Here is a 72,089-nt window from a genome sequence, read left to right on the forward strand (position 1 = left end):
TTCTTCATGAATATATCTCCCCAGGCAAGGGAAATAAAAGCAAAAATGAACAAGTGGGACTATATCAAGATGAAAAGCTTCTGTACAGCAAAGGACACCATCAACAGAACAAAAAGGTATCCTACAGTATGGGAGAATATATTCATACACGACAGATTCGATAAAGGGTTGACATCCAAAATATATAAAGAGCTCACGCACCTCAACAAACAAAAAGTGAACAATCCAATAAAAAAATGGGCAGAGGAGCTGAACAGACAGTTCTTCAAAGAAGTTCAGATGGCCAACAGATACATGAAAAGATGCTCTGCATTGCTTGTCATCAGAGAAATGCAAATTAAAACCACAATGAGATATCACTTCACACCAGTAAGGATCACCACCATCCAAAAGACAAACAACTAATGTTGGTGAGGTTGTGGAGAAAGGGGAACCCTCCTACACTGCTGGTGGGAATGTAAATTAGTTCAACCATTGTGGAAAGCAGTATGGAGGTTCCTCAAAAAGCTCAAAATAGAAGTAACATTTGTCCCAGGAATCCCACTTCCAGGAATTTACCCTAAGAATGCAGCAGCCCAATTTGAAAAAGACATATGTACCCCTATGTTTATTGCAGAACTATTAACAATAGCCAAGAAATGGAAGCAAGTTAAGTGTCCATCAGTAGATGAATGGATAAAGATGTGGTACATATACACAATGGAATATTATTCAGCCATAAGAAGAAAATAAATCCTACCATTTGCAACAAGATGGATGGAGCTAGAGGGTATTATGCTCAGTGAAATAAGCCAGGCGGAGAAAGACAAGTACCAAATGACTTCACTCATCTGTGGAGTATATGAACAAAGGAAAAACTGAAGGAACAAAACAGCAGCAGAATCACCGAACCCAAGAAAGGACTAACAGTTACCAAATGGAAAGGGACTGGGGAGGATGGGTGGGAAGGGAGGGAGAAGGTGGGGGAGTAGAAAGGGGTCCTTATGATTAGCATGGATGTAGGGGGGGCACGGGGAGGGCTGTGCAACACAGAGAAGACAAGTAGTGATTTTACAGCATCTCACTATGCTGATGGACAGTGACTAATGGGTTATGTGGGGGGGACTTGGTGAAGGGGGAGTCTAGTAAACCTAATGTTCCTCATGTAATTGTAGATTAACGATACCAAAAAAAAACCCTCTAGTAATGCATAAAGAGAATAAAAAATTAATCACATAATATAACAAATATCAGTATGTTACAAATGCTCTATTCACAGGTATGTTAAATATTGATGTCATGTTAAATAACTAGGAAAGCTACTTATTTGCTCGGACAGGTTCAAGTGATATAACAGGTAAGCTGAAAATATTCATGTAAAAGAAAATATGCACGAAGATACTTTAAATTCTAGACTCACAAGAATCTTGTATGAGTGTACACACCTCTGGAAGGTCTGGAAGATACAGAAGACCTAGGAGATCTGTTGATATCAGGGTCAGCAGGAAATCTCCATTTTCCAAAGCCTGGCAGGTATAAAATCAGTCTGCCCAGGACAAGTCCTCTCTAGACAAGTGAGGGCCCTTTTGTTGCGACCCTTCAAGGACCGAAGCAACACGCCCAAGGTCTTGATTCTTCTCTAGGCTTTATTGTCTAATCTCTCGCGGCGGTTACAGCAGTTGTCGGGCAGCTCTTCTCCCTCCCGGCGGGCTCCCTTATATTCAGTCACCCAACCAATCCGGAACAGTATCATGCGTGACCTTTAAGCGGATAGGTGTCACGCGCCACTCTAAGCGGGCAGCATGAGCTGTGCATGGGTACGGAAGTCTGCTGGGCCAATCCCCAACAGGGAAGAGGGGAAAGGGTGGTGAGCAGGAAGCAGGCGCCATCTTTAGGGCGTTGTCCAGCTAGAGTGGGGCTCAGCCTCGGCCATAGGCCGGGCCCCCACATCTCCCCCTTTATTGTTTTATAACCAAAGGGCTGTCGGGATCATGCCTGTCTTAGGTCGTCTGGAGTCTGCGGCATTCTTACCCGTCCTCAGGCAACAGACAGCTTAGGTCTGCGCCCTGTCTTAGGTTGATATGCGCAGCTCCCGATCTTACCCATCCTTGACTACTGATCCAGCATATTAAGCCATACTCTAGGGGAGATGCCTTCCTCTAGCACTGCCATGGCCTGCAACAGGACCTTCCATTCTCCCCGTTGCTGTTTTTGTATGGAACAGACTTTCCTCCCAAGCAGGAGGAGGCCCACAATTAGCAATATTCCTATGACACCTACACCTGACCAGGCTTTGGTGGCGTTTAACATCTTGCCTAACTGTCTGGACAGGTTGGCAGCTTTAGAATAATTATGAAAAGGAATACCAGTAATACACCCCCGTATAAGAATGGACGCAGCCCACAGACAAAACCTCCCCCAAGAGGTCCAATTGTTCTTGAAGAAGGTTCAGTGGCCTGGGACAGACCATTCAGCGTCTATGCCGTAGGAATGGTGATAGTCAGCGCAGCGGTGGCTGCAGCTGCAGCTCGGCTCCGCCGTGGCCTGCTGTAGGATCCACGGCAGGAGCAGAAGCAGTGGGATCATCTTGTACCTCTGCTCCAGGGTTTTCCACTCTGCGTATCAGATGTTCAGGCACCCAAACGGGGTTCTGCTGGTCCTGTGGAAAAACACAAACCGAGCCTCGGGTCCAGATTATCACTGGGTCCGGGCCTTTCCATGTTCCTTCCAACACATCCTTCCACAAAACTTTAGGCATGTGTTTTGGATTGGATTGTTGGCCGTGCCACTCTGCTGCACTGCAGCCATTTTTGTCCAGTGTTCTAAAGTCTTCTCCTATTCCCCCTTTTTGTTTATATAAGGCATTCTTGAGGGTGAGGTGGGTGCGTTCCACCATACACTGACCCTGAGGGTTGTCTCTAGCTCCCTGCTGCTCTCATGACACAAAAGGATGTCATCCATATAATGATAGATGATTATCAGGGGAAACTGTTTCCTGACAGTTAGTAAGGCCTTCTTTACATACACATGGTGGGGCTATTAGCCATGCCCTGTGGCAATAAACCTTTGACAGTCTCTGGGGTGAAGCGGGATGGAGAAGAAACAGTCTTTGATACTTTTTCCTAATTACAAAAATAGGTGTGTTCCATGGCGAGGTAGAGGGCTGGAGGTGACCAGCTGCTATCTGTTCTTGTACTAAAGTGTGGGCTGCTTCCTTCTTTTCTTTGGTGAGGGGCCACTGAGGTACCCACACGGGCCTTTTTAGGCTGTTTTCCCTCAGTGGCCCTGAAGAAAAACCCAATCCTGGTCCTCCATCCCCATCCTCTCTCTAAAGGGGGAAGTATCCTAGTTATGATTTAGATGGACTACGTCGCTAATTCCGCGAACCTTTTGATTTCGTTGCTGCTCTGCGAACCTTTTGATTTCGTCGCCGCTCTGCGAACCTTCACTGGCGCCTCCTCATTCCATATATTATAATAAACAATGTCACAAACACTAACAGGACACACACACTACACATAATATCACAAACACTAACAGGACACACACACTACACATAAACACCCACTGCAACTGCCTGCTGTCTGCCCTGCCACGTATACTTTCAGTTTACTTGCCGATCCACTCACCCTCCTCGGTTCCCTCTCCCGGTCTGGCCAGCCGACCAAACGGCGTCCAGCGACGTTCCTGAAGAGTTACAAGCTCTACTTCATCGGCAGGCGCCAGCGGATCAGGTCACAACAAGGTTTAACGATTCCCGGGTTTCGGCACCACTTGTCGCGACCCTTCAGGGACTGAAGTGACACGCCCAAGGTCTTGATTCTTCTCTAGGCTTTACTGTCTAATCTCTCACGGCGGTTACAGCAGTTGTCGGGCAGCTCTTCTCCCTCCCGGCGGGCTCCCTTATATTCAGTCACCCAACCAATCTGGGACAGTATCATGCGTGACCTTTAAGCGGATAGGTGTCACGCGCCACTCTAAGCGGGCAGCACGAGCTGTGCACGGGTACGGAAGTCTGCTGGGCCAATCCCCAACAGGGAAGAGGGGAAAGGGTGGTGAGCAGGAAGCAGGCGCCATCTTTAGGGCGTTGTCCAGCTAGAGTGGGGCTCAGCCTCCGCCGGGCCCCCACACCTTTTATACAATTAGACTCACCTAAGGCTACACCTACATCTTGAGATTGGCAGCTGCATTCAGGAAGAAGTGAAAATGGCTGATTAGGTTACACAGAAAGGCATTAAAAATGGCTGATTAGGTAAAAGCACACAGAAAACAACACAGGGGCTAATTATTTAAGGTGTTAAATAATTGAGTACATAACAACTGTGCTTTTTTTCTTACCTTCAATATCATGGCTGCTTTATGTAATGACTGGTCTGTGCAAAAATAAAATCTATTTTTTGGACTCACATACTCTGGTGAATAATATTAAACCAAATACTTTAACATACATGTATATCTATCTATATATGTGTCCTATATATACACACACACACACACACACATATATATATATACACACATGCACACTATAACATACACTATATCTATGTTTATATTAAAATATGGTATAATGTGATAATTACTTACATAGTAATTATGTGCATAATTATCTTTAATAAAATGCATATAGAAAATTATTTTTTAATTTAGGTGTAACAGACATTTAACATTATACTGCTACCATATTGTGGGGAATGTTTGTGTAAAAGAGAAGATAAATTATAGCAGGAATAGTATAGAAAACTCTGTTTACAAAGTTCCACATCAGATTTTCATTCCTTCAAGTGAGTCTGAGTTTATTTAAGATTTGGAAACTGCATCAGCATCAGTGGACTTACATTCTCAATAAACCCCAGTTTCACTCATGGCTCATTACCTACTACATTAAACTATTTACAGAATTCAACAGATTTTGAACTCCTTTTCAATCTCAGAGAAAACTTTAGACTTCAAGAGAACTACCACATTTCAAGCTTTTGAATTCCCCACTGAGTATGATATTTGCTCTTTTTCTACATAATCTTTATTAGATTATGAAATTTCACTTCCATTTTTGTTTGTTAATAATTATTTAAAAATCATAAATGGGCATTGAATTCTATTAAGTGCTTTTATCCTGAATCCATAGGAGTGATTTTATATATATTTTTTTTCTGCTAATTCACTGATTTGCATTTATTCTGCTTTCAGATGTTAAGATAGTGTCCTTTTCTAGAATAAACTCCACTTGGACATGATATGCCTTTACCTCTTTCTAGATTTGAATAGCTAGTATGTATCATGTTTAGAGTTGTTGCATCTATGGTTATGTGAGAGTCTATACTGGGAAATAAGTACTTCTTTTTCTGTTCACTGGGACAGTTTATCTAAAATCACATTAATTTTATGCTTATGCACTTGACAGTTTAGATGATGTGAACAAAATGCCTTGAAAAACATTTTACAAAAGGTGCAGAAGAAGGAAAAGAAAATCTGAGTGGTGTGATACATATTAAAGAAATTAAAGCCATTATTACAAATAAAAATCTCACAAAGAAAACTCCAGTGATGTCTTTCAGTGAATAATCAACTTCTCAGTTACACACACACACACACACACACACACACACACACACACACACACACACACACACCTTAATTTGACTTCTTATTTGAATGGCATTTATGGGTCTATTTGAGGAGAACTGACATACTTCCCACATTATGTGTTCCAACCCATGAATATTGTGTATTTCTCTATTCACCCACATTTCTTTAATTTCTTTCAACAACGTTTTATAGTTTATACATGTAGAATTGCACATCTTTCATTAGATTGATTTCTAGGTATTTGATGTTTCTGATACTTCAAATGCATTTTAAATTTCCTTTCCCACTTTTTATCGTTGATAGGAACACACTCGATTAAATTTCTTCCTAGCTTCACTAAGTATAAATTTGAGAAAATTTCCTAACCACATAATCATGTTATGTTAATTATGATCACTTTATTTCTTCCCAACTCTTCTAAGATGTATGTTTTTTTTTTCCTTGTCCAGTTGCATCTAATCTAATATCTATGAGGAAGTGAAGTACAAGGGTAATAGCAGGCATTCTTATTTCATTCCTAATCTTTGGGAAAGCTTTGAAATAGAGTGTTTTTTTTTTTTAACTTCATCTATAAAGAGTTTAAAGATATATTAAGTATTGTACTCCACTACCTGTGTTTCCAATTGATTCAACACAATCATCCAATATATACGAAGCATTTACTTTCACCTTAGCAGTTTCAGGCGTCTTGGGTGAACCAAAAAATATAAATGAGCCACGAAGCTGATTATATAATTAGGAAAATAAGGCAAACACAAAATGCTTTTGTAGACATGCCTATATTAATCACAAGATTTAATAACATAAAACTTAAATGTTATGCAAAACATATTTAAATAATAAAAATTTTTACAGAAATGTAATCTGAGCCCCATTTATAGTTTTAAATTTTCTAGTGGCCATATTATAAAAAGTTTAAATGAATTTTATTAATATATTTTATCCAACCTACCCAAAATGTCATTATTTCAACATAAAATTAATATTAAAAATACTGAGATATTTCACATTTTTTAAATACTAAGTTTTGATGTTCTCTATGCATTTTACACTAATAACACAGCTTAATTCAGAATAGTCACATTTCAAGTGCTTAGTATCTACATGCAGCTCCCCTGAGACAATACAGAATTGGAGAAACTGATTTACATAGAGACACCTACCTTGTTTTCAAATCTGTAGCTGACAGAACAGTTTCAACTAGCCTTAGGAAGAAAGGGGGTATTGGCACCCACATTCTCTAGAGTCCATATCAACAGATAAGCGTTATAAATGGTCTCATAGTGATAGTTTTAGAGGAAAAGTTGTCAGCCAGGCTGGTTGCTCTGTGAGACAGGACAACTGTAAATGACATCCTAACGACCACCGGTGGGAGTCTTTTCTGGATAACGTGGATAAGCACTTTTGTAGAATTTACAAAGACTATAGTCTTTTCTTAAGATATTGTACTACACTTTTAACAGATGAGGTTATAGTAGGTATCAACACAAACTCTTCATTTTGATTGGATGTACATAATCCCCTCATTTATTTAAGGAAATTTCAACAAGTCCCTGTTGGATCAGTTTGCCTGATGTCACTATCTGATGTTATTTTTAAGCCCATATACAGTGACTCCATGACTGCTTTTTGGTGACACTTCCTTCTAAACCCAAATATATTAACTACAGTAGGACTTCTGCATAAATCTTTTTAAAAAAATTGACTTGACTTTATGGAGCAGTTTAAGGTTCATGGCAAAATTGAGGGAAGGTACCGAGATTTCCCATACACCTCCTGCCCCCATACACGCATGGGATATTAGTCTTTCCCATTACCAGTATCCCCCCATCAGAGGATAAATTGTTATGAATAATGAACATTACTGACATATCGTTATCACCCAGACTCCATAGTTTACCCTAGGATCTGCTCTTGGTGGTGTACCTTGTTTGAGTTTGGACAATTCATAATGAAATGTATTCACATTAAAGTATCATACAGAGAAGTTACACTGCCCTAAAACTTCTGTGCTCCACCTGAATCCTCTCTGCTGATCAGGAATCTTTTTTTTTTTAAGTGGAGAATATTTTTCTTATAAGGCAATTAAAAATAAATAGTATCTGATATAAATTGAAAAAGATATCAGAGAATTGTCAGATTAGAGCTGTTTTTAATCACTTTTTATGTATGTTTTGTTATAAAGAACTGCTTTTTCAGTTTGTAAGCTTTTTAAAGTTAAAAAATACTTCACAAAAAAGAGTTTGAATGACTTTGTAGATAAATCTAGTGCTTAACAGAAGAACCATCTATGGTGACTGAGTTACAGGTATGAAATAGAAAAAGTCTGTGCATCATTAGATCAGCAATCTGAAGCACAAATTGGTTGACTTAGAAAGATTCCCAAATTACCGAGCCCAGTGAATTTACAGGTCTAAAGTGTGTAATGGGCTAATGAACTTCTCAGACGCATTGTCTAAACCTCCTATAACGATGAAACACAAGAAAGTCAAAACATTTTTGATAAAATGGGCCAGACTGAGAAGTGTCTGCTTGGTAGAAGAGTCCTTTCAATTTGGCTCAGTACATTAGAGAGATTAATTTTTTCTGTGACCTGCTCTTCATGGCCTCCGAATTTAATCTTGTTCAATAATCCTCTTGACTCTGCATCTAAACCTGTCATTATATGTTCTATGTTTTTGCTTCTCCTGAGCAATAGGTTTATTTTTGATCTCAAGGGTTGTTGCTAAATTTCACGGCGGAAGTCTTATCTATTCACATGAGACTTCTTTGTGGCTTGGTTTTATGTCCTTATCCTTATTCTTTTTGGTTTTCCTTTTCTCCTAACTTACACACATCCTCCGAGGTGAAGATTAATTATTAATATTGAATTTTTAATATTAAATAAAACTATTAATATTAAGATTTATTTATATAATGTGTTATATAAACCTTCTAGTATCAACAAAATATTTGCTAATTTAAAAAAGTTTGTTATCCCTCGTGGTAGAGGATGATTACCTTTACCTGCAGTGTCACAGACCAGAGTTGCCCACCTCGAATGCTGACATAGTGACGCTCTCAGCTTCAGGTGGCCAGGCAGGGCCAAAGGCCTCTGGCTTGGAGCAGCTCCGTGCCCGTTCCCATGTGTTACACAACATGCTGGTATTTTCTACATGGAAATAGGTTTGGAAGTGCTGATTTAGACTTGATTCTCTGATAAAGCCACTTCAGAGTTTTAAAATATTACACAGTTCTTGATTTTAATGTTTAGTTCAACTTCAGAATAACATTCTATTTATAAAATAAAAGTGGTCCATCTTTCCTTTTTGATCCACAGGGAGAAGAAAAAAGAATGCTAAGATATATATGTCTCTCTCTCTCTATGTGTGTGTGTATATGTATATATATATATATATACATATACACACACAACTTAATTTTTTTAGTTTATCAATACACCCATGATGATTCTTTCTGAATGACATGCTGTATACGTTGGTCTGGGTTCTCTGTAGAATGTTCTCAGGCTACTTCCCTCAGAGTCCCTGCTGCAGCCTGCACTGTGAAGGCTGCAATAGAAATCTGCCTCTTGACTTCTCTCCAGGCTTTGGAAGGATCCACTTGGCTTTCAATATCAAACAGAGCATCGTAGATCCCTGGGAATGATTCCCCTGCATACTTGTTGTGGCTGCTTGGAGCGTAGATGACATGCCTGTTAATAAAAATGAATTTGTTGTCTATCAATTGCTCAAATGATACATTCAAGAGAAAAACAGAATCACTCTACAATTCGTGGATTGCTTAGTTCTAATTTTATTATTTCAATAAATCACTTGTCAACTAAACTTCCAAGCACAATCATCTCCAAAGACTGGGCTTTGAAATATGTTCATTGATTGTATTTTGACTTTACATTGAGGATTTACAGGAGTTCAGAGCAACAAAAGTAACAACAGCCACAACAGTTGGTCCCCGACTACCATCATGCTTGGTCCTAAAGAATTTGCCTATGCTTTTTCTAATCCTTAAAAATAAACTATAAATTGGATATTAGCATTTCAAAAAGAAGGAAATAGAGGTTTGAGAGATTAAGTGACCAGTCTCAGGAAACACTGCAAGTAAATGTTAATTTTCACTATTTCAAGTTACTCCCATTCGATATAGCATAACTGCAATTATTAGTGTTGTGACCAGCCAACCTATTGTGTTTTTATCTTTTTAAAAAAAGAAGTTGTGTTCGAATGCAGCTTAAAGCATGAAGAATCATTATAAACAATTTTGTAATGTTCAATATGACCAAAGCAGAAGGTGATGTATTACTGAAAAGCTCTATCAGTTCGTGCAACAGCCCTGGAGGGAAGGACAAGTTCCATACAGGCATCCTTATGCCGCCATCAGCAAACCAGTCACCCTGTTTGACGATACCCTGAATCCCAATCCTGATCGCTGGATAATCCCTGAACAGAAAGATGGAGTCATTTCTGACTGGTCAATCTAATTCATTCTGTATTACTTAGTAAGATCAACCTGGGGACAGTGGGTGTTTACCAGAAATAATTGTAATGGTCAAAAATTAGGAAAAAAAAAATGTCAGCATTAGGAGAGTGAATAAACAAATAAATAATATGTATTATGTCTTATGTGTATACATAAGTAAAATATATTTAAAATGAGAGAGGAGCTAAAATTATATACACCAAAACATAAACATGATTTTATATCTAACTGATAGAATTAGGAGAATTTTTAATTTCTACTTGTGACTTCCTGGATGTCCTAAATTTCCTGCAATGAATATATATTCTTTTATAATCAGAAACAAAAAAAGACACCAATGAGAAAGATATATAGCGATCATATTACATATCATGAATAATAATATATTTGTCATTTACTACATATATTTTGAAATTTTCTATTTGCTTGTAAGAAATCAACTATATTTTTTCCTTACCTATAGAAAGGCCTCTCTGGTAATCCTAAAGGATCAATAAATGCACGTTCCAGAAACATCAGTTGATCATTCATAATTCTTAATAGTATTGGGCTAAAAAAGCAAATGAATACAGTTGTAGTTTCATGAAAATATGTATGGTAGTCCACAAACTATTCAGAACAAAACTAAACCATGTGTAATACATTTAAAATTTTTAATATGCAAATTAAGAATAGCATATATAGTTACATTTTAAAAATCCTATAAAACACTGTTCTTCTGAGGCTTATAAAACCACAGAAAACGTTATATGCACCAATAGAAAAAAATGACAGTAATTTTTATTCATATTGAGATAATTATTGATCAACATAGGTATGACAGCTAGTAGCATTTTTATTATTATTAGAGATAAAACTATCATAAGAGATGGTGTTTACTTCATCCTTTAAACAATATTTGAATACCTACTACATATCAGACACTTCCAGCCTTCAGGGTTCCCATTTCAAACAGTGTGGGGGAATGTTATTGTAATAAGAATGATTCCATATAATTGAAAATTTATCAACAGGTCTTGAATATTTCAACAAGTTATTGAATTTCACATATTGTCCTAATTTAATTTCCTAATGAGAAATAATCATTATAAAGAATAATGTATTATTTAACTTATCTCTTAATTTTTCTATAGTTAGTTTTAATAATAACAGCCACAATTTACTGATTCCTGTGTGCCAATTACTATTCTGAATGTTTATATACTATATTACATTTAACTTTCTGAGCAGTTCCATAAGTTAAGGAGCAAAATGGCACCATTCCATAGATAAGATTAAGACAGACTTAGTTAAAGAACTTGCCTAGGTTCACAACTAGGACTTTTAGAGTGACACAGGGGACTCAGTACTGTTCTCTCAACTGCATTATGCTGACATAAGGAAAACAGGAATGACTCAAGGCCTCAGAATTTGGATTTGAGCTATTTTCAACATTCATTTATATAGCATCAAGAACTCAGGTTTTGTGAGAGAAGCTAGGTAAACTAGGCACAAACTTTACCTGTGAGCAGTTCCCATAAACTAATGAAGGAGACAATCGAATGAAACAGAATTTCCAAAAGATGCTATAGATTTCTGAATCAAATTCAAAAAGCATTGCTAAAAAAATCAATGTGGACACCCCCCCCACCCTCCCCGGATGTTCCTTGGACAGCGCACAGTTCAATCTGAAGTCTCCCTGGACCATAAACAAATGCCCAGAACACTAGAATTAAGTAAACAGGATCTTTTCACTGCAGAAGCCTGCTGGCCTTCCCTGGAGACTGCAGGACAGTTTCCGTGGTTGAGTGGATACTGTGTGAGTATGAAGGTACCATGGGGTCAACACTCTGCATCCTTTGATGGATCAAGGAATTCACTCAAAAGCAGGATTCAAGAAGTGTCTTGTAAACATGATACAGAGACACAAATGGTGGCTTACCTATCATTCAGAGAGGATAAAACAAATAGAAAAATACTCAAGGAAGTGAAAGCAGAGTATCCCAGAGGAACAAGCAAGCCATAAGTCAGTTTGCCAGAGGGTGAAAACATTATTTTTTAAGGACTGAAAATTAGCTTCATAGCATATATGGTATTTAGGATCTCATTAAAATTTACTTATCACTATTGACTTTTTTTTTCTTTTTTTTCCCCACATAAAACGTTTGGGAAGGATTATAGACTATATAAAAAAAAAAAACTCCATGTTTTCATCTCAACACAACACAATTATAATACCTACTGGTTTATTGTAAGTTTTTCTTTATGTTCAATAAAATATAATCAAAGTATATTTATAACTTTATATCCTTTCTGTTTATTTCACATTTTATTATGATGATAATAAAACCGTATTTTATGAGGGCATGTTCCAAGACCCCCAGCGGATGTCTGAAACTGCCCCTAGTACCAAACCATAGATAGAATATTTTTTTTCCCTATAAAAACAGACCTATGATAAGTTTAATTTATAAATTAGGTATAGCAAGATTAACAATAACTATAATAAAATAGAATGTTTATAACAATATACTGTAGCAAAAGTTACATGAATGTGGTCTCTTTCTCTCTCTAAAAACATCTTATTGTCCTGTATTCTCCCTTCTTGTGATGATGTGAGCTGATAAAATGCCTACATGACAACAGGAAGTGAGGGAAATGACAGAGGCATTGTGATACAGTATTAGGATACTATCGACCTTCTGACAATACATCAGAAGGAGGGTCATCTGCTTACACATTGCTGTGGACAGCAAGTATCTGAATCCATGTAAAGCAAAGCTGTGGCTAACGAGGACTATTGCATATTTCCTTTATAATCATCACTTTTAATGTTTACAAAATGTTCAAGTTGGTGGACATCTAATTTTTTTGGTTAGTTTCTTTCCTCTTTAAGATTATTTTGAATTATTTGGTATTATGTTTCATATCTTTCTGTGAGAAGCCTTTTTTTTTCCTTCCAAATTTGAGACTATTTCCTGAAGGAAAAAAAAAAAATGGAAATACCATGGCAAAGTGTAGGAACTCTGCAATGACTCCTAAACTTCAGCAATATATATTTATGATTTTCAAAAGTTAAAATAGTTCACAATGCAATCAGAAAAGAGAACACCTGCTTCAGTGCACTCACCATAGCAATGTGTACAACCAAGTTTTAAATCCTTACTAATTTGATATGAACAGTATAACATTATTTTCCTTTGTATTTTTGAATTATTAGTGAACTTAAAGTTTTTTAGGTTTCTGAACATGCAGTATCATCTTTTCAAGTTGTTTGCTTGTCCATTGCCAATATTTTCAAATTTGTTCTTTGGGACTTTCTTACCGATTTTCACAAAAAAATACTTTTATGTCTGTATTACTATTGTTTATATTTTCTTGAAGAGGTTTCCCAATGTTTTACCTTTGCATTTGATTATAAGCTTCATATTATTAACCATTTTAATATTCTCAAATCTAACTGCATTGTCATTTCCCTGTTGTTTTTAAACTTGGAACCTCTCTTCCAAGAGAAAGAATTCTTCTATACTTGTTATTTATCTTTGCATATAATGTAAAGTGATATTCTGAATTCACTGTTTCACCAGTTGCTCAAAGAGCTTATACAATTGCTGAATACTTTTTTCTCCTCATTAATTTTTGATGTACCTTTCATTACAGATATATCCTCAAATAGCACTAGTCTATTTTTACACTGTCTGTTCTTATCTTTCCATATATTCTTGCTTTAGTCCCCATGGATTTGATATTTGTAATATATGTAATATATAGTAATATCTATAAAATATGTGTAATATACAGATGTCCAGCTTGCAAAATTTTAATACTCCTTTTTAAAATTTTTCACTAACATTCTCAGATTATTTTCCTCTCATCTTAAAATTTTGTTTAAATTATGTTTCACTTTATGATTTTACACAGAATCAATCCTAAATACTTATCATGTGGAAAAAATAAAAATGGCTTTACAATATTTGTTATTCTGGACAAACAGAATTTTGCCAGGTAGAAGTGGAAATGTGGAACTCTTAGTGGAGGTAACATTGATCTGAGGCAGGAGGAGGTCCTAAGAATAGAAGGAATTGCTTGAAGCATTAGGTACAGATGCTGAAAGAACAGGTGAATCAGCTGGGAAAAGCTGGGGTCATGCAGTGTAGGACATTCAGTGCTAAGGGGGGGATTTTGTAACTGGTCACTCGGTAGTAAAGGACGCACCAGGACTTCTCAGCAGCACAGCTGCCTCTCAGAATGTCAGAAAAGATTTTTGAGAGATACGGCAGTTCTGTCTAGGATATGTTAGAGGGGAGAGACAGAAAACAGCAAAAAACTTTCCAAAGATTATTTCAGCAACAAAAATGTCAACTAGTATTGCTTTTTCATGATATCTACTACATACATAACAGACGTAGAACATACTTGTTTTTGTCCAAGTCTTGGAGTCTCTCACTGAACTTAGAAGCAATTTCTGTAAAATTCTTCACTGCAGAAAAAAGTGAATCTGAAATAGAAAATTGGGATCTAATGGCACTGTTCTATGGTTTCAGCAATGGAAACAATATAAGAAGCTGTTCTCTTTAGTATTTTACAAGGATTTTATATTTGTATGTTATAAGATGAGCACCAGTGAAATGGAAAGTACATTTATACATACACACAAAATATCGAATAGCAATAAATTGATCATATTGAATAGCAATAAATAATAAATGGACCTAAGGTAGGTCATTACATTTTAGAGATTAACAGACACATAACAGATAATGAATTTTGAAAGAAGTATTCCATACCAAATGACACACTGTATGTTTTCATTTCTTGTGGATGTTTCATTGAAATATTGTAGATTTTGTCAGCATACTTTCTTAAAGCTGCAGCATAATCTTCACAGTCAAAAGGGAGCACTATGGAACTGGCCAGTTCAAATACCATCCCTCCTCGAACCTGGGCCACAGCACGGTGATACTTAAATGTTGGGTCATAAAACTTCTCCACCAATTCATATGTTTCGTAGACACTGTGATACAGTGGATAGCTGCTGAATTTGCTTGTTGCCTAAAAGAAAAACAAAATATATCCCTTGTAAGATAGCTTATATTAAATGCATAGTACCATCTTTACTATGAACATTATTAAGACTGTTTTAGTCAGTACTGAATAAAGGGAAGTGTTCAATAAGCCACTTACTAAATGATTCATATTATAATATCATCCTACACAAGGTTTCACCTAATTAAAAGATATATGTATGCAACATAAGTATTATAAAAATTTTCTTGACAAGACCTAATAGTTTTGCCTTTAAGAATATAGGAGATGTGCAAATGTTTCTGAAACAAAGGTGAGATAGTGTTACATTTGAGTAAAAATAATTTAAGGCAGAGAATTGTTAAAAACAAATAAGTAAGCATCATATAATATCATATATAGGGCAATGCTACAAAGTTTTAATGATGGGAATTTCATGAATGAACAATTCTCTGACAAGCAGTCTGCTGAAGAGCGAAGAGTCTGAGCAGTGAGGGGTCCAGGAGGGAACCCTAAATTTCACCAAGGAGAGAGAAGGAATGCTCACAGAGGCACAGGAAACCAAGCACATACACAAAAGGCAAGAGAGAAGGGCTTTTCAAACTGAACTACTGATTTATACCTTTAGCCCATTTTTTAAGTTCCTTATTTTTTTGATTGATATAAAAGAACACTTTACATAGTTGTGTGTTGAAGAGACCGGGACTCTGGAATTAGCTTGTCATAGTTTGAATCCAGGCTTTAAGACCTACTACCAAATAACACTGGGTGATTATTAACCCTGATTATTAACCCAGAGGTTATTAACTTTTCTTTGCTGCGGTTTTCTCATAAATAAAATACAGGATAATATCAACACCTACCCTCATCACCATCCCCAACTAATCCTGCCTAACTTCATTCCTATCCCAGTGGTAGGAGACTAAATATTTCTCATCTGGGGAGAATAACTAGCCCAAAAGAAAAGACCTAGAGATTTTCAATGTTCTTGCCTCCCAAGAAAGCAACTGGAACAGGCATTCTCCATCTCTGTCTAATAAAGCTTCCCATTCAACAAATGCCACTGCTGCATACAAGGCTTGAATCAGCTTTTTATGGTCTCACTCCGAAATGAGAGAAGCTGTCAAAGATGACCAGCACTTGAAGAAAGCCTTCAACTTTAAAGATGTAGATCAAGCATACAAACTAAGCAAAACTGACTCAGTTTAAGAAGATACTGCAAGGAATGGAGGGACACTTAATCTCCAGATGCAAACTAATAAAAGTTCAAAAAAGAGGAAGGAGAGAAGAAATAATCAAAGGAAAAAATCTTTTCCTCCATCTGCAAGACATAGGTTACCAGACCGAAAGGCTCATTATGTGTCCAGCGCAGCATAAGAAAAAAACATAACCGAGGACATAAGGAGTACAAAATATGTACAATACCTATTAAGAGAAGATACCAAAATCTTGCTTTAAAAAAAAAATCAGAGACAAGGAATCATTGATCAAATGGCAGTAAATTTATTGGCAGCAATCCTGAAGTCTAGTATTCCAACACAGAATGAGTTCAAAATTCTGAGCGTACAGCATTTTCAACAAAAGTTTTGTACGCAGCTAAACTATCAAAGAACTGTGTGTCGTTTAAATGACATTTTCAGACATGCAAGGTCTTTGGCTTTCATTTCAAGAAGTTTCTGAAGGATGTGCTAAAAAAACAGGGTAAACAAGAAAAAGGAATACACAAAACTTAGGAAACAGAAGATGCAGACCAGGAGAAAGTATACACTCAGATTTTTCAGTGAAGGAAGATTTCACAAGCATGAGCTATACCATGGGCAAAGAGAATCAGAGAATCCGGAGAGGCAGGATAGGAGCCTCAGGGGGGAAAATGAAATCTGCCAGATCATCTGATGTGTTTAATCATACAAAGCATTGTGGTAAATTAGTGATAGATACATGGAGGGGGGAAAAAAAGGTATTCTAAATCAACAAGTGAAGCACAACTACATCTCAAGAAAACGCAACGAGGGAAAGTATCTGCAGGTTGGGAAAAGTGATATAAGAGAACTGAGAGCCTATTTTCCCTTTTAAGAAGTAAGTGGATAATATTGAAACTGAAAAATAAAGAAAAAGCATCATAAGCATATATTTATAAACATACAGACAGATATCTGAAGAAACCAATTTAAGAAGACTTTTAATCTTCAGAGAATCGCTGGTGGGATGAGCAGAGAAGTGGGATAAGAAACCACTGTTTTTCATTAGAAACTAAATAAAACTGCATGACATCTTATGAACTATGTATCTGTTACTTTGATAAAAATAAAAACCATAAAATTGTCATTATCATCATCAGCAATCACAATAGGAAAAGAATCAAGACTTGTAGAAGTGTTCACTGTTTACTGTGCCACTTGTTATCGTAACTTTCTTCTTGAACGATTGGAGATAAAATGAGATAGGAATCCAAATATTTATAGGTCTTGATACTGATTCATTTTGAATGATAACGGGTAGAATGGAGTCAAACACAATTCCTACCTTTGTAACTTAAATAACTAGGTGAATGCAATGCCACCAAATGAAACAGAACATATGTTTAAGGGAGTAAGTGGAAGTGCAAGTTACAATGCTCAGGATACAAGACACAGAAACTAACTATCCACATAGTAGTAACACCATTTCAACAGTGGAGACTTCTTCCCTTATGCCTTAAATTCTTCTATTCTTCTAGCGCTTAAGTCACTTTTTTTGATTCAGAATTATTTTTGGTTATAATATATTCACAAATCATCTTGAATAACTTATTGTCAGACTTACCCAATTTTTAGTATACCGTGCTCTGCCTGAAGCAATTCCAAGTCTTTGGAAGAACACCTCAAAATCGTTACCAGATCCTAACTTGCTAATGCTTTTAGGGATAAAAATACAGGATTATTTGAGTAATTTCTTCATTGAGTACAGATTAAAGATTGATTAAACCCCATTCTTACTATAATAAATATAATATTTAGATGTATTATCTTACATAAGAAGCAAAAAAACTGAGAGTATCACTTCTGATCACAGAGTATCCACTTCCATAAGACTTTTGGGTAGAGAAAACCACTTCTTTTGGCTTCCTGGACCCAATTCCAGGGTGTGTGAGTGGAGGGGGGAGGGGTCCCCACACCAAAAACAAATGGTTCTCCCCCACTCCAGCTGGGTGTCCTACAATTCAAGTCGAATCTGACACTATCGACCCAGAGATAGGCTCAGATTCCACAAATTAAGTGCTCTGTACAAGACTGCTCCCCTAACGTGTTTGGAAGCCGATCACAAATCCAGATTGTTATAGATTGGAGGCTCCCATGACTCCCACCCTGGGTTCCATTAATTTTCTAGAGTGGCTCACAGAACTCAGAAACATTTCACTTACTAGATTTCTAATTTTTGTATAAAAGGATATAAATCAAGAACTGCCACATGGAAGGGAAGAATAGGGTAAGGTATGGGGAAATGGTGAGGAGCTTCCAGGCCCTCTCCAGGCTTGCTAGTCTCCCCGCATCTCCATGGGTTCACCAGTCCAGAAACCCTCTGAACCCAGTCCTTTTGGGTTTTTATGAGTCTCCATTACATACGCATAAGAGACCAAATCACTGGCCATTGGTGATGGGTCCAGCGTCCAGGCCCTCTTCCCTCCCCAGAGGTCGAGGAGGGTCCAAGGTCACCTCGTTAGCACAACCAGAGACACCTTTGTTGCTCTCAGCACTTAAGAAATTCCAAGGGATTTAGGAGCTCAGTGCCAGAAATGGGGAGGACAACTAAAAATATGTGTGTATATATATATATATATATAAAATATATATATGTATATTTATTATAAACCACAATATTACAATTGTGTCACTATTTTTTTTCAAGATGCACTAAGTTGGAAAATCATTTCCTTTTTATCTATTTTATCATCTTTATTTGTAATACATGATAAAGAAGGAATCTTTTCAATAATTCAGTTGTAAATCCTAGTCCTAAAAATTTTTATTATCCATACTGTTGACTACAATCCCAAACTATTGAGATATTTGTTCTTCTTTCGTTGTTTACGAAGATACAGCTAATACTGAAATAATGTCTGTATTTTTTTCTTAGAGTAATCAAAACATTTGCTAATGGTATGATATTCAGGAAAAAGAAATTTATAGTGACAAAGGGACAGAAATGTCAAGGGGGATATTTCCTTCTCATTATTTTACCTTTGACTTATATCCCCCATATGACCTATTTAAAAGAGACCATTTTTTGATGGTCTACAGATTTAACTTCAAAGCACATAGTGATATTTTACTTATGAATCTAAGCATTGTTTTTGCCTTATCAGATGGAAAATTCTGAAAAATAAAAATTTTATTATTAGTGATTGAAAGAAAGTGCCATTTTTCAGCACAATCCCATACTGAATTCAGGAGGGACTTGATTGATTGTTTACCTGGGCACGCCACTGATCTCGGGGGAAGGACTTCTCGCATTCCAGCTCTCGTACAGAGACTTACCTTCAAAGCCGTCATCAGGGCTTTGGAGCTACACAAGTTAAAAGGAAAAAAAAGATAATATTTATAAATTGGATGTTTCAAAATTTTAAATGTCCACTAACATGGGAATGAATAGCTAAACTATATTCAGCAAAACAAGGGAGGTCTGTCATACATTAACACTCAGTAAGGATTACAATGAGTTTCTGACAATATGGGGAAATTCTCATGTTATTAGGTATTAGGTATAAAAAATGCATGCAGTGTATAGAAAAGAAGGCTATACCAAAATATTGCCAAGCCATTGTACTCAGATGAATGGCCATATTGAAAGGGATTTTTGGTTTATTTTTCTGAATTGATGGAGACTATGCCCCAAATCATCTTTCTCCTTCCATTATAAAAAAGTCAATGAAAGGAAGTAAGCTAGTTCAGGAAAGTGTTTCTTTTAATATTGCTTCTTGCCAGCAAGGTTGCTAAGTCATTAAATAATACATAGCAAAACACATGCAATATTATTTTATTTAATTAATTGTATATGTATTGTAATGACATTAAACACTGGGCTTTAAATACATTTTCTGGTTTTATAAATGAGAAAATTAAGGGAGCAAAATAGGACCTACATTGAATTCTACACTCAGAACGTTAGATGTTATGCCAAAAACCTTCAACAAACTTTAATTAATGCTCCATATTCACAGGTTATTGAACAACATAAGGTGTGCAATGTTTTTATTCTGTATTTAATGGAAGTCCTATGTTCTATTTTTCAACTCATTCAATTTAAAAATGGTTAGTACCTATGTGGCTGGAGACTTTTTGTGAATGCCAGGGATACAAAGCTCAAGAAGACACATTACATACTCTCTACTAGTGGAAATTGCAAATAAAAATGTGAAATTCAATGTGCCAAGTGCTGTAATAGAGTACCTGCAAAGGTCTATGGGAACACAGATTTGCATTAGCCTGGCGAAAAAGTCAGCTATGTCAATGTCTTAACTTGTAAAATATGAGTAAATAAAGCAACAAAATAACGTCACTCAAGCTTATAAATTCACACAAAACTTTGACGTAAGGGACAATACCACTTGATCTATTCTAAGAAATGCAAATCTGGAATATTATAGAAATCTATTACTAAATTCTCAGTTTATTACTAAACTTTGAAATGCTATAAATCCTTCTCTCAAAACAAAAAAAAAGAATAAAACAAAACTAAAAATTGTCAAGCATCACATAATTTCAAACCTAACCCAAAGAGTAGTGTTTTTGCAATTATCCTGGGGTGACATGAACACAACTAGTAAGCAAATACAACGGCCATTCTTGGCATTTACCTTGAATTGCATGCATGGCGCTAACTTTCTGAAGTGCCTGTTTCAGACATTTACATTTTTACACATTCCATGAAAATCAATAAAACTGCAGGCAAATGGCATGAATAGATTTTTTCAAATGAATTTTTTTCTATTCCTATAGAATTTGTAAGATTAAAGTCTATGCTTTCGAAATTAAAAGATGTCGTATTTAAAAAGCTTAGTCTTGGTGATAGTTAAGTCTTATTTAAAAACCCTATCTGAAGGGAAATCATTTTTCTTGGTAATTGTACTTCAATTGGTAATTGTATTAAATAGGTAAATCTTTTTTCCCTTCCCAGTTCAAATCACTTAATTGGTGGTAACAACAAAAATTGGCCATGCAAAGACTTGATCATTATGGCTAACTTGAGGGCCAGTGGGTCTATGGGGCAGAAGAACTAAAGCGTTGCCTGGCCGTCCTCTCAGAATTCGGGTAATACCTCTTCACCAGGTCCAGTATCTTGCGCTGCTGTTGGACCAAGATAACCCGAGCTCTCAGCCGGGCCCAGTGTAACTCAATGGACTGTAGTGCAAAGCAATGAGACAGGAAGGGAGGTCTGCGGTCTCACCCAGCCTCTGCCCAAACTGATCTGACCCCGGGAGAAAACATTCGGTGTTTTATGCATACTTTCTCAATCAGTTCGAAACTCGAACTCTTCCTGCATCCTGAGTTCACTGGTTATCACTGTATTAAGATGTATAAACCCGTTTTGAAATGAAGGAATTCAATGACAGGACCAAGTCCTAATTCAGCTACTGTATAAACTGTGTAACTGTGCAAGTCCTAATTCAGCTACTGTATAAACTGTGTAACTGTGGTGGCCAATGCTTTTTTGAGTCCAGTTTTCTAGTTTCTATAAGGGGATGACAGATGGGTGAGGTGGGGAGAAATGGGGTAATGTGTGTAAAGAACTTATTAGACATACTGTTCTATGGAGTGGCTATTTGCTACACGAAAAAAAGACCAGTCATAAAGCAATGCAGGAGCTTGACATGACAATAGTACTTCAAGAAACGTCATTTATAGAACTCAGATTTTCTAATATTATATGTAATTCTTTTTACCTCCTTTGTTAGGCTGTATACCAAGTGGTACATCAGTGGGGTGCAATCAATTCTCAGAGTGTAATTTCCTGAAAGATAGAGATTTTTTTTTTACTTCATTTCTTTATTTTTTATATTGTTCAAAGACCACTACTAACCCCTTAGCCAGACTGATCCTATGAAACCTAAGCCTAGTCAAAACTTTCTAATTCATCACTTAATAAAACCCATCCTCCTCACCACGGGCCTCAGTGCCAACAGGAAACAACTCCTGGTCACCTCTCCAAATCTTCACCTCCCACTCCGCCCAAGCAGACTCCTTTTCAGGGTCTTTGCATGTACTGTCCCCTCAGCTTGGAACAGTGCCCTGCATTATGTCTGCATAACTTACTCCCTTACTTCACTTAGACCTTAAAATAACATTTTCGGAGAGTTTCCCCTGAATGCCATACATAAAAAAGCACAGTCTCCTCTCTTTATCCCAGCAATGCTTTCTCTCTTGACCTTGGCTATTTTTTTCCTTATCATCTACCTAACATGCTGAATGTTTGTCTTTTTTATTTTCCATCCTCCCACCAGACTAACATGGAGTAGGAATTCACTGGGAGCAGGAATTCTCTTTCATTTACTGCTCTATCTCCAGGGCTTGGAACCATCCTGGCATTTAGCATTTACCCAGTAAATATTTATTGTAAAAATACATTTGCAAGCCACGTGCTTTCCAGCTGGTTCTGAATAGACAGCAGAGATGGCATCCCCATTCCTGAGGAATTCTATGCCTCATGAGTTTGAGAGTCTAGCAAACCAGCCAGGAGAGGAGGGGCCCTTGGGAAGCTGTGGGAGCACAGGGAGGGGAGGCTAAATCAGGATGGGGGCCTGCGGAAGGGAAAGTTAAGACAACTTCATCAAGGAGTACCCTATACAATGCCCAGCATTGCAAACATCCACGGAGCACTCAGAGAATGGCAAGCAGCTCTCATCCCAAAGCTTAAGATCCCTGTCTGGGAACTGCAAAAGTCCAATCTTTAAAAAGAAGTAGATACCCAAGCAGAATTATTCATGGAACTTGAAAAGCTGATACGAAAATTCAACTGGAAGAATAAATATATACAAATAGCCAATGCAACTTTTGAAGCAGAAGAATCACTGGTGAGAGTATAAATCAGAGGGGCAGGGGAGGTAGTTTGGTGGCATTTACCACAGTGCAATGTACACAGCCTACCCATGACTAGGCAATGATACTTGTGGCTCTGCTCTCTACCCTCTCCTTATATAGACAAAGGCAGGCAAATAAAAAACACATTCATGAGAACTGAAGCAATCTGACCATCAGTAAGAGCATTGATGCATAAATTGCTCTGTTGAATACAGTATAAGTCTTATTTTCAAACAAAGTAGATCTTTACACATCGAGAAGTTTTCCATAAAATGTTGTTGAATGAAAAAGGCAAAGTGCAGAAGCATTTAACCGTAACATACCAGAAGCTATGCCTAAAGGAGCGACGAGCCACAGAATGTACTGGTTAGAAGGATAAAGTTGAAACAATCGGTTTGAGTTTCAGCTCGATCCTTTACTACCCATGTGACCTTGGGAAAGTTTTTTAATCTCTCAATCTCACTTTCCTCTTAGACACAAAGGAGATAATGAGGGACTTATCTTAAGGGTTATTGCCAAGTATTACATAAATTTTTACATGTAAAACACTTAAGACAGTACCTGCTACACTTACTGGTACTTCGTGTGAGCTCAATTCTAGATATGAATGTCAATGTGATGGAAACCCCCCGAACAGTAGTACCTTCAGAGACATGGCTAAATTTGAAGTAGGGATTTTTGCTTTCTTTGTAAATTTTCCATTTTAACATGAGAAAGCCAATATATCACTTATCAGATTATTTGATAAATGAACACTTAATGAAATTTTAAATATAAAATGAAGTACCAGAGATGGAGGTGAGAAAATGGAGACACAGAAAGGAAAAACCTGCAGTCACACAAATAGGAAGCGGTGGTGACAGGAGGAAGGTCAGGCCCTTAGCCATGAACCTAAGAGAAGCAAAGGACAACTGAAATGTACTGTGTAAACTATAGGGGACGATGGAGTTGAGACATGCAGACAAAGAAGAAAATGTAAATGCCAACATGCCTCCATCAAAATGCCATGTCTCGATCACTGTTGACATGGCAAATTTGCTAATGCACTAAAGATCTGAAAAGTCCACCTTTCAATTATTTGTTGCACCTATGTAACAAATGTTTATTTAATGAGACATCGGGAATCCAGGAGTTATCAAGCAAGATCCTGTCTGCTCCTTGCTGAGTATATAGTTTAGTAAAGGAGGGGATGTGGCTTCTCTGAAAAAGTAACATTTCAGGGGAGACCATAAGAATAAGAAACTGTACAACAGCAATCTGAATACAGAGATCAGCAGTTGCAACGGCTGGGAAGTTGCACATGGTTAAAAACAGAAAGATTAATGAGTGAGTCTGGAATGTAGTGACAACGGATTGTTTGATCTTCTTGCAAACAGACCTGGGATTGCCCTTCAGTCTGAATCTGCTTATTAAAAGCAAATCCATTCTTAAAGACCTGTCTTAAAAATCTCTCTCATTTCTCAAGCCTTTCCTGAAGTTGCTGTTATTCTCTCCTCTAAATTCCAGACTAGTCAGATTATATGCTTCTTCTAATATATACAATGTCTTGAACCCAAGCACAAGACTGTTGTTTACTAACCTCTGATTCTTTTGAAATACTGGAAATTTCACTGCATAGAGAGATTCTCAGTAAATATTTGTTGAATTGAAAAAAAATTTAAGAAGATAAATACTCGGTGAAAGATGAGATATTGGACATCAGCATTGTTTCAAAATGTGTATGCATGTGTGATATGATGATGAAATAGGGGTTAAGTCAAATTAGACTTTTTTCTTGCTACCTCCCTCTAAAATCATAGAAACCTGTAGTTCCATGATTTACTTATTCATTTAATAGGTCTTTACTGAATTCCTACCATATATGAGGTAATCTGCCCGACGAAACAAATCAGAACTGCTTTCCCAAATCAGTACTCCAGGGATCATGCTGCAGACTGCCTAACCACGTGTTAATGGATTTGTCTTCCTAGTTAGTGCATAATTTATGAACTGCTACTACCATTTTCACACCTTTTCCTATGAGACCGATGATATTCACCTTCAATAGAAGAGTCAGCATTAATATAGGCCACACCACGCTCTTGAAGGAGTCTGGAATTCTCCTTTAATAAAAAGAAAGAAAGCCATAAACATGTAGTCATAACCTCCCCCTAAAAAATGCCTATCTATACCTGCTATCTGCAGATTTCTGATTTAAAATGGCCCAAGTTAACCACAAATTTGATATATAAGGTTCTGAAAAGAGAGTTTAAAGAATTCCAATAAATATGAATGGAAAGAAATAACAAACAAAACATTTTTAAGACTAAAATTTAAGATGAAACTGTCTACACGCTTAATGTGGTAAATGGAAAAGGAGTTGATTTCTTAACTACTCTAGTTTATTCCTCAGGAAATTCTCTTAGCAAATGAACGATTCAAGAAACCCTTTTGGTAGAAGAATTCCTATGGACATCTAATTATTTAAGTAGAGAATCTTGTCTGATTCACAGGGAACGAGCTATTTCAAATTCACAGATTAAAAATACCTGGTTAAATCAGGTCTTTGGACCCTGAAACATGAAGGTAAATCCTCCTGTAGGATGGCACCACCTACTGGTCAATATTAATCACTGCACAGCTTTAAAACAGGAGCAGTTTTTAAAATATAAAGTGGATTCTCTATCTCCAAAACATGCAAAATAAGCATCTAGACTGTAAGAAAGAAAGTCGGAAAAACATGCAACTCTAGATGACAAAAAAAGCTAAGTCATCCTCAAAATATTTAGGCTTTTCTGATGCCAGCATAAATCTTTCTTGTCTGCGGGAGCACCAGGCCTATTAAATATTCTGTTGGGAATTTCTGCTTCACTTTTAGCATGATTTAATTTAGAGCAGATCATTATGATATGAGGAAGACAAATGTGAAAGGTGTATCTTACGGTACAAGCTCATGTGGTTACCATTAGGAGAAAATTTGGAAAAGGTAATAGAAACATGCTATTGTATTCTGATGTTTGGTTTCTAGTGACTTTCTTATTTACTATCACAATTCCCAGAAAATGAAGATAAATAATTTTGACAGTTGACATTAAGTGGCTTTAAATGTTCAAATGAAACAATTCTTTAGTTGATGGGAGATTTTTATTGTCGGTTTTTGAACAGGTTATGTTGTTTCACATTTTCTGGAAAAAAGCTTGAACTTCCTCACTGGATTTACGTGTCAATTACATCTCTGAGAATTAATTCCTAAATGCTTTATTATTATGAAAATATATATTGTAGCAAATTACAACGAACCTCTGCCCACTCAGTAGAACCAAGGAGACCAAATTCTTCTGCATCCCAGCTTGCAAACAAGATTGTTCTTCTAGGCCTCCACCCTAAAATACATATGTGTACACATAAATGCTGGGAAAATGCATAATGTAGCCAAGACATTGCCCCAACAGAAAAACAAAAGATAAACTTCATTAGCTGTTTTGGAAGGGTGAAATATGGGGAGATTCTTTACTTATGTAACTGCTTTTGTAATATTTTCAGCTGGTTTGTCAATACAAAACAGCATATTTGTAATGAAAAGGAGAAAAACATAGACATAGTAAACATTGTAGGAAGTCATAAAATATTCTAATAGATTTATAATGACTGGATATGCACAGGAAGCCAGCTGGGCTCCTAAATGAAAGAAGAAAATGCTAGATGTGTTCTGTGTTCGGAGAACAGACACAACTGAGAAAAAAACCCTCTATGACACTTCCATGTTGCTTTGGTATCACACAAACAATTGCTCAGTGTCAGTGGGTTGAGTAATATCATTCCACTCTCTGCCAGAATTACTCAATGAGGCTCAGTTAGCAAGAACAGTAATTTAGTAGCGAGATTTTAGGCCTGAAGTTAAAATCGACTTTACTTCAAATCCCGGTTCTTTACTTACCAGCAGTATGACCAAGAGAAGGTTGTTCAAATTGACTAAGCTTCCCCCTCTTTATCTGTACCCCAGGAATAGCAGAGTAAAGTGATGAAGAAACTACTTAATCATTGGAGGGATTAAGTGGAATAATCTTTACAAAAAATACAACACTTAATAAGTTCTCCTAAAATTGTAAGTTGTCATTACTGTAGTAAATATTTCATTTGTGTTCATTAAGCATGTGTATTCCTGAGTCCAGTGTTCTATTTCTTTTGTTTGCTAATGGTATTATTCATACTATTGATTATTATTCCCCATCATTTCAATCCTTGGGTGTACTCTGTCACTGTCACTAAGATGTTTTGCATTTACCACAGAATCTTTCAAAATCATGAAACAAAAAGATTTGTAATGATATTAAACACTATCAAATCCATGAGCTATGTAGATTCAGGTCTCCATAGTTTTCTAAAAATATAAGATAGCTGTGTAGAAAAAAGAGAGCACATTTACATTTTATTTTAAAGAGATACATCATAGTTTTGTGGACCAGTAGCCAGATATGTGAGTTTAAGTCCCAGTTCTCTGACTCTGACACACTCTAGTTATGTAACCGTGGGTGAATTACTTGATTCTGTAAACCTTGGTTAGCTTATTTTTAAAAAGAGGACAAAAATTACCAAGTAAACTTCTCCCTCACTGTTATGTATTCAAAAACACAACACATGTAAAAACACAGTTTCTCTGAGGAAACGAGCACCATCCATACAAAATTAACATATTTCTACCATTGTTTTTATTGTCGCTCAAAAAATAGGGATTGCAATTACAGCCCCCAGACTGTTCGAAGGGCCAGTAAACAGAGTGGTCTTTCTCCTCTATATGCGCAATGATTATTTTTTAAAGCAATCATTTGAACTAAATGTTATCTTGGTTTTCATAGGAAGAGTCTAAAATGACTGAAGTAATGGTGCTAGAGCATAAACCTAAATTTTGGGCAAGTGCACAGAGGTTGGGGGTGGGAGAATGCAGACATCAAGATTTGGGTAAGATCCTATTAGGCAGCAAGACCACTGTTTTCTGAATAAACTTCGATTTCTGACCAGCACACTCTGGCTTATGATCTAATTTTGGAGTGTCCTGTCTGAAGAAACTCAGCTCCATCTTCTTAGTTGCCAAGAGCAACTGCTGACAGTATAATTCTTTTATTTAAGGTTATAATTTTATATATAACTACCAATATTATAAATATTAATATATAAGTTAATGCAAAAGTAAACAATATAATTAACCAACCCGAGTAACATACCCACTAGTTACTGAAAGCTGCCCTATGTAAGTACTGCTAAGTACTCACTCCTAATAAGCTGATGTAGTTTGCATGTATCTTCTCAAACGATCCTTCACACAGACCTATGAGGTGGTGGTTTCCTATACTCACTTTACAGAAGACTACACTGAGATTCTGAGAGGTTGGTCTTTTTACTTGCTGTTTATGTTACCTTCTTTTTTCAGTGTTCCAAAACTCCTCACAATTTCATGTACAACAGCTGCTCCACTCTGAGGGTCAATGCCACCAAACACCCATGAGTCACGATGACCTCCAAGAATGACATATCTGTCTAGAAAGCAGTGTTGCAAAATTACTTATTGTCATTCCATGTCAATAACAGAGCAAATTGCAATGAATCAATAGCATCGAAACACAGAGCACTCATGACTCTAAGAAAGATAGCAAGGTTCTTGAGGACGTCTGTAAATACATTATTTTATTCCGATTTTGATAGATGAAGAAATTATAAATGGGATAAGAAACTATTCAATATATTACAGTAACTGTAAGTATATAAGTAATGATAAGTATACATTATGTTATCCACTTCTTTATAAAATTCTCTATTACTCTTTTACTTACCCCTGTGCGTGCAGTATTTTCAGAGCACAAGAACACAGTGGTTATAAAGCAAGTTCTCCACTTCCTATTCTTTTTATTCAATTTTTAAGGTATAGCTAAGACTTTACCCCTCAATGAAACTTTACTGCTTTCCACTGGGGGAGGGAATTGCTCCACTATCCAGCTCTCAGGACAAACCTTTCCTATCTGATAAAGTATTTACCACACGAACATGTATGGCTCCTTGTTTCTAGTCTGTGTCTTTTTTTTTTTTTTTTAATCCCTCCTTTTCCAATGCCTAGCACAGAACTGGCACAGAAAAGGTGCTCAGTAAGATGCAATAAACAGCCAGTGACATATTATTTAGTACTCATTGGAAGCATATCAATATTATTTCTCCTGACAGAAAGCACTGGCTGCTTGTAAAAAAGACATGCACTTTAACTATACCTGTGTTTATAAGAAACACATAACCATGTAATTCCTAAGGGACTGAAACATAATGAAGTAAGGCTATTTATGAAATGTATGAGTCATCTGAAATCCTATGGAAACCATGTGTTTATATATTTCACTGATTTCCATGGAAAATAAAACCATGTGAAGGATTCATTACTTCTAGGTTGCCTTAATTTTCTAAGTGTTATCTCTTCTGTAGATGTTTATAGTTATTCAGAAGATATTTCCTCATGTAAAACATCGTAAGTAAATTCAGAAAACAGAGAAAACACCTCGAAACGATCTCCTCCTGCCCTTCCTTCCTTGGTCCTTTAATGGAAGCATGTGCAGTTTATCCTAACCATGGTCATCTGAGCAACCCCAAGATTTCCCTTTCTTCATAATGTGCATCGGTATTCAAAATTGCCTCATTTTCATGTATTTTGTGTTCATGTACATTCCACTGAGGGGCTGAGGGGTGCTTTCTTTGGTTCACCCTACATTCTCAAAGCTCAGAACAGTACGCAACACGGAAGAATTGCTCAAGTGATATTTGAAGAGCAAATGATTCATTTACCTGGCTCTACAGCTCCTCTGAGAGTCCCGATCACATTGTAAATTCTTGTCACTTTATTGTTGGAATGGATGTGCATCTTGACTTTTCTAATGAAAAACAAAGCTCACATTCTAAAAATACTGGTTAACAGTTTGCCACCCCCAATTTTTAAATCATACGTCATTTTAACGACTTCTGTACACGGGCAAGAATTACATCGGCCCATTGTCCAACTTCAATGACGTAAGCATATTCCCCTCTCCAACCTGTGGTTTTATCTCCTGCTGGTACTAGACAATTCACTTCTGCAGGCAACCTCTGTAATTGTTTTTTCAAAAAGGTTTTGTCCCCCTAAAGAGAGTTATAATAAAAACCGTCTCTTAACTGTGTAGAAAAGTTGCCAGTAAAACCAGGTCCAACATTGTAGGGCACTTGGAGATGTCCTTTCCAGCTGCTGTCTGGTGGTGCAGACCCCCCCATTTTTCTGTTGAACACAAAAAGTATTATTAGGTGAAAGAAACTTTGAAGTTATAAGTTAAAATGCTAATGAACTTGCTTTCTTGAGTGCCTGCTTATAACAACAGCGTCTGTAAGTCTGGGATCGTGCGAAGTGCTTTGCATATGCCCTTTAGCCCCTTACAACTCTTATGAAGTGGGTTCTACTATTATCCCCACTTCAAAGACAGGAGCATGGGGCTTAGAGAGATTAGCTAACTTGCAGCAAGTCATGCAGCTGATAAGTGGCATAGCTGAGCTTCAAACATTTGATAAGCATTTGTTCTCTGTGTTGGCAGTTTCCAATAAGCCACGTTACAAGTGCTCCCCAGAGCATGCTCTGAAGAAACAGCTGATGTCAAACGCTGGGATTTTCCATTTTGCTGTTTTTGCCATTGATCAATACATCCCCAAATAGGACTATGGTCACCCTTTACAAAGTTCTCTTACATACAGCTATTAGGGAAAGAAGGAGAACAAAGAAGGGTATTCACTTCAATGGCAGCCCCTAAAAGCTTCGTGGGGTTTTTTTTTGTTTTGGGTGTGTATTTTTAATTTCAAAAGGTAGAATTTTTCAGGGGACCAGACAGTACAAGCCACTTGCCCTGGTTACCTCTCAGCAGGTGATGGAGACAGATAATGGGATAATGTTTATGGAACGGTGGGGTTCTTGTGGTTTTACTTCAACGTATCTGCCTTTAACTCTTTTAAGAGCATAGATTGATTTATTCTTGATTTGGGCATGGAAACCAAATACACCTTTGCTAAATTGCAAGCAGGTAGAAGAACGTGTTTCAAGACCAACTTCAGAAAGTGGAAAATATCGATCCATCTTTTGTGGCTTTTTCTCTAGTCACACCCTTAGGCGTGGCAGTAGCACACACTCTGGACCCCCTCCTTTTGTTCTTTGCCCACAACAGGTGCTTGCTCCCTGCCTACCTAGATGAGGAAATATGAACACTCAACTTGACCTGGAATCTACTGTACACACAAACTAAAACAATTGGTAAGGTGGTCTTCTCATGGGAAGCTAAGTATAAGTAACGTTCTGTTTTAAAATGCTCTATCAGTATCGAAAAGACTAAGAACAACAAATGCTGGCGAGGATGCGGAGAAAGAGGAACCTTCCTGCACTGCTGGTGGGAATGTAAGCTAGTTCAACCATTGTGGAAAGCAATATGGAAGTTCCTCAAAAAACTAAAAATAGAAATACCATTTGACCCATGAATTCCACTTCTAGGAATTTACTCAAAGAATATAATTTCTCATATTCAAAAAGACATATGCACCCCTATGTTTACTGCAGCACTATTTACAATAGCCAAGATATGGAAGCAGCCTGAGTGTCCATCAGTAGATGAATGGATAAGGAAGATGTGGTACATATACACAATGGAATACTATTCAGTTATAAGAAAGAAACAAATCCTACCATTTGCAACAACATGGATGGAGCTGGAGGACATTATGTTCAGTGAAATATAAGCCAAGTGGAGAAAGACAAGTACCAAATGATTTCCCTCATTTGTGGAGTAGAACAATGAAGCAAAACTGAAGGAACAAAACAGCAGCAGACTCACAGACTCCAAGAAGGGACTGGATGTTACCAAAAGGGAAGGGAATTGGAGGGCGGGTGGGGAGGGAGGGAGAAGAGGATTGAGGGATATTCTGTTTAGTACACATGGTGTGGGGGATCACGGGGAAGACAGTGTAGCACAGAGAAGGCACATAGTGGATCTGTGGCATCTCACTACACTATGGGCAGTGACTGCAATGGGGTATGGGGAAGAGACACAATAATATGCGTGAATATAGTGACCACATTGTTTTTTCATGTGAAACCTTCATGAGAGTGTATATCAATAATATCTTAATAAAAATAAATAAAATGCTCTATCAGAGAGTTTAATGCTTACTCTTTTTTTTCTATTTCACTAGGGAGTTTGGCTAGTAAACATAATTTCAAGTAATATACTATGAAATTTTTTTATTTACAAGAAAATTTCACATAAAAAGCATCAAGCAAAATAAAGGGGCATTTTAGATTAGTAAAAAGCATAATAGTCAAAACAGCAGATATTAAGTGTGCAAAAGACTTATAGAAGGGCAGTGAAGTATATAAATATGCCTGATTACAAATAAAATATTTCTACAATGAAACATATTGTAAGCTAGTAACATTGATTGCCTTTGGGGTGAAATTGAGTAAGAGGGAAACTGTTTATCATATGGCCCCTTGAATTTTGAACTGTGTAAATGTATTTCCTTTTCAAATAAAAATATAAAAACCAAAGCAAGTTAAATTCATCAGGAAGGATAACAGTCAATATCATCACATAACAGTCAAATACATATTATAACATAAGGAAAGTAATGAGTCAGTAACACAAAATAATTAAGTGTAAAGCCAAGATTATAGTATCCTGTAAGGACAAACAGTCATATAACTGGAACAGAATATAGTAACTGGAACAGAATAAAATAATAGTTGTATATACATCCTATCAATGAAAGAAATTTTATACATCTATGGAGAATAGAGGTTTTAGTTAATAAACATTACTGAGAGAATTAGTGAAGGATATAAATTTCTTTAGGTATTTTACTCACTTTATAAATAAAAATAAATTCCAGGAAAATTAAGGAGTTCAATATTGAAATTCCAAACTACATAAATTTCAGAAAATATAAATGTTGAAAATGTCTCTGAAATGATTGGTAGATGGTAGATGCTCAAGAATTATGTATAAACAGCATTGAATTAAAAAAACTATATCCTGTAGCAAAGATTTATTGCCTATAATGTGTAATCACTGTGTTATATTCACCAGGAGTACAAAAATATATAAGACATGGTCAGTGCACCAAAGAGTTTATGTCAGTCAGAAGAAGATACATATAAAACCAACTATACTATAAAACACAGCATGACAGATGATAAAGTTCTAAAGAATATGGATGAAAGAGAGCTTGATTCCACTCCTGGGATCGGGAAAAACTTTCTAGAGAAGGTTTCATTTAACTGGATTTTAAAGGATGAGTCAAAATCTGGGCTTGGGAAGGTAGAGGTGAAGAGCATTCCAGGTACAAAATATTATGTAAAGAGGTATAGAAGCAGAAAAGTATAGAGCAAATTTAAGGCCTGTAATTAATTTGGCTGAGGCGTAAGATGATTAGGGTGCTATGACAGAGATGCGCAAAAAGTTGGGAGACTTTGCTTCTGTGAAGACAGAGATGTGCTTTATCCTATACTTCCCGCTAAGTGTATCTAAGTTCTCCAGTCCTTAGGTATACAGAAAACAAATACAAGACTCTGAAAGATAGAGAAAAGAAACCACACCAGCTTGGGACCTCAGGGCACTGGTGAGCTCCATACCTTTGCTTTTTGGCTCATATACCCCAGACTTAGAGCTGAGGCAGCTGGCAAACCGGAAATATCATGTGGTACATATGCACCACTCTACCCAACAACAAGTGAATACATATTCTTCTCAAGTGCACATGGAAAGATTTTCAGAAAAGACCACGTTAGGCTGTAAGTCTGAATAAATTTAAAAGGCTGAAATCATATAATCCTTTTATTAACCCAACCACAGAGGAAAGAATTTAGCAATCAATAACAGAAAGGAATTTGGGAAATACATAAACATATGGAATTAAACAAATGACTCCTAAACAACTAATGGGTCAAAGAAATCACAAGAATAATTGGAAAATAATTAGAGATAAATGAAAATGAAGACACAACATAGCAAAATGTATGGGATGCAGCTAAAGCAGTACTTAAAAGAACTATCTGGCTGCAAACATCTATATTAAATAGTAAATTGAATTAATCTTCCACCTTAAAACTGGACAGAGAAGAGCAAAGTAACTCCTATTGAGTATAAAAGAGGAAACAGTAAAGATTAGAACAAAAATAATGAAGTACAGAATAGAAAAGGAAATGGAGAAAGTCAATGGAACCAAAAGGTGTCCCTTTGAAAAGACTGACAAAATTGACGAATAATAATATAATAGATGTTATTATTATATTTTCATTTTTGTGGTTCTTATTGTTATCATTATAATCCTAGTGGTTACTCAGAGAGGCAAATGAAAACCATATTATCATATTCCCTTCACTACAAATGCAAAAAATAGGGAAAAAATATACATGTTCTTGCACTCAAGTAAATGTAACTTTGTTCTACTAAAACTAAACATCTCATCCACTTTTATTTAAGACCTCAGCGTACTTGGGCCATTTGTGATTTTATCTCTCTCCTCTTCCTCTCATACATTTATTAAGAAGCTTTCATTTTATGATATATCCAACCTATAAAACACTTTTTAAAAATTAATACATAATGTTAAACTATTAATTGTTTATGGAAGTTTGAGAATTGACCATCAAGGAAAACCAGCACACTCCCACATAAGTGTGCAGGGGGAAAATTTTCAGTAAAATTCATAAACTAATTATATGTTCCTAAAAAATTTTTTTTATAAGACTGAATTCTAAAAAAGTATGGGTGGTAAAATAGGAGCTATCTACTGGCTTTAATATGTACAGATCATCTCTTCCAAAGTTCATTGTTAATTATGCTGTTTTGAATACAAAATGCACTTTTCCATAAAACTTATGTTATTAATGGTAATTGCATTTACAAGAAGGCTTACAGAAGCTGACTTAAATACTTTTGAGATAAACTGCATTTATAACTGGTTTTGATCACATAATTCTATACATTTAGGAGACAGTCAACACTGAGCTAGTTAATCAGAGCAGCCAAACGGTAGACATGGTTAAATAAACCTCAAATTCAATTCCATATGATTTGATCTTTCCTTCTTTCCATCCATCCTTTTACTAATTACAAAGACAATACAGGTTCACTTCTTTCAAACTTTTACTAAATTGGGATTATTCTCTCTCTGTCTCTATCTACATATATATACACCCCCCCACCCCCCACCCCCACACATAGACTTTTAAAAACTGCTTCTTTCACTTAATAGTATAGCATAAACATGTTCTTTTAGCATTAAAGGTTCTTGTACAATAAGTATTTTAATAGCTTCAGGCACAATAATAACAAGCGATGTATTTGACTACCTTTCAACTGTTGAAGATTTGTGTGGTTTAGTTTTCCACTATTATAGGTAATGTACAAAATCACCTTAATCTTTTAAATATCATGAATATTTAGCCTTTCTTTATAGTATATTTAGAAAAATGCATAGTCCATGGTACCCTCAAAAGTTGTGCCCAATCCTGAATTGTAACCCATGTGGCAAAGCTAAGGGCCCCAAAGAAAAAGACCAAAGTACTCTTCCTAAATCTGGCCTAAAGCTGGATAGATCCCTCCAATTCTCTGAATGCCAGCCTCCTCCTCACTTGTAAAAATAAGGGCATTGCACTAGGTCATAAAAAGTTTTCTTATAGATAGTAGAATAAGGTGATTAAGAATGCCCTAAACTCAAAGAAGAAAGGGAACTAACGAGCCAGATGCTTTGGTGTCTCACAAGTCTACATTCAGAAAAGTCATGTTCTCTCCCCTCCTAGAGGATAATGGAGAAGAAGGGGAGCAAGGCAGCAGGGCGGGCCAGGGGGGAATTTCCACATCTGGAGACATTTCACTAATGAAAGTGGAGGGGCAAGAGGAGAGATGAATGGAAGCTGGTCCCACAGCATGTTGTTCCAGGTCCTCCAAGAAGTGGCCAATGAGAGGATTAGATGAGTAAGAGATTCATCAGGGGAAAGGCACATCAGAGAAGCAGCAAGCAAGCTAGGCAAGGCTGAGAGAGCCAACAGACCAAAACGCAGGCCTGATACAGGGTAAAGGAGAAAGGACAGGAAGAAAAGAGGGTCCAGAGGCAGCATCCGGCTGAGCACAGCTGTCAAGGAGTCTGGAGCCGAATCTCCCATCACAGGAGTCCTGAGCCTCAGTGTCCCTGCTGCACTCATTCAATGGCTGGGAGCATCTGTGAGAAGCATGGCCTTGACACAGACTAATGGATTTCAAAGCACAGTGGCCGGAGCAATTGACCAATTATGCTTCTTGTAGTTGGAGATCTGAAAGTCTCAATTTTCATGACTATCAAACACTGGATACGAATATGTAAAGTAAATTCCAGCGCAGAACTACTATTCTATGAAATGGTGATAAAATGGTAGACTCCATTCATCTCAAATAATTTCAGTATCAAATGGAGGTAAAAGCAAAGAAGTTGAAGACTGACAATAAAAAGAATTACCCAAAGAGCCATCTATTTCTTACAAACTTACTCCAAGAGCTTCTGCGCATCAAAGTACCCAATGGGATGAACAGGAATATTGGGAAGACCGACAGCCTCTGTGATTCCACGTCTATAAGCATATTCTGGAAAAAGTTAAACACACATCTAATAAAAATTCAGTTCCTTTCAAAAGGTTCTCTGTAAACCACATTAAACTCATTCTTATATTGATTACATCTAGTAGAACTGCTTAAAAAAAAGACAATTTCAAATGTTAGGGAGAATGTGGAGCAACCCAAACTCTCATGCATTGCCTGTATTAGTAAAAGTATACAGTCATATACTAGGTATTTACTCACAGAAGATGAGAACATAAGTCCATGAAAAGATCAGTATGCAATGGCTCACAGAAGCTGAATTTGGATAGAAATACACTGGACATGGATGGTCCAGATGTCTTTCAACAGGGGAATGAATAAACAATCTGTAGTATAGTCCCACAGTAGAGTTCTCTTTAGCAATGAAAAGGTACACAATTAATGCAAACAATAACTATGAATCCATCTCAAATCACACTGAATAAAGGCATCCAGGCACAAAAACTCTGACTCCATTTACATGAAGTTCAAAGCCAGCCAAACTAACATATGGTGATAGACTGAAAGTGGTTGCTTCTGGGGGGCGCAGTGAAAACTGATCAGAAACGAGCACAGGAGAACTTTCTGGGGTTATGGAAATGTCCTATATCTTATTTTGAGTGACATGCATGCATGCAATTTTAAAGACTTATTGTACTGCATTCTTCATCTGTGCATTTTATTCTATGCAAACTCTACCTCAAAATAAAAACACACAATCTGTCATTTCTTCAGATTTAAGAAAAATAAAAGATATTTTCTTATTTTTTTCTTCAAATTTTTAAATGATCTAATAAGAGCTTTAGGTGATTGCAAAAGTTTTCTCTTTTTATAGGTCAAATGGCGTAATTATATGTTGTGTGAGATTTGTCTACTCAATTCTCTTGAGTAATAACAAAAATAGGAAAGAAAAGGGATGAGACGAAATTAGCAAAATGTTGATAATTACCTCTAGTTTTGTGTATGTGAGAACTAGTCCATAAAAAAAAAGTAAATTAAAAGGAAAAGAAAAAAGAATAGGGCACAAAATGGAATTCAATAAATATAAGCCACACAGGGATAAAAGTGTCATTCTCACACACTTTTACTTTGTTACTCCTTCTCAATGCTAGCTTCTGGGCCTTTTGTGAAATCTTAGGGTTTTTTTCCCCTAAAAAAATCACTATTTAAATTTGAGGATAATCAACAGAAATGTTTCAGCTAGTTTCATTTCATGTTCATAATTTTAGCTTTGTATAATTAACAAAGATTGGGAAACGCTGTTTTTTTTTTAATAACTTGGGAATAAAGAGAAGCAGGTGAAGTTCAAGTATATTTGATTTCCTTTAAGGGTAATAGACATTTCTTAAAAAAAAAAATCGATGACACTGTACTATGCTCCAAGATTTACAAGCCAAATACATGAGCTGTAAAGGTGTTTACATACGGACAGAAAAACTAGATGAACAGTAAACACAGAAATGCCACAGACACTCTGGCAACCTATTTTATCCACGTTGTACACCTTAGTTAGTTTTAAACCACACAAATGAAATGATCATGGATTTTTTAAATGTCACCAACTAGTTAAGTATATTTAAAACAGAAATTAGCTCCCTTTGTTAATGATCTACAGTTTTATAGGGGATCATTTTGGCATAAGACACGTGGACTCTGGAGCAGCTTGCTTACTTCTTGTAGTCTCACTTTCCTCCTGTCGAACAGAGACAATAATGCTCCCAGACCTACAGGGTTGGCGTTGCATGTAAAGAGCTGGCATTCAGGAGACACTCTTGGGAAGGTGGCATTGTCTTCATATAGCAAAGACGCGATAAGCATTTTCTGGACTCTAATATTCTAAAAGTACCACTTCAGGGATTTATAGAACTCTGTTCTACTATCTCTTATCCATAACTGGAAAACCCCAACACTGCAAAAACCATGTTTCGAGGGAATTTACTTGACCACAAAACCAGATCTGATGTAAACTCATTTAACAGCCAAGTTATCTACCTCTTATCTACCTCTGCTTCATATGATTATTCAAACATTTAGCTGCAAAAATATTTATATGCTTGCTTCCTGAATTCTGTCCTACCCTCCTGTGTGTTATGAAACATACGATAGGTGTGCCATCTTATTTTTAAATATCTGTAAATTTCTGAATTCCAAACTCATCAGGCCCAAGGGTTCCAAATAAGGGATAAGGGACCTGAATCAATATTTTTCAGAGTTTGAAACTCTTTAATTACTTCTTAGATGCAAAGAGAATAACAAAAATACATATTTTACCCATTGTATCAAAGGAAATCCTTTAATAAAATCATTTCAAAATGTTGTTGAGATTCCTTTGGTGATTGAGGCTCAGTCACTCACTCACCATTTGCAGGGTAACCAGGAGTGAGAGGGTCCCCTGCACCATTGAGATTTAAGATATTCCCACGCTGAACACCACCTCCAGGAAGATTCCAACCATCAGGATAGGACTCCACCCCAGGAGCAACATAATCAGCAGGGTCCGAGTACAGAAGGACTCCTTTAGCCCCTGCCAGCTGGGCATTTTTAACCTAGAAAACACAATGTCTTTATTTCAGGTTGGTTGTTCCAGATTTGATAATACTGATTTCTTAACATTATACTTCAATGAGTAGCCAAACTTTATTTTCAATCTTTTATCGTTAGGCCTACAACAAAGGACATCTCACAGAAAACTGGCTTTTGCTTTTTCCTACTCCAAGCTCTAAAAATAAGTTTCCACGACTAGATGAACCCTTGGAACGGCAGATTTGGAAAATGTCCGTAACAGTGGTAGCGAGTATTTGCTATTCCCTAGTCTAGAAGCACAACATGCAAGTAGACGGACGCCACAGGCTAGAATCCCATGTCTTCTATGGCTGAAAGGGAATATTTTTGAAATTTAATTTCCCATAGAAGGGAAAAAAAAAAATAACAAAATCAAGTGACATTGAAAACTGCTATGTATAAATTGGCTTCTCTCGCTACCTGTTAGTAACAATTCATATTAAAATTTAATTTAGTACATATTTGCAAAGATGATATTTAAAACAGAGACACTGAACGTTAACAACAAATCCAGTGTATGCTTCTTTGCAAACCATGGGTATAATTTGCAAGTACAGAAAAAATCTGCCCTGTTTTCCCTGAACTTCTACACTGGCCAAATTCCAATGACCCAATCAAAAACCCCTATCTATAAACTAGTAAATATGTCCTTCCCATAAGGTGGGCGTGTTACAGAATATGAGAAAATCATGGTCTTCAGAAAGTTTAAAGGATAGGATATATATAAAAGTTATATGTAAGGTATAATGTTTTATATTTGGAGAAAAAGCAAAGATCACTTTTACCTTGTTTCCTCTGAAAATTTTCCCATATCTGGCAATCACAATCTTCCCAGAGCAATTGATTTTCATGTCCCGCTCTAGTTGAAAGAAGTCTTCAGTTCGTGCATAGTTGACATACACTAGATCGCCCTGTTGAGGTCAGGAATGATTTAGTACGAGTGAGATTTACTATAAGGAGGTTTCTCTGCATGACGACTATTTTGCATCTTTTAAAGAAGGAAGAGGCAAAAACACACGAAAAGGCCAGAAAAGCATGAGCCTCAGAGATTTAAGGGGAAAGTGAGCTTAAATTGAGAAGGCAATTAGCTGGGTTAGAGACACATGAATTAAAATAGCAAGCTTTGTTTATGTCTGTCTCTTCTACAGTGGCTATAAAGCTATAGAAGCATTCCTCAGGAACACGTATATGAATATATACATTGTTGTATGCAATTGGAGGGGGTCCAGGTACTCTAAGTTAAGAAACCTCCCTTGTTGAGAACTTTGTTCTCTTTGAAATACAGTAACTAATAGTAGCTTAATGGGTCTTTACAACCACCAGATAAAAAAGAAAGGTCAGGTAATATTACTCTTTATAGGTCTGGTTCTATATCATAAGTATGATTATGTGCAAATTTTATAACATCTATTAAGTCTCAATATTCTCATTTGTAAAATGGCCTGTTAGATTAGATTAGTGTTCTTCAAATACTTTTTGCTCACATGTTAAGTTAATTTTGAAAAGCAACACACCCCCTTACATATACTTGACATCTGAAAGTATTTATCATACCTTTAAATAGATACAAAGAATGCAATTTCCAAGATATTCTAAATATTAACATTTTCAGAAGCAATATTTATATGTAACTAAAGTAATTTAAATACTGTATCGATTTATTATTCAACGCCATCCATTTAAAAAATATATAGGAACATTCTCCTCTTCTGAATTTCATCTTTCCTTTTTCTCCCCAAACTTGTATTTTGGCCCTCTTCCCTCCAATTCATTTTACCCTAAAGTGAAATATATTTGTGCCAGACAGTGGGGTATGCTGCCCAGATTCCCCTTCAATGAAGGCGTGCATTCTTGCTCTAGCTACAGGGAAGTCTCTCTGCAGACAGCCTTCAGATCTCAGCGCCTTCAGGGACTGCCTCAGCTGCAGACCACCGCCATGCCCCTTCTTAGGTCGTCACACATTATATGACTGATCATAAGACCTGGGCATCTTAGTTCAGATCAGAGCAATTCTGAAGGGCTACTCTAACCCAGAGCTGCCCATCAGGTCAGCAGAGGCTGTCTTGAGCTGCACTGAAGGAGATTTCTGCTTAATTCAATTTTCTTCCCCTCCCTGCCACAGATACAGATTCCAAGAGAACACTCCCTAACACCCGGCACGCTAAATTCCATTTCAGTTTCTGTTACCTAGAATTTGGGTATGCTTGAAAGTCTCAAATTTTTAAAAATATTTATTTCCTGTGACAGGCTGTCTGTGTGAAGAAAATTCTTCAGAAGTAAGCTATTAGTATAATTATTGTAAGTATCAAATTGAGTCATTGAGGCTAATAACATCGTGACACATTTTTATAAATAATACCTAAGCATACATTTTTACTTGAATTACATCTCTTAATATAGGGTATTAAACTATGAGGTCATGGACCTGTGGATGAATAAATTATTGCAAGAATAAGAGTCAACTTCAGTTCTATTCCCATTTCTTGTTTTTAGACATAACTTCTGAAAAACCTTGGGATGGAAATGAAAGTTTTGTTACAGAATTTTCACTAAATTATTTAAGCTCCTTCCAAGTTCTCACCCCCAAATCACACACTGATCTATTATCCAAGTTAATTCTAATGATATCAGCTAGAAACTCAATTAGGCTCATCTTTAATTTTGTTTAACTGTGTGGGTAAAATTGTACTATTTCCAGAATATCTTGCCTGGTTTTAGTATATCTGCATATCAATAGGCATTCAGATGGAAAGAAGTATGGCTTTAGAGGATTTGCTTCATTCCTTGGGTGGAGAAGTTCATCTCCATATCAATGGGTAATTACCTGGGCAAGGAGGGCTTATTTGTACCTGAGACTTGAGTGGAGGGCAGGTTTTGCTTCTGCTAGAACAGGAGAGAGAGAAGGCCCTGGACTGCAATTTGTAAGCAATGATTGGGTTTTAAACTTTATTTCTTCTCCCTTTGACTGATTTCGGTTTTTAGAGGTATTTTGCCCTGGGATTTCCTTTCTCCGGACTTACAAACTGCAAACCCTTTGACTTGCCAAATTATTTGTTACTCAGCAATTAGAATCTTTTGCTATTGTCTCTTTGTTGGGAGTCACAGAGATTTTTTTTTTTACAATTCAGAGATAAGCTTCACATTGTTTTAGGTTTGGTGGGAGATGTTTTTACTTTGTAACAGAGAAAAATGTAAAAGAGAAAAATGATTGTAAATAAGGAGGTGGGGACAAAGTGCCAGCAGGACCTCATTAATGATTAGTTCTTAATTCCAAGAAGAAGTACACTGAGAAATTGCTGATGGGAGCTGACTTCTTTAAAATAATTCCATGTCTGCCTTCAGAAAGTCTTCACATGACCTAGATCAAAGTCCCTGGACTGAACAATCGTTAATATCTTGTAGCTTTATTTTGGCATTGTTTTCTTCTTGGACCACGTTTCTCATAGCACCTGCACAACAAATTTAAAACAGATACTAATATAAAACTGTTTCCAAGCGGATTCTAGGATGCATTTGACAAACTTGCTGAGCACCTGTCATCATGTGCGTAGGAATTAGGGATACAGCAAATTTCTGTCCTCAAAGGAACTTACTTTCATGTGCAGATAAGATAAGTTAATAACTAAGTAAACTATATATATTAAAGGTGATAAGTGCTACAGAAAAACTTTTTTTTAAAAAACCTTAAATAGAGTAGGCAAACAGTGAACTCAAGTGGGTGCAATTTTAAATAAAAGAGGACAATCTATTGAGAAGGTAACATTTGAATCTGTGCTTCAGCAAAAGCATTATATTTAGTACTTATATTTCTTCCTAAGAGGAATATAATATTTATTCACTATTCGATGTTTGATTTATAATTGTGAGCCCTCTCTGGAGCTCACTATTCTTCCAACTGTGAATACAGAGTGATTAACCAATCTGATTGCAGTGAATTTTGTTTTAGTGTAAGCGTCCCACTTGAAATTTGTTCCTATTTAATATCACTAACTTTGGGGAGACGACTTCTTTATGTATCTGTAAACTGTGGCTATCTTTTGATAAATCCAAAATCCTCACAAAAGAAATTATAATGGAGAAGGGATGGAGAAGACATTAGTTTAAAGATCACAGTAAGTATGAAAAGGAAAACAAGTGCGATGGCTTTGTCCTCTCCGCACTTTACAAATGCAAGTTGTCACTGTTGGAAAAAAGCTTTGTTTTCAGACAATGACCTTCTTGTGAAATTCACACTGCACTCTTGTTCTTTTACTGGGAATAAACACAATCTTGCACTGTTAGCCTAGAATTTTCATTTCTTTAAAGCTCCCATCTTCCAACTTTTATTAAGGGAGACAGAATTGTGAGGCAAGAACCATGGTTCTCAAACTATGGTTCTTGAACCCTCAAAATGAATATCATCTAAGACCTTGTTGGAATCAAACTATCAAGACCTACTGAAACTCAGGGGGTGGAGACCAGAATCTGTGTTTTATAAACCTTCTGTATTATTGTGATACATGCTGAAGTTTGAGAACCACTACATTAGACTGTATTTTATGAACATTGTCAAATTATTGATTTCAAATAGCCTAAAGCAGAGACGAGCATTTCCTACTCCAGAGAATTCAGATGTAGATCCAAAAATTACTTATAGCAAAATATCTTAAATATACATACAGACATACATAATTTCAAAAAGGTATGCTTGAAGATTGACTGCAAAATCTCTGATGGTAGTTCCGCACACTGCTTTACTGAGAGTAAACCACATGAAATTTTCTAGAATGGACTTTCATGCCCTTCACTTGAAAATAGGAAACACAGTCTTACTAAAATTCTTTGAAAATTAGTGCTCACAAGCATAGTTAAGATATGTAGCATTTTTATACATTGGAAATTACTTGGCTATAAAAGAACAAAGTACGGATAAGTGGTAAAACGTAAACTCACAGACTCTATGTTTAGTGAAAGAAACTAGAAACAAATGATGATGTACTTTGTGATTTCATTTATATGAAGTTCCACAATAGGCAAAACTAATCAGTGGTAGCAAAAAAATAATAATCTGAAGAATAATTGCCTTGGGGGAGTGTGGAATTGACTGAGAAGGGACATATAAAGGTACTTTCTGAAGTGAGGGAACAGTATTTATGTTAAAGGTTTTGGATTACATAGGCATATCGCATTTGTCCAAAGCCAATAAATGTGCATGTTTGATTTCTGCATCTTATTGCAATAAAGTTTATCTGAAATAAGTATGAACAAAAATTAAATATTCATTTTTCTTACTGAGAAATTCTGGTTTCTTAACTGTGGGAAAAGGGTGAATTTGGATTATATTAAAATCCCCTTATAACTGTTTCTTGGCTGCATGTAGAAAGGGTTCTGTTTGTTACTTTATTGCATTGCATTTTTACCTCTGGCATTCCTTGTGGAGAGAAGGCACTAAAAGGTGGTACAACATCTGAAATATTTTCATATCCTGGAGGAGGTGGTTCAAATAGTGATGTGTTGAAAATCTAGAGAAAAAATATCATAATCAAAGCACATCAGGTAAAGTTTATTACAATCAAACAAGGAAAAATGTGTACTGTCTCTTCTGTCATTGTAGAGTTAATCAGTCCTTCAGTATATTGAATACCTGTCACTGTGCTAGAAGCTGTGAGGATTTCATGAGATGAATAAACTACAGGGCCTGAGCCTATCTATAAGCACCAGGGTTTGATTTAGGATAAAATTTTAATACCCAAATAAAAAGGATCATTTTTCGCACAATAATCTTAGTCACTTATAACAATGTAAGAGAGTGATGAAGGAACAAAGTAAATATTAAATTCACTTCAAAAAAAAATTACATTTGGGGAAATCTATATCTGACAGTATCTACACTAAAAACAATCACACTTAGAACTAAAAACACTGAAACAAATAAAAAATATTATATTTTTAAGTCTATCACCAAATTGGAAAAAAAAAAGTAAGGATATTCAGTAGCCAAAAAATGACATGAAAGCCGGAATCCTGGGAAGTTGCACTAACATCCTCCTATTTGAATTTGTTAAAGCCTGAAGGCCCATGAGGAGTGCACAGGAGTTCATGATGAAGTTTGGAGCCGATCCAAACAATGGAATCTAATAGAGACACCTGCATAAAGCTGGGCCTTCAAAGAAAATCTTTTGGGGTTAAGGATAAAGTAGAAAATAACATACCCCACAAATAGTGATGACATGGGTTAGAGGGGAAAAATATTGTCCCAGCTAATTCATTACTCTGCAATTTTCCATTCACTACCCATGTTTTGGATGAGTCTACTTTAAGCGGCACCCTTCAAAGAGAAGATTCCAAATCTCTCAGAGACAATGGAATGCATTCTTTGATTGATAGATAGAAGCTTCTAAAAGACACAATGACTTGAAAAAGTCCTAAAAGGATCCTTAGAGCATAAATAAAAAGAAAACACTTCAATAAAATACTTTGGCCCATTGAGCAGGTAACCTTAATTTAGTCAGTCTGCCAAAAACACACTTTGGATCCAGCTATTTTCTTCTGAGTTTTGGGTCCTGTGAACTTGGCTTACTAACTGCCAGGTTGGAGACCCTGTGATCAGACAACAAAATAAATGTGATTTGCACCCTGTTTGCTACTCTCTATGGCTGAACAGAAATGTTGGTTAGAATGCATCTGCAGCCAGGGTCTCACCGAACTGCAGCCAGCCCTCAGGAAATTATAACCTGGAATTACAATGGCTATCATGAGGAATGTTCCAATTAGATAAGCTCATTTAAGAAGTGCACTTAGAAGCAAAGGCCCCAACATTTCACAAATAGCTTCACTGAAATTTTCATTGCAAAAAGCTGGTAAAAAAAAGACACATGAGGTACACTGTACGAAAGCCTATTAAGACTAATGTAATTCTTACTGCTTCCCTCCTTCCTCCTTTACTTGACTACTCACTCTAGTTATCTTTCTGTCTGAACTGCTCTTACACAATCACAAACAAAAGTCAGCCAAGATTATAACCTTAAAGACAGCACCACATATATCTTCAAAGGAGGGCCCTTTATGAGCCTCTCCCAGAGTTGACTACACTTTGAGAGATAATCTGGTAAAACGCTACATATTGTCTTTAAACAGCCAAGGGAAAATAAACAAAAATTCCAACATAGGTGGATGGGTAAGTCATTTTAACATTCAGGCTACAACTCAATTCTTTGAGGTTTCAAAAGCAACTGTCCTTATGTCACAAATCTTTACAAAACTAGAAATACTGTAGAGGCAATTCAAAGTTCACCTACTCCTTTACCAATCTCAAAACCTGCCCTGTTTATCTTAAAAGGCTTGTAGATTGCTGTACTTAGGAAACCAAAGCCCTTCTTGCAGAAACTTACATTCCTTCTTCTTTGGTATTATAAATCTTATCATGTCTTTGAAATGTTAACATAGCCCACTATCACCTGAGACTGAAAGAAAAGAAAAGGGAAAGAGGCCTTTTTAAAAATACAAACTGCTAGGAGGGCTCTAGCGCCCAGACTCCAGCACCTTTGAAAACAGGTAAATATGTCCCCAAAACTCCGCTTGGCTGAAAACTTGGATAATTTCTCATGCCTTTATGATGTAAATTTCCTAGAGCCCTACTCCCTCCCCATCCCCCAAATCTCTAGTGCCTAAGAGCCATTCTTTAAAATGCAAACTTTAGGGGAAAGTTTCTCAACAGAAGGAAAAAAAATACAGGAAGGTATCTGGGAATTGGACCTATAACTTCCTCTCTACAAATATTAGTAAAAACAAAAGCTATAAGGTCTTTGTTAGCATTTGTCTGTGTGTTTATGTGTTTTCATGCATCTAGGTGGTAAATGTGAGATTTTTCTATCTCCAAATGGTATTGCTAAAATTAATTGTAAAAGAGATCTAATTTGTTGGCTGAAAGAAAATTAAGCACTGTAAGTTTAGTATTATAAAAATTCTCAAAAATAAAGACATAATCAAAATGGATTTTAGGTTCATGTGATCTGGGAAAATATTCAAAATTGAAGCTAATCTAAGTTTGTTGGTTTAGTTGAAGCAAGCATATCTTTAGAAGTATTGAGGTAGGACAGGGCTATGGGACAAGCACCATTCCTGCCTACGATGAAAAATGCTGAGATATAAACATTATAGTAAGGAGGCGGGATCCTGTTACAAAATTTATGGACAATAACTTGGTATGATGAAATTTTACTTAAAAATAGCTTCCAAAATCTTTCTGGTAACAAAACTTTAGAGCTTTACTAAGTTAAATTAAATAATAGAAATGTAGCAAGTGTCTACATCATTTCCAAATAAGATATTAAACATTAATTCTTAACAAGGCTTATTACACATTAACTAAAGATAAATTTGAACCTGTTAGTAGACATTATTTGTGCTTTATTGAAAGACTGCACTATAAAAACAGAACATGCTTCTAAAAATTAGGAAATATATTTATAAATTTACCAAGCTAAAGAATGTTGGTGTAACACAGTTCACCATTGCATATTATTTAGCTTCCATTAGAAATAAAAGTTTCTAAGGGTTAAAATTTTAATTAATATACGTCGTTAAAGCTACTAAAATTAGAAACATTTCTATAAAAGAAAAGTAGCATATGTGCTTTCAGTTGAAGAAGGTAAGAGGAATGTAAATATACATTTGTTGAGAAAAAAAAAGTTATTTTGTCCTAAAGTAAAACTGGTTATGAGAAAAGTTAAGAAAAAGGACTGAATGTAAAAAAAAAAAAAAGTTTTAGAAAGTTTATAGAAAAGAAATCTTTGAAATGGAATTTGTGTGTGCTCAAGCTGGCTATAATAAAATGAATTTATTTAAGAATAAGTTTAACATCAAGAGTACACTGGTACAAGAATAAAATCTGGTTTTTATCTCTGTTAGAAAGGCAAAGTTTTCTTAAGATTATTGCTCTGTTTTTAATAAAAAATTGTAAACAAATATTTTTATTTACTTTTAATGTAATCTGCCTAGAAAAGCAAAGGTTTTGTTTTGTTTTTATCAGTTCTTTTGATAACTTCAAACAGAGTCTTTTCTACTAAAGGAGCTAAGGTTTCTGTTCTTGTCAATTCCACTGCAGTGAATGCTCATTAGATATTTCACAACAGACAATAAAAATCTATAAAGATTGTAGCAGCACATATGGATAAAGTTCATTCTGCTACTACCAAAAAAAAAAAAAGGCCCTCATTTCCAGACTTTTGCCATCCTGATGTCATTCTGACATGACAGCAGTCTGCTCCTGAACCAGAGAAATTAAGAAGGGTAAACAATGGTCATAAATTAAATTGTTGGGGCTACTGGAAAACCAAGACAGCCAGCTGGTTCTTCCCAGCTCTCCAGAAAACTCCATTTTTGACTTTTGCATTCCTTTACCTGCTATTGTGCATTTAAGGAAGACTATTTGGTCCCCTGAGGCCTCAGATCTCCCTCTGGACTTTCTGAACACTTTAGAGCAGGACTTCATTCAACTACCACTTACTATGGGGTTATCAAAATGTTCTTGTTATTTTAAGATGTGTTACCCATTTGAGGTATACCTTCCACAATCTCCAGTGATCAAAGAAAGTACACAGTTCACTGCGCAAATTATATGAATCTTCATAAAAACCTTACCAACATCTTAAAATTTTCTGTGTCAATCATCAGGCAAAGTCAACAATAGGAATGAAAAAAAAAACGACTCAAGTAGGACAAGTATTGATTACATAGGACTAAATAAATTGGCATATGTTATACTTTTTATAACTTTTTGTCTAATGTTATACTGGCTTTTATGTTTTGGTTTTTCCAGATTTAAGGAAATCTTTTCTCTTACGATGTTAACAGTTTGATAACACACACCTTTGTGAACAAAAGTGGAACATTTATCTTTTGCTCCCTCCTGATTCCTCCAGAATTCAGACAATATTGTTAGTTATTTGCATAAGTTCCATAGGAATCTGTTCTCCTTGTAACAGGATGCCCAGTGCACCTAACCCTGGTTCTCTGAGGCACAGTTGATAAAAGGAGATACACTTCTACATTGTAAAGACCTAACTGTGTCTACCAAAAATAACCATGCTTCAGTAGAACAATCTTTTCACAGTATGCTCCCTGAAGACAAAGACCTTGAATATAGCACTTTACAACCTGGGAACGTCATCTACTGGAAGAGACATCCCCAGAAAGACCCTCTTAAAACCCACTAACAAGATCCTTTCAAGGTCCTGTTATCCAACCCTTGTGCCGCCAAACTCCAAGGAACAGGCTCTTGATTCCTGTGTCACATCTGAAGAAAACATCAAACCCTGACTGGACCTCTACACCAAAAGGTGACCTAAAAATAAAGATTTCCAGGAATTACAGGAGATGACAGCTGAAGGAAGACAGTTTTCCCAAGATGACCAGCCCAGCCCCAAATACCCTTTTGTAGTAGCTGATTCTTACTTTGTTCTCCCCTCACCCCACTTCCTCTTAAAGACACAATACTCATCTGCATTTCTCCTTCTGTTGAAAAGGAGAGAAACCTCTCTGACAGTTGGATCTGCCACCGGCAACTCTGATCTGCTCACCATGTCAGATATCCTTTGTTCTTACCCGGAACGAATTTCTCATTTGTCCCAAATGCCACTGTTGATTATTACGGATGTTATGTACCAGGCTAGGTTGTTACAGCTGGGTGTTCCCATACCTTGTTTCAACCATAACCAGTCAAAACCATATAAACTGAACTAAATACCTCCACCTTTGGCAATTATACAATCTTTGCTTCCCTTATGTTCTTTTCCTTATATAAATATGATCTGCACCCCCGAACCCAAAGGAAATACAAATGGTTTACATTTCTCTGTGAGTTTTTTATCAAAGCCCCCTTTGTCTTCCCAAATCCTCTTACCCGTGACTTAAAAATGCCAATCTAGATTGAAAGAAAGTACTTTAGTTTTTTATTTTTACTATTTATTTTATTTTTATTTTAAAGCTATCTACTTAAGCTTTTTTAGTTTTAGATATTTTAGCTCTAAAACTAGAGAAGCTAAATAGGGATGAATATATAAGTCATATTTCATGGGTCTTCATATTGAATATATATCATGATAAGAAACATCTCAATTAGTTATCTTTCTTTCTCAAATATGTTCCCTAACTTGCAGACAAGAGTGAAAACTTTTTAGATTTCATTCTATAGATATTGTCTCCAAACTCTTTGCCCCTTCAAATGCCCGCATCCAAGTTCTGGGCACTGAGCTGAACACATGGTCATATGAAATGTAATCATTTAATAAAAGTCTTCTGGTTCAAGCTACACACTTGGATATATACCAACTGAATAGCCTAGCATCCCCAAACTTGTACAGTACTTTTTTTTATTCTCAACCTACCAAAAATGTATCTATTTTCGTTGTATGGAAATTTACTAATATACCATATTAGTGTACAATACTTAAAAAATAGAAAATAGCAGCTGTCATCAAGCAATAATTTCTTAGGATCTTTCCAACATCATAGTAAATTCAAACATCATAAGAAAGTAGCTGACACTGATAATAAGATATTAAAGACATAATTCACAAGTTTCAATAATACTGATTTCTATCAATAATTGTAGATGGTATATGATATTCTTTCATAGAAGGTACTTGAAAAGATCGATTTGGGTGGGGGGGGGGATCTTTTCTTATCTTTTTTTTTATTGAGTTACAATAAAATGCACAAATCTCAGTGTACAGCTTGATTTTGTCATGTGTATACACCCATGTAGCCATCCCCCTGATCATGACACCAAACATTCTCTCTAATGTTTTTTTTACCTCATTTCCATCTTCATCAACTATTGAGATGTAGTTGGGATGAGTCTTATTGGGATAAGACAACAGGACATCATAAGGAGTTAACTCAACAGAATCCAGGCCAAATTCTTTCCATTGGGATTGAACTTGCTTTGCAAGTTGGAAATTTTGTTCTGTTCCTGCTAAATGTGGTATCCGGGTAAAATTACTGGTAAGCAAAAATTGAGAGTGGTTAGAAATTAATGTTTAGCCGGCTTTTATCCCAAATCTACAACAAATAAGATGTATTTACATCAAGAAAAAACTTTGAAATGTAAAGATCACCAAAGCAAAGTGGTACTTATTATTATTGCATCAAATACATTTTTGAAGTGCATTTTGAAATTTTCATGCTCTAATTTGTACTCGTTCAACAGAAAAAATTGGAGAAACTGATCTTCGTAGAGAATTGTTAGGTACAATCCTGTAGACATATCCCTGCACAGATGAGGAAAGTGTCATATTCTGTCATTAAGAACTATGCATCTTGGAATTTTCATGGAATTCTGTTTATTCCACTGTGCAAAATATATTTGAGAGGTAAAAAATATTTTCAACCAAATATCAAACTATGGAGTCACAAGAATTACTGATAATTCCATTTACTTTCAAATACTGAAAGTTATAGCCAAGTAAGAAACCTTTTGATTAGCAACTGTGGCCAAAATTCTGGCTATCAGAAAATATTGTCAGGAGTAGACTAATTTCTCATTTGATATGTCTAGATACTGTTGCCTTTGTATTAAATTTCTCCCTCCTGGAAATGTATTGTTTCCCTGAAGATTCAACTTGTTGGTATGTTCAATTTAAATCCCAAAGGGGGAAAAAAAGACTTGCGTATGACAAAGCAGCATGTAACATGAAAAGGGAGTTATTTCTAGCTCATGAACTTCCGATTCTAAATATTAGGTCTTTCTAAAATTAACACACTTCCTCCTTATGATGACTTTTAAAAAACCAATAGGCAACATGACTATGATGATCCCCCTTTCAGATGTTCAATTTCACTGTGTATCTAATTTTTGATTTGGAAAATCAACTGCCAAAGATGATAACTATCAATTCTTTAAAAGAATTGAATTCCTGTGCTTTATTTTTTTACTGAAGCAACATTGATATACATACTGATTTCACATATACAACACAGAGGCTCTACAATTAGCCGTATTACTAAATCCTCACTCCGACTAGTATGGTTACTATCGGTCAACATAGGAAGATGTTACAGAATCATTACCTATATTCTCCAATTTACAAAAAGAATATGAAAATTCCCATTCAGTAAATTATTAAGGATTTAACACCTCACATAGGATTTCTAATGTGTTTTTGCAAAGTGTATTAACAAAATTACACAATTTTTAAGAGGTTGCTGAGGAATCTATATATCCCTTCATCAATGTATAGAGAGAAACAGCCAACATGAGCTTATTTTCCACTATATTACACATCACAAATTGTAACATAACTAAAATGGATACAGATTATGCATATTTCCTAAAGACCCAGCTATAATTCTGTCCCTGCATGCAAGAATTGATATGGGGAGTTGAACCTGTTCACACACACACACACACACAGATTATTATCAGATTTTGTTATTATAAAATTCCTTGAAACAGTTCTATCATTACCAACTACAGCACAGACACTGTGTGTTATGATTAGGGAGTTACAACCCACTGATACGGAGCAAAGTCAATCTTGAAAATGAACCTAGAAAAGCAGATGTTTCTAATGATAAATAAATTGGCAAAAAATCATACAAATGGTGTATTACAGGTTTTTCCACTAGCTTGTATAATCCTGACCATCTTCAGTTTTACATCTGTACATGGGGAGAATAGTGCTACCTCTCTACATCACAAAGACTCGAGGCTAATCAAGGAGATAACTGATATGAAACAGTAGCTCTTAGCTACTTTTGTTTTAATCAGTTAAGAAGTGGTTTTAAGTAATTTGTTGATGTCCTATTAAAGTCTTTTAAAAACTAACTTATAATGATGCAAAATACCTAACCTGTAATTAAAAAGTGGCTCATATATCTCTGTTGGGCTAGAAAAGTTTAAATATGTTTCACATATACATTATCTCAATTAATAAGATGAGTCATTGGTATTCCTGTTTTAATATACTGCATCTGGCTTACAAATGATGGAACAGTTATGCAAGGTACTAGATGACTTTAACTGCAGCTAGTAAAAGGTATAACCAATGCAGATCTGTGAAATTCTGAGCCCAGAGGTCTTCTAATCTTGTCTTTCAGAATAGGGTAGAAAATGAAAGCCCCCTAGTGAGATGCAAAATAGTGAACAGATATGAGAATTAAACCAGGTGTTTACAAAACAGAAGGGAAAACACAGGATAACCCTACACCTCTGGGGAACTGAAAAAGCAGCTCCTACTTTAATTCTCCCAGCCACTGAGAGGCAAACAACTTAGAAGTGGTGGGGATCTTTAACAGCAGAGCAAAGGGTTATAAAGAAAGACAAGGAGGAAGATCCAAGGCCTTAATGGCCCCCAGCCTATAAGCGTAAGTACAGTTGACGCTTGAACAACATGGGTTCAAATTGCACAGGTCCACTTATACACGGATTTTTTTCAAATATGTTGAGAAATTTTTTGGACATTTGTGACAATTGGAAAAAGCATTTTCTTTCCTTTAACTTACTTTATTGTGAGAATACAACAAATAAAACACATATAACAAAAAATGTGATAATCGGCTGTTTCTGTTATTGATAAGGCTTCTAGTCAAGAGTAGGTTATTAGTAGTAAAGTTTTGGCAGTCAAAAGTTATACACAGATTTTCAACTGCTTGGGGAGTTGGCATCCCTAATCCCCACATTGTTCAAGGGTCAAATGTAGACCAAGAGCTCTGATGGACAAAGGGCAAACTGGAAATCTGCGGAGTCCAGGAGGCTTCTGGAGATTCTGTGGTCCTGAGAGGGATGAGTAGGGGTTCTCTTAATCTCTTTCTTTTGTGTGTTAACAGTAAAAATCTTTGAGTTCAACCCAAACAGGGAGAGGATCTGGGTCAGGACCATGGAGGATAAGTAAGAAGCTGACAGCTTCCCTTCGATCTGGCTCAAGAGTCCAGAAAGAGAAACAAAGGAAAGGATTCATTTTCTTCTATGTTTTTCACTCCATGTCACAGGTAAGGGAAGGAAGAAGGAAGCAGGGACAGCAGGTCTTACATCTTACCAGAATTCATGTTTCTTATATCTATTACACATAATCACAGTGAAATAAGTGCAAGAGGCAGAGGAATGATTTTTACAAAATTAATGCTTCAGGCTTTCTCACTTGAAATGGTCCTTCTGAAGACCTGGGAGGCACTTTAGCAAATTTTTATTTATAGTTTTGATGCTATCAAATTAACATAGACATGTGTTTATACAATTACATGCATATGCATTTAAGCAGATGTGTGTGTCATATATATACTTGTCTTTTACATAAATTTAAAATTTGTATTTCCTAAGCAATCCGTTAGTCACTAGACTTGAAAGTATCTTGGTAATCAAGGGCTTCAAGTATTCTGCTTTGAAAAAGCAATTCTAGCCACCTACATACAATTCTGTAGAAGTGTTTTATATTTAGTTGCTTTGCAAATACTTTTTAAATTCACTGATTTATTTAACTCTTTTGCTCTATACCAGAGGCAGCTATTTCAGGAAATTGGGAGCGAGTTCTTAAAGTGTCACATATATGACCTCTAAGTCCATCCTCATCACAATATCAATAACATTGTCCACCCTTTACTGATGTGGAAGTGAGAGTTCAGGAAGGTTAAGTGTTCATTCAAATTTACTTTACTATCAACAGGCAAAGATGGAATTTATACTCAAGGGTGTCTAATTCCAAAGTCCAAGTTTATTCTTTTGTCTAAAATTGGCTATCTTCTTCTAAAACAGGAGTCAGCAAATTATGTCCCACTGACCAAATCCAGCTCACTTCATGTTTCTTTATAACCCACAAGTTAAAAAATGGTCATTACATTTTCAAAAGCTGAAAAAATAAAGAGAATATTTTTGCAACCCCTCAATTACATGAAATTCAAATTTCAGTGTCCCTGAGTGAAGTTTCATATGAGCTGCCACACGTATTCGTTTATGCCTTTTCTATGGCTCCTGTACTACAGTAGCAGAGCTGAGTAGCTGTGACGGAGATCAGCTGCCTACGAAGGCAGCTACAAAGCCCTTTATAGAAGCAGTTTGCTGACTCCTGTTAAAACATCTATAACGATAAAGATTATTTGAAATTACAATCCTCTCCAGAAGAAATGTGATACAAGATCTTCAACAAATACAACTTTAAAAAAAGTCAGTTCCTGTATATTTCATATACAGGACCAAAACTTCTAAACAGAATAATTTTCCAATGAACAGTTCATACAAACTTTCAAGTATATGCTTACTATAAGAATTTCTTGATGTTCTCAGCTTTCAATTCATCCAAAAATGCCTTCTTCATATTATGCTCTGGAACAGTATTAGCTTCATTGGAGGATTTTATAAACCACCCTGTAAAATATATACAAATACAGGAATGAGATTATCAGCTCACAGACAGGACCTATTCTTCCTTATTATTGGATCTATCACATCTAAAACACAAATTATCAACAACTGCCTTGACTGAGATTTTTCTGAGGTTTAAATGTTCTTGCCTACTTCCACTGGAAGAAAATCATGCCAACAGACTTTAAAATTACAAAGCAATCACAACATATTTTTTAATCCAATTTCAATGATAGGTTAGTCTAAGCGATGCTTTATGAGGAAATTAGCACTAAAATTAAATGTTGAAACTAATGGAGTTAAACAAGATCTCCTGAGATGAAGGCAAAAGGGAGATCCACCTCCTTGTGCCTTCAAGCTTCTGTCCAGTGCCTGCTCTCTGCTGACTCAGAAGCATTCAGTAGATCTTTATCATGAATTAATTATGAATATATTTCAAGTACATAAATTATTTCAAAGAACTGAAGGAAACAGAGTTGCAATTTGTGTCGGTTCTGAAACTAAAACAAAATGTGTTGAGTTGTTGTTTCCAGTTGAAGTAGGCTTGAGAAATTTCACTTTAGAAAGCTACAGTGAAACTACAGTTCACTCAACATCCCAACAATCATCCAGTGTGCAGAGGCCAGAGGCACTCAGTGGACACAGAACACTTTGCCCTTGAAGTTGGTTTTTTATCTGAGGTAAGTGGTCTATCATTGCAGGGTATATTTAGAGAAACGGTATTATTTGGACATAAAACAGTTAACCACATCAACCAGCGAGCTTTTCTGGAACTTTCCAGTTATTAACCTCATATACATATGCTTATGGATATATACCTTCATATTGAAATAAATGGTCAGGAACAAGTGGAAATACAATTCCACCAGTGCAAAAAACAAAGGGACTTGGATTGGATTGTGGGATCTGGGAAGGACACACCTAGCATGAAATGCTTGAATTGAGAGCTGAAAAATGAACAGGATGGAGAGGATGGAGGTCTGAGGGGGAGGGGAGAGCTGAGACTCCTCGGGGAGGGGGAAAAACGAACACACCAAGAGGCTGACCTATTCTGTGTAAGCCATTGAGTGAATACAAGAACAGGGCTGAGAGCAATACCAGGAAGAATAAAATGCCTTTAAGAGATCCCGAAGATTCTATTCCCGGTTCCAACCTTACCAAGTCAATTTCCCATTTTTACAGGTAAACTCAATTTGAAATGTGTACTCATTGAGTATTTACGTCATATTAAGCCGACAACAACGTAGGTGGTTACTAACACCCACACCATGAGGAGATGGTGGCTCAAACGTCTTTCAGCAACCCCTAAAGTTCACACAGCAAGCAAGAAGAGCTACTTGGGTCAACCGAGCTGGTCTATGCCCTGGCCTTCCAAATCGCAGAGAGGGGATCCGGATTTCAGAGCAGGACCCGGCAGTACGTTAGATGAGTCCTGTGCTCCAAGGTCGGATTAGAAGGATCTCCTCACCAGGAAGGAATAAAGAAGAGTGCCGATACCCCAATACTGTGCTAAGAGCTCCGGGTGCTATTTCGTTTACTATTCCCAATTTCTTCCTCATAAAGATGGAAAAGCAGGCTAGGAGGGACCCGGTAACTTGTTGAAGGCTAAAAAGTAGTGGCAAAGTAAAAATTAGAATTTAGAAGAACCTGCACTTGTCTGTGCTGCCCCCTGGTTTGCTTCGAGTTTGGTTGTCTACAAATCAGTACCCAGGGGCCACAGCCAAAGACCTGCCGGGAAAGGACGGCTCGGAGCGCTGACAGTAATATCTGCTAGTTTCCCAGTGCTCCTCCAAGTATGCACTCCCCAAGACGAAAGAACTTGGGGCGAAAAGGGCTCCCACGCAGCAGTGCCCTGACGTCTACCGACTGTATGCATGAATACCTACTGTATACATACACCGTATGCAGGCGCCGACTAGACAAAGACCCCAAACAGGTCAGAGGCATTTCCTGCAAAGCTTCCTGGACCACCAAGTTCAGCTGCCCCAGACATCTGCCGCTGTCCTAAAACACCGATTTCTCGCACGGCTCGAGCGGGTGCACCCTTCTCAAGTCCCATCGCGGGGTCTCTCCGTCCTAACCCTCCCCTGAGTGACGGTCCCACAACAGCGGGGCCAGCACCCCCAGCGCTCGGCCCCCAGCGCCCACCCACCTAGCTGCCCGGGGCTCCGCCCCTCCTTCCCCCTCCCCGAAGCCCGCCCCGCGGCGCGCACGGCCGGGCGCGGGTGGGCTCCGCGTCTGCTGGGCGCGCGCCCCTACCGAAGAGGAAGCCGAGGGTGAAGAGGCCGACGGTCAGCGCCAGCGCCCCGACGCACAGCCAGCGCGGCCGGCGCCCCGCGGCCGGGGCCGAGTGGCCGTCGTGAAGGGGGTTCCACATGCCGGCGCGGCCCACGAGGCCTCCGGGCGCCCTGCGCCTCCGCTCTGGGCCGCCAGCGCCCGGCCGCGGCGGGCAGACGCCAGCTCCGGGGGCCCGCGCGCCTCCCCCGCGCCCGGCGCCGCCGCTCTCCCGGCCCGGTGAGTCCCCGCCCTGGAGGTGTTCCCGCCTCGCCGAGCCAATCCCGGCGCGCGGCCGGGGGAGCCAGACCCGGCCCCTGGGGAGAGGCTCTTAAAAAAAGTTAGTCTTGAAAGTGCCCAGCTCTTGCCGATTTAAAAAGGAAAAGGGGGGGAAAAGGAGGGAAGGAGGGAAGGAACGGTAGAGGAAGGAAGGAATTACTCTCCGACCGACATCTCATAAGCAGAAAGAGAACTCCTCGAGGATTTTTCTTGTACTTCAGTAAAAAGCTCCTCTTTTGTCTGCCTAGGACAAGATACGCACCTGGCTCCAAACCAGTTGGTAGAATAGACTCAATCAGCTCTCAAGAACTTTGTGTTTTCAGCTCTTCAATCCTATTAAATATTTTATAGCACTCCAATGAGTAAAGTCAAGTAGAAAAAGCTGGTGTGCAGTTCTGGCGCTGTTCTGGAGAGTCGAGGCGCTGGCATCCTTGCTGGGCTCTTTCTCTTAATATCATTGGTACTAATAAACTTTTAGAGAAGTATTCCCTCTTTACATAACAAAACTGTTTTTAAAGAAATCACAAGGTGCTTGTAGGAGGCAGAGACGTCTTCCATTTTCCTATCTCAGATGTGCTTGGCATTATCTCACACTGTATGTACATATTAAATCAGTCTTTGTTGAAGTAACCTGATGATTGATTGAGTCACACGTAATTGTATACCGGTTACAAAGTAGAAAAAAATAATAATGGTATCTAGAGGGAGAGAATAACCACATGCTTTATAAAATCCATTGCATTTTTATCATCCATGAGGGCGACTTCATGTATGGACTCTAGCTAGGAGTGTGTCATGGAAGCATAGAATTTAACAGAGCCATAAAGTTGAAAACAGGGTTTCAATCAGTGGAGAGGAGAATAAACTTTTTGGGAGCCAGAGGGGGAGACAAATGTAGAAGACTTCGGCAATGTTAATAGTAAATAATTTGGGGAAAGGGAAAGAGTGAAGAGATACAATGTTAGATTGTAAAGAATCCTGGGTACTTTGATGAAGAATTTCTGAGCAAAGTGAAGAAATGAGGGAAAATTAATCTGCCAACAGTGGACCAAGACAACTCCTAGATGGAGAGGAAAGGATGGAGTTTCCTAATCCCTTTCTAACAATATCCTGTCCTTGTGGAATGTCTCCTAATGTTCTTATTGCCAAATCTGACGAGGAATGACAGAAGAATAATCAGTGCTGAATACTTATTGTAAACATGCAGCTTATCTACATTAATTCATTTAGTCATCATTGGAACCCTTCATAGTTGGTACTAAAGCTCTTCCTATTTTATCTATAGGAAAAATGAACTTTAATAGGATTAAGTAAATCACCCCAAATCACGAAGGTAAAACATAATCCAATGTCTGCCCTACTCTCATCTACTGTGTTGCCTCCACTGAGCATGGGATACATTTGCTGAGAGCTTTTGCTTGTGGTATTGAGAGGAGTACTGAGCTTGGCGTCAGGAGTCTTGGACTTAAACTTTAGATCTGGTCCTGTGTAAGCTGTGTACCCTTAGCAATCACATATTCAATTTACTTGAATATATCTCCTCATCTGTAAAATATAGGTTCATCTAATAACGTTATTAAGTACTCTCCACTAATGGAGATGTTTTGAAGGTCAAATGTGACTGTGAATGAGGCGAATTATATTCTTAAATACCAGAAGGGTTTTTTGAACCGTGTTAGAACGACCTAACAATTTAATTAGTAGCCTTTCTGGTGAGGTAGGCTGCATTTGCAGAAATCAGAGAATGAGTGAACCTCTGTCACATCTTACAGAAAGGATCCTTCATTCCCTTAACTTCCTCAGGAAAAAACAACTTCAGTATTCCCTGGTTTCTACTTAAAACTTAAACACAGCATTCTGAACTCTAAATTGCACACTAAAAAGCATACCTGAGGAAGATAAGAATTTTTACTTCTCCAAGTGATTTTATATGTTTAAAAATTTTTTTCAGTCTTTTAAAATTGGAGGGCAGCTATATGAACATATACATTTGTCAAAGTCTTTGAACTATACATCTAAAATATGTGCATTTTATTGTATATAAATTATACATCAAGAAAATTGATTAAACAATAAGGGCATAAATGAGAATATTTCTTAATGATTTCTGTAAATTCTCCTAACAGAGTAATTCTCATTCTCCTTCACCTAACTAGTGAAATCTTTGCAGACAAGCTTCTTTGGTTTGAATTTGGAGAAGTAAAAAACTTAGCTTTGCTCTTTCCAATCTAATGATGGGATAGATGATAAAAGGACATTGTAAAGAAAAATATGTTTGTAATATTTAGTAAAATATAGGGTTTTTTTCCTGTTAACTTTTATTACTAAAATAAAACATGCTTTATATAGGACATGTGTAAAGAAATATAGGAAGTAAGAAGCTTAAACAATCTCTTACACCCTGTCCCTACACCATATCACCCTCCAGAGGTAAGTACTGGGAATATTTTGCTACTAATCCTTCCCCAGGATTTTTCTGTGCACACATATGATACTTCAAAAAATACAAAATGAGATCATGCTATGCCTTTATTTATTTTTAAAGAAAGCTTTCAGTTAATGCTATAGATATAATCATATAGTTTATATAGTTGACCCTTAAACAATATGGGAGTTAGGGGCACCAACCCTCTGCATATCCACATATAACTTTTAACTCCCCAAAAACTTAACTACAAATAGCCCACTGTTGACCAGAAGCCTTACTGATAACCTAATAGTCCATTAACATATTTTGTATGTTGTATGTGTTATATACTGTTTTCTTATAATAAAGTAAGATAGAGAAAAGAAAATGCTTTTTTAAATTGTCACAAATCTCCAAAAAATTCTCCAGTGTGTTTATTGAAAAAAAATCTGCATATGAGTAGATAGACTGCACAGTTCAAACCTATGTTGTTCAAGGGTCAACTGTATACTTTTATGTTGGGCTTCTTTCACTCAGAATTACATTTGTGAGATATTTCAGTTCTGTGCTATATGAATTAGCTTTGCCAAGAAAGGGAAAGCCCTGACTTGTGAAATTTCCTGATTTCCATGATTATTCTCACTGTGGCAGATTTCACACTAGCAAGATGATATAACTGAATGTGCAGTTGGAAAGAGATGCCTGTTATAATGCCTCTTGTAAGCTGGTAGGAGCAGGCCCCAGCATACCACTGAGCTGTATTTTTCCTTGTAGCAATAGTTTATTCATTCTCAGTGCTATGGACTAACCAGTTGTACAAATATGCCACAATTTATTTCTCCATTCTCCTCCTGATAGTTATCTAGATTGTTTACAGTTTGTGACTCTTAGGCATTGTACTACTGTTAAAATTGGCAGTTAGTTAGACACAAACAGGAGAAAAGGGCCAGCCCATCACCAAAGAATACCTCTCCTGGCCAGCCTCTAAGCACTTCTTAGTTCCCAGTTCCAAACAAACGTTTGGACAAAGACACCTAGTTGGTCAAAGACACCTAGTTTATCAGGAGGCCCAGACAGTCAAGGACACCTAGACTGTCAAGAGGCCGGAGACTACAGGGGCTTCCCTGATTACAGGGCATGCGCAAGGTCCAATGACCTTGTCCAAAGTAACCCCACCTCATTAAAATAATATCTAAATCTAATTACCATTGTGGTTTTGTCCCCTGTAGCCTTCACTTAGGTACTTACGGGTAAGATGACTGCACACTGAGAAAAAGGTTATATAACCTAGAGCTATCAATCAACCTGTCAATCAAATTACATAAGACACAGGGCAGGACTTTGTGCCACTTTCATAAAAGCCAGCCTACCCCAATAGCAGGGCTGCATCTGGTTTCCAGACAGCCCACAGTCCTTTGTCTGGAGAGTATACTTTTCACTTTAACCCAATAAATTCCTCTTTGCTTTTTTCTTGCTATCTGATCTCTTGACTGAATTCTTTCCTTCAAAAAGACAAGACTTTAGAAACACAACTCATTCCATTGGCAACACTATTATGAACATTCTTGTGCATATCTTTGGAGATCATATGTGTTTATTTCTGTGGATATATATCTAGAAGTCATGGATTTATGTTCAGCTTTAGTAAACAATTCTAACCACTCTTACCAACAGTGTATGTGAAATTCCGATTCCACCACATCCTTGCCAACTAAATTCTATTTCTCCGTCAGCTACTAAAATGAAGCAGCAGCTTTTCCTACATTTGTTGCCCATTTGTGCTTTTACATTTTTGGAGTGATTGTTCAAATGTTTTGTCCAATTTTTTATTGGGTCCTTTGCTTTTTACTTTTTTGTTTTCTAGGAATTTTTATATATACCTATGCCTATAATTTTGCAATGATTGTTTTACTCAGTAATACAGATTTTCATATCAGTATATAAATTATCTCCTCTATTGTTTCTACTAGCTTTATAGTATTTTAAAGAATGGTTATGAAAATGGAATTTTTTGTTCTTGAGTACCGACAGTTTCAATGCATAGCTGATTCATGTTAAGAATTTAATATATTGAATCAAAGCTGAAATCTGTCCTAGAAAGTAGCACTAGGAATATTGTCACAAAAAAACATTTAAAAAGAAGGAGTGGCCCTTAAAGAACTTGAAGAATGAAAAGCAGATTAAGTAGCAAGGGCTTTTTTATTCCATGCAAAGTAGAATAATCAGAAAATGTGAGGGATTTTAGTGTGATAAGCAAGGTGAGTGTGATTTGTATGGGACAAAGGAAAAAGTGTTGAGATTTGTTTGGAATATAAAAATAAGAACTCAGCCAGAAGTTGATTGGCAATAAATATTGGCAAAAGTCACAGTTTTGAAGGTGTGTAGTGGAAATTCTGAGAAAACTAAGAACTCAGCCAGAAGTTGTTTGGCAATAAATATTGGCAAAAGTCACAGTTTTGAAGGTGTGTAGTGGGAATTCTGAGAAAACTACTTTTATTAAGGCCTAACTGAAGGGAATTGATTTAGCATGGGCATAAAGGAATACCTCCTTTAAAGCTCTTGAAATATGGGGAACAGTGAATTGAAGATTCAATTTAAAATACAATTTTATTGGGGAAGGGGAGGAGTGGGGATTGAAGGGATGTTTCATTGTTTATTTCAAACTAGAAACTAAAAGCTAGAACCTCTGTTTTTTGTTTTTGTTTTTAATATGGAACACTTGTACACTGTTTGTGGGAAAGCAATGTGTAGCCACTATGGAAGACAGTAGGGAGGTTCCACAAAAATTTAAAAAGAATTACCATATGATCCAGCAAGCCCAATTCTCAGTATTATCCAGAATTGAAGAGATATTAGCACCGTCATGTTCACTGCAGCCCTATTTACAATGGCTAGGAGGTAGAAACAACCTAAATGTCTATCTACTGATCAATGGATTGTTTAAAAAAGTATGCTATATATATAAAATAGATTATTATTTAGCATAAAAAATAGAAGGAAATACTGCAATATGTGACCACATCAGTGAACCTTGAGGATACCATGCTAAGTGAAATAAGCCAGGCACAGAATAAAAAATACTGCATAATTCCACTTATATGAAGTATCTAAAATAGCCAAACTCATGGAAGCAAAGAATAGAACTGTGGTTGCCAGGGAGTTGCTAATTAAAGGCTATAAAATTTCAGTTATGTAAGATGGATAAGTTCTAAAGATCTGGTGCATAAGATTGTGCTTATAGATAATACTGTCCAGATAGATAATGATACTTTTTTGTGCACGTACAAATATGTTAAAAGGGTAGATGTCATACTGAACATTCTTACCACAATTGTAAAAACAAAAATAGGTGGCAATTCTAAAAACTAAAGGATGCTAACAGGCCCAAATTGTAACCCAAACAATAAATTAACAAAGATTATTTTCTAAAATGCTGAATCTTAGATTCACTTAGAGTACTCATCTAATAACAAGTGCCTTTGAAATCATACATACTGGTTTTAAATTTCTTTCAGTTACTCACTTATGCAATTGTAGGTAAATCATTCACTCTTGGATACTTTATATACATATATTACTTGATATATTTGTATGCAGTTTTACTGGAATATGTAAAAGAAATTAAGACTCCCCATATTTATAAATTAAATTTATTAGGCTTGTAAGAGTTGATTTTAAGTACTTGAGCAGGTTGGTTAGACATTAAGTTCCTAAAAATTAATAGAATACATTACATGTATAAATGCTGTTTAGAATGTTTAACAGTATTTAATTAATTGTGTAAAATAGACTAAAATTATAAAAGGTTCCATTGTGATTGTTAAAATGTATTTGATTTATAAATAGAATGAGATATATATGCTGAAATTAAAGAAGCTAAGGAAGAACAGGGCTTTTTAAATTCCTAACTTAAATTAACCAAATATTGATTTAAAAAAAATAAAAATAAAACTCAATAGTTTTTTCTCTATAAAACCTGACCTCGAGTACATTAACAAAAAAAGAAAAGAAAGTATAGTTACCAGGCAGTAGCCCAGTTCTGAAACCAGGTTCAGCTACTTGTTCCTCCAAAAGGCCAAAACTTGAGAGACACGTGTTGGTGAAAAGGAAAGGTTGCTTTATTTAGGAAGCGGGCAAGTTGGGGAGATGGTGGAGTGGTGTCCCAAGACCATCTCCAAAGTGCCATTCAGAGGGAGACCTTCTAACGGGGAACCTGGAGGAGACACGAGGGGGCTAAGTGCAGAATCCACAGTTAATCACTGGCCCTTGGGCAGACTTGCTGGCACCAAGGAGGCTGTGTGCTCAAAACTGCCTTGACAATGGCACGTCCTTATCTGCGGTCTCCAGGGGAGCACCCCAGGTGAAATTCCCGAAATTCAGAAATGTCTGATTGAAGGGCAACTCAGAGAAACAGAACTAATAGGGTATATAGATAGATAGATAGATAGATAGATAGATAGATAGATAGATAGATAGATAGAAGAGGAGATTAATTATAGGAATTGGCTTACATGTTTATGGAGACCACAAAGCCCCACAATCTGCTGTGAACAAGCTAGAAGCCAATGATATGATTCAGTCCAAGTCCAAATGCCTGAGAAGGGGTGTGTGTTGGGCTGGAGATGAGAAGTGGTGTCCCTGGTATAAGTCCCTGAGCCCAAAGGCTGGAAAACCAGTTGCTCCAATGTCAGAGGGCAAGAAAAAAACATCTGTCTCAAGAAAGAGGGAATCCACCTTTCCTTTGCTTTCTTGTTCTGTTAGAGCCCCAGTCATATCGTGAGGGCAGATCTCTTTATCAGTCTACTGAGTCAAATGCCAGTCTCTCCCAGAGCCACCCGCACAGACACACCCAGAAATGTCTTACGAGTCACCTGGTCATACCCTAGCCCAGTCAAGTTGACATATAGAGTTAACCTTCACACCACCTACCAAAAAATGAACTCTCCACCTCCCCATCACCACCCCCATGGCCTGCCACACTTCCCTGTCTGCTCTATCTGAATAAATGCCACCATTCTCCATTGCTGTTCAGGATGAAAACCTAAGTCATTCTTTATCCATTTACTAATGAAATATTTATTTAGTGTCTCCTAGGTATCAGGAAGTATGCCAGGGACAGCAGATACAACAGCAAACACAGTGAAACTGGTTCCAATCCTCCTTTTTACTCATACCTAACTCCCAAGAGTGTATGTCTTAAAAAAAAAAGAATCATATCCGTCTCTTGCTTGAAAATCTTTGCCTTTACTCTTTTTTTTCCTTCTATAAAACAGAGTTTAAATTATTCATCAAGGTATGCACATTTTCCCACAGCCTTAGACAAGTCTGTTTTTGTAGTGGACGTCTACCTTGAAAACCTCAGGATCCTGGGCAAAGTTATAGAATAAAGAACAGACGGTTGATTCAACTTAGAGGAAATTCTGTTTTGCTGAGGTATTGAATTGGAGTTTGAAATGGCTGGAAGTGTTACCTATGTGGCCTCCCAGGTGGACAGAATAACCAAAAGTAGGATTAACTAGAAGGTTGAATAAAAGAAGAGTCTAGAGAGGAGCAGACGTAGTGTTAGAAATGGACTACTCCCTTGGTTCTGACCTTCAACATCTTGGTTCCAGGATTTCTTGAGACCCAGTGTCATTCTTACCTTGGGTTCTGAGAGCTCTTGTTTTCTTGCAGTAAACCCTGCCCCCTCGGCCAATCTCCTTTTTGATTAAATTAACAGGAGTTGATTTCGCTCTGTTGCAGTATAGAATCCTGACTAAGGAAGCTCCTCAGCCTCACCTCTCACTCCACACCACTTCCCCATTCCTGCTCCCATCACTCCAGAGGCTCAGGCGAAGACGCCGCGTAGCTCACAGCTCACGGGCACCTTAGCCTGGTGCTGGTTGCTCCTGGGGCATTGATAGGGGTGGGGAGGGGTCCTTTTGATCGCCTCTACTGACACCAGAGCTATTTAAAGATAAACTGAGGCATATTAAAAATTTTAAGACTTTATTTGAGCAAGAAGATTTGAATTGAGCATCGCCAAACCTATAGTGGTTAGGGTCCCTGCTGCCAGGAGCATGGGAGGGGCTTTTATAGAGAAAAGGTAAGGACATTATTGATTGGCTATAGCTTGAAGCCTAGTTGGCTGATTGTAATTGGTTGTCCTTAGCGCTTTGATTTGATAACTTTGAAGCATTTATAGGCTTAAATTTTGTTTTGTTTTTGTAGGTCCCCACAGCATTAGAGACACATCAGTCTAATGGCCTCCTGGTTTAATTAGTATAACACTATTCTTCTGTCAGTCCTGGATTTTGGAGTTCATCCCAAATCCAGTGAGTGTTATGAAAGGGTCTCTTGTCAAAGATATTTCTAATACAAGTTGTTTATTTAGGTTTATAAGTATTTTTGTTGTTGTTGAAGTAGTTAAGTCACCATTTGAGGGCTTGGAAAACATCTATAAGGTATTTCACACTTCTCTATTTGTATTTGGAAACTCAATGTCCTCCTGTACTGGAATACTGTTTTATTTTCTTCAGAAATGTCTATTTTGTGATTGTATCCTTTTCCAGTATGTACTATATCTTGGTTAAGAACCTCCTCATGAGTTTCTACCTTTTCTTCTGTCAAGGGCTGACCTAAACAAGATGTTTTTTGAGGCACTGGCCAGTAATATGCAAATACACCCTTTGTGCACTGTAAGGTTGCTAGCTAGGACAGCTTTCTGGGAGAAAGGACCTCTTTACCCTTCAGAAGAGGCAGGAAAATCACTCTGTTCCTTAGGATCGTCCTATCGGCCTGTGACTTTGACATGATCATGTAGCGTGATGCAGGCTTGTAATTCAGTTCATTGTTGCTTGCCCTTTCTGGTGAGGAACTTGATTTGTTCTTCTGTCCCAGCTCTTTCCCTTCACAGCAGGTAAATGCTTTACTTGGTGGATTCTGCCTCTTGGTCAGAGAGCTTCTGTGCTTGGGGACCCAGAACACCTCCACGTGCCGCCGAGCCAGGCCCCAACCTCCACGAGGATAGAAGCTCCTTTATATGGGACCTTGCCCTATTCATCTGGCTGTTAACTTTTATCCTTTACGGTACCCTTTATTAAACTGGTAAACATAAGTGTTTTCCTGAGTTCTGTGAGCTGCTCTAGCAAATTAATTGAACCTAAGTGGGAACCTCCAATCTGTAGCGGGTAGGTCAGAAGCACAGGTTACTGCTGGGAGCTTGCGACCAGCATCTGGAGTGAGAGGTGGAGGGAAGTCTAGTAGGATGGAGCCCTTAACCTGGAAATCTGGTGCTGTCTCCAGGCAGATAGCATCAGAATTGAGTTGAGGTCTCAGACACCCTCCTGGTGTTCGAGAGTTGCTTGTTGTTATGCAAGGGAAAACCCCTTCCAACATACTTATGCACTCTGGAATCGGGTCCGGGAACCCGAATAGAGTTACACTTCTATTACTGCTGTGTATAATGTTGTTATTGTTATACATATATGGAGGGAAAAAAGACACCATAGCATTTGGTGTTGGAAGAGAGAGAATAACAAATGAAAAACATGAGTTTCTCAGCAAAATAATCCTTTACCCTTCTGCACCCCCACTCTACCCCCTCAACCGCCACCAAAAAAATACTTAGTCTTCATGGAGTTCTAAGAACTTTTCAGCTACTGGTAATCACCAAAGAAGGTGTTTAGTCTCTGCACAAGGACAAAATGAGAGTTGTGACATAGTTTCAGATTCCAGAAGAAAAGGGCTTCCTACCGTGGATTGCCAAATATCATTATAAGGTTTAGCTTCTGCTTGGAGTGCTCATTCCTGTCTTTCTTATATAAACTTATTTCTTGGGAAAGCTGCCCAATTCCATCTGTTTTCTATCTGGATATTTGGTACTTACTATCTTCTTATCATATACTACTTATATATTGTTCAAGTGGATTTTGCTGTTTAATGGAAAGAAGCTAGACTGGGAATCAAGAGCTGTGGATTTACACATTTAAAAGAAGTGGTGATATAATAATAAATGACAGATATTGCTTATTTTCTGTGTGTCTGGGTCTGTGGTAAGTGGTCTACACGGGTAGCTGGAAATAAGTAGTGTTAAGTGAGCAACAAAATGTGAGGGTAGATGTATGTGAGGAAATTTAGTTTGATTCAGAATAAAGTATCAAGAAAATTATAATATACATGGAATCATCAGTGTGCTTTGTGTTTAGGCATAAGTGCGGAGTATTTCAGACAAAAGTTGCAATTTTTACAAGTTAAGCCAGATAACTCAGGAAAAGAGAAGTCTGCTTTTATTATTATTTTTTTTCAAGCCTAGGTAGCTGAATGTCTTATTTCCACTAAGAAGCAGTACCCACAGCCTGGACGTTGCAAGACCACTTTTACTGTCATAGTTATGTAACATAGCTGAGTTAGGCCCTTCATTCAGAGGCCCTGGGGGAACTTGGGGCTATATAATGGGGTAAAAGAGGAAGCAGGGAGGAGACAAGGACAACTTCATTAGGGGCAGGAATTCAAGATTCTCAGAAGGACAGGGTAGTTTTCTCATTTTTAAAGTTTTTTTTAACCTCCCTCCAACTGAAGAGAATTGAAGTCATAAACATCCTTTTTTCCCTTCCCATTTTCATTATTTACTTTACATAAAGATGGACTAAAATGTTGCTGCAGATAAACTCTATCATTCAATTAAAACTGCACACAGGAAGATAATTTGGATTAATAAGCAAGTGAAACAGATGTTTATGCTAGCTCATATTTCAACAGGTAGGGCACCTTGTTTTTATTTATTTATTTAGGGCACCTTGTTGTTATTTATTTATTTATTTAATAAATTTATTAAAAAAATTTTTTTATTAAGGTATGATTGATATACACTCTTATGAAGGTTTCACATGAAAAAACAATGTGATTTCTACATCCATATTATCAAGTCCCCACCCATACCCCAATGCAGTCACTGTCCATCAGTGCAGCAAGATGCCACAGATCCACTATGTGCCTTCTCTGTGCTACACTGTTCTCCCCGTGATCCCCCACACCATGTGTACTAAACATAATACCCCTCAATACCCGTCTCCCTCCCACCCCACCCGCCCTCCCACACCCTCCCCTTTGGTAACTACTAGTTCATTCTTGGAGTCTCTGAGTCTGCTGCTATTTTGTTCCTTGGGTTTTGCTTCATTGTTAGACTCCAAAAATGAGGGAAACCATTTGGCATTTGTCTTTCTCTGCTTGACTTATTTTGCTGAGCATAATGTTCTCCAGCTCCATCCATGTTGTTACAAATGGTAGGATTTGTTATTTTCTTATGGCTGAATAGTATTCCATTCTGTATATGTACCACCTCTTCTTTATTCATTCATCTACTGATGGACACTTAGGTTGCTTCCATATCTGGGCTATTGTAAAAACTGCTGCAATAAACATAGGGGTGCATATGTCTTTTTGAATCTGAGAAGTTGTATTCTTTGGGTAAATTCCAAGGAGTAGGATTCCCGGGTCAAATGGTACTTCTATTTTTAGTTTTTTGAGAAACTTCCATATTGCTTTCCACAATGGTTGAACTAGCTTACATTCCCACCAGTACTGTATGAGGGTTCCCCTTTCTTGGCATCCTCGCCAGCATTTGTTGTTCTGAGTCTTTTCCATGCTGGCCATCCTTACTGGTGAGGTGATATCTCATTGTGGTTTTAATTTGTATTTCCCTGATGATTAGTGATGTGGAGCATCTTTTCATGTGTCAGTTGCCATCTGAATTTCTTCTTTGGAGAACTGTCTCTTCATATCCTCTGCCCATTTGTTAATCGGGTTATTTGCCTTTTGGGTGTTGAGGCATCTAAGTTCTTTATATATTTTGGATGTTAACCCCTTGTTGGATATGTCATTTACAAATATATTCCCCCATACTGTAGGATGCCTTTTTGTTCTGTTGATGGTGTCCTTTGCCGTACAGAAACTTTTTAGTTTGATGTAGTCTCATGAGTTCATTTTTGCTTTTGTTTCCCTTGCTCGAGGAGATGCGTTCAGGAAGAAGTTGCTCATGCTTATATTCAGGAGATGTTTGCCTATGTTGTCTTCTAAGTGTTTTATGGTTTCATGACTTACATTCAAGTGTTTAATCCATTTTGAGTTTACTTTTGTGTATGGGGTTAAACAATAACCCAGTTTCATTTTCTTGCATGTAACTGTGCAGTTTTCCCAACACCAGCTGTTGAAGAGGCTGTCATTTCCCCATTGTATATCCATGGTTCCTTTATTTTATATTAATTGACCATATATGGTTGGGTTTATATCAGGGCTCTCTAGTCTGTTCCGTTGGTCTATGGGTCTGTTCTTGTGCCAGTACCAAATTGTCTTGATTACTGTGGCTTTGTAGTAGAGCTTGAAGTTGGGGAGTGTAATGCCCCCAGCTTTATTCTTCCTTCTCAGAATTGCTTTGGCTATTCAAAGTCTTTTGTGGTTCCATCTGAATTTTAGAATGATTTTCTCTAGTTGATTGAAGAATGCTGTTGGTATTTTGATAGGAATTACATTGAATCTATAGATTGCTTTAGGCAGGATGGCTATGTTGGCAATATTAATTCTTCCTATCCATGAGCATGGGGTGATTTTCCATTTATTGGTATCTTCTTTAATTTCTCTTAAGAGTGTCTTGTAGTTTTCAGCATATAGGTCTTTCACTTCCTTGGTTAGCTTTATTCCTAGGTATTTTATTCTTTTCAATGCAACTGTGAATGGAATTGTTTTCCTGATTTCTCTCTCGGTTAGTTCATTGTTAGTATATAGGAATGCCACAGAATTCTGTGTATTAATTTTGTATCCTGCAACTTTGCTGAATTCAGATATTAGGTCTAGTAGTTTTGGAATGGATTCTTTAGGGTTTTTTATGTACAATATCATGTCATCTAAGGGACAGTTTAACTTCTTCCTTGCCAATCTAGATGATTTTTATTTCTTTGTGTTGTCTGATTGCTGTGGCTAGGACCTCCAGTACTATGTTGAGTAGAAGTGGGGAAAGTGGGCATCCTTGTCTTGTTCCCAATCTTAAAGGAAAAGCTTTCAGCTTCTCGCTATTAAGTATGATGTTGGCTGTGCATTTGTTATATACGGCCTTTATTATGTTGAGGTACTTGCACTCTATACCCATTTTGTTGAGAGTTTTTATCATGAATGGATGTCGAATTTTGTCAAATGCTTTTTCAGCATCTATGGAGATGATCATGTGGTTTTGCTTGGTCTTTTTGTTGATGTGGTGGATGATGTTGATGGATTTTTGAATGTTGTACCATTCTTGCATCCCTGGAATAAATCCTACTTGATCATGATGGATAGTCTTTTTGATGTATTTTTGAATTTGGTTTATTAATATTTTGTTGAGTAGTTTTGCATCAATGTTCATCAGGGATATTGGTCTGTAATTTTCTTTTTTTGTGATGTCCCTTACTGGTTTTGCTTTAAAGTGATGCTGGCCTCATAGAATGAGTTTGGACTTTAAGGAGGATGGGTATTAGGTCTTC

At 37.0% G+C, this 72,089-nt stretch overlaps 1 protein-coding gene across 1 annotated transcript; it reads right to left on the reverse strand.

The window, feature by feature from the left end:
• Positions 1-7,586: 7,586 nt before the first annotated feature.
• On the reverse strand, positions 7,587-58,140 carry FOLH1 (folate hydrolase 1). The gene is made up of 19 exons (XM_073215905.1): positions 57,897-58,140; positions 55,535-55,640; positions 51,097-51,283; positions 44,701-44,802; positions 40,087-40,212; positions 39,099-39,285; positions 36,652-36,745; positions 30,271-30,369; positions 29,907-29,992; positions 28,500-28,619; positions 26,385-26,467; positions 25,144-25,207; positions 21,971-22,038; positions 19,502-19,593; positions 17,854-17,944; positions 14,814-15,078; positions 14,443-14,524; positions 10,505-10,597; positions 7,587-9,262 (listed from the first exon to the last, which is right to left on the reverse strand). The coding sequence occupies exons 1-19, from the start codon at positions 58,012-58,014 to the stop codon at positions 9,073-9,075; spliced, it is 2,253 nt and encodes a 750-aa protein (XP_073072006.1). The 5' UTR covers positions 58,015-58,140; the 3' UTR covers positions 7,587-9,072.
• Between the last annotated feature and the right edge of the window lie 13,949 nt (positions 58,141-72,089).

This window comes from Manis javanica, chromosome 11, assembly GCF_040802235.1.
Source record: "Manis javanica isolate MJ-LG chromosome 11, MJ_LKY, whole genome shotgun sequence".
Taxonomy (NCBI): domain Eukaryota; kingdom Metazoa; phylum Chordata; class Mammalia; order Pholidota; family Manidae; genus Manis; species Manis javanica.

Bases quoted from the DNA above. Each gene is read 5' to 3' on its own strand.
- FOLH1 (XM_073215905.1), bottom strand. From the start codon at position 58,014: ATGTGGAACCCCCTTCACGACGGCCACTCGGCCCCGGCCGCGGGGCGC. The intron at 39,286-40,086 runs GTAAAAGTGATC...TGTGTTTTCTAG, and splicing joins AAATTTTCAGAGGAAACAAG to GTTAAAAATGCCCAGCTGGC. The intron at 22,039-25,143 runs GTGAATATCATC...TCTATCTTTCAG, and splicing joins TGCTGACTCTTCTATTGAAG to GAAATTACACTCTGAGAATT.